General features: G+C 45.3%; 5 protein-coding genes across 8 annotated transcripts in view; 2 read left to right on the forward strand and 3 right to left on the reverse strand.

The window, feature by feature from the left end:
* Positions 1–8258: 8258 nt before the first annotated feature.
* LOC113587160 (probable cation-transporting ATPase 13A3) lies at positions 8259–34491 on the reverse strand. Of its 2 annotated transcripts, XM_035520030.1 has the most exons (33): positions 34388–34427; positions 31881–31969; positions 31287–31356; positions 30991–31164; positions 30446–30643; positions 30273–30343; positions 27938–28021; positions 27693–27762; positions 27274–27408; positions 25979–26051; positions 21002–21133; positions 20568–20735; positions 20177–20334; positions 19878–20066; positions 19586–19647; positions 19240–19390; positions 18387–18509; positions 17324–17477; positions 16807–16927; positions 16552–16676; positions 15863–16086; positions 14167–14316; positions 13726–13805; positions 13587–13629; positions 13333–13442; positions 12544–12640; positions 12344–12416; positions 11767–11944; positions 11075–11256; positions 10868–10956; positions 10657–10737; positions 10309–10401; positions 8259–9849 (listed from the first exon to the last, which is right to left on the reverse strand). In XM_035520030.1, the coding sequence occupies exons 3-33, from the start codon at positions 31335–31337 to the stop codon at positions 9598–9600; spliced, it is 3891 nt and encodes a 1296-aa protein (XP_035375923.1). In that variant the 5' UTR covers positions 31338–31356; positions 31881–31969; positions 34388–34427; the 3' UTR covers positions 8259–9597. The 2 variants fall into 2 exon arrangements, with proteins under 2 accessions (XP_035375923.1, XP_035375922.1); XM_035520029.1 differs by lacking the exon at positions 31881–31969 and having other exon boundaries at positions 34388–34491.
* A 7087-nt stretch (positions 34492–41578) lies between these two features.
* LOC113587170 (protein FAM43A-like) lies at positions 41579–43201 on the forward strand. Its single transcript, XM_027025714.2, has one exon. The coding sequence runs from the start codon at positions 41960–41962 to the stop codon at positions 42971–42973; it is 1014 nt and encodes a 337-aa protein (XP_026881515.1). The 5' UTR covers positions 41579–41959; the 3' UTR covers positions 42974–43201.
* A 13877-nt stretch (positions 43202–57078) lies between these two features.
* LOC113587168 (mitochondrial ubiquitin ligase activator of nfkb 1-A) lies at positions 57079–60983 on the forward strand. Its single transcript, XM_027025711.2, has 5 exons — positions 57079–58684; positions 58925–59044; positions 59460–59547; positions 59723–59843; positions 59981–60983. The coding sequence occupies exons 2-5, from the start codon at positions 58928–58930 to the stop codon at positions 60468–60470; spliced, it is 816 nt and encodes a 271-aa protein (XP_026881512.2). The 5' UTR covers positions 57079–58684; positions 58925–58927; the 3' UTR covers positions 60471–60983.
* Positions 60984–61257: 274 nt separating this feature from the next.
* Positions 61258–67071, reverse strand: eif2b5 (eukaryotic translation initiation factor 2B, subunit 5 epsilon). 2 transcript variants are annotated; one of them, XM_027025709.2, is made up of 16 exons: positions 66862–67071; positions 66425–66549; positions 66149–66334; positions 65849–66026; positions 65424–65504; positions 65259–65336; positions 64854–65166; positions 64615–64760; positions 64299–64443; positions 64102–64203; positions 63174–63281; positions 62900–63035; positions 62680–62803; positions 62426–62551; positions 62010–62120; positions 61258–61784 (listed from the first exon to the last, which is right to left on the reverse strand). In XM_027025709.2, the coding sequence occupies exons 1-16, from the start codon at positions 67012–67014 to the stop codon at positions 61725–61727; spliced, it is 2172 nt and encodes a 723-aa protein (XP_026881510.2). In that variant the 5' UTR covers positions 67015–67071; the 3' UTR covers positions 61258–61724. The 2 variants fall into 2 exon arrangements, with proteins under 2 accessions (XP_026881510.2, XP_026881511.2); XM_027025710.2 differs by having other exon boundaries at positions 62945–63035; positions 66862–67069.
* Positions 67072–68355: 1284 nt separating this feature from the next.
* The window catches only part of si:ch211-168b3.1 (arf-GAP with coiled-coil, ANK repeat and PH domain-containing protein 2), a 17183-nt gene continuing 13948 nt past the window's right edge, over positions 68356–71590 (reverse strand). For both annotated transcript variants that reach the window (XM_027025716.2, XM_027025715.2), the window contains one exon: positions 68356–71269. In XM_027025716.2, the coding sequence (XP_026881517.2) occupies positions 71119–71269 (151 nt within the window). In that variant the 3' untranslated portion in view covers positions 68356–71118. The remainder of the gene's footprint in view (positions 71270–71590) is intronic.

Genomic DNA, 71590 nt, shown 5'->3' on the forward strand with positions numbered 1-71590 from the left:
GAACGTGATGTTTGCTAACGTCCTCATGCTCGTGTGAATAAGAAGCACCCAGGCTTTGACTGCAAATCCCCAAAACAAATAAAAGTGACATCCACTGTCTCCGAGCAATCAGTAAACAGGAGGAACCTGCCAAAATGTTTCAAATAAGAAATCACTATCAGAAAACTCATTCTTAGAAAACTAGACTGCAAGTATGTCTACAGTTGACAATGCCTGGAAAGACACACACACACACACACACACACACACACAGAGACACGCACACAGACACGCACGCACAACACACCATGCGCACGTGCACACACACGCACGCACGCACGCGCATGTAGACACACACACACACACACACACACACACACACACACGCACACACACAACAGACCACACAACAGACCACGCACGCACACATGCATGCGCGCACACACACACACACGCATGCAGACACACACAACAGACCACGCACACACACAACAGACCACGCACGCACACGCATGCGCGCACACACACACCACACGCACACACCACACACGCGCGCACGCACACACAACACACCATGCGCACACGCACACACATGCAAGCACGCACACACATGCATGCACGCACACACAACACACCATGTGCACACATGCAAGCACGCACACACACACACACACACACACACACTTGAGGGTACTCTATCCACCAAACTAAAAGGCAGGAGAAAGGGAGAAAGGAGCAGCTCTGCATGTGAAGGGGCTGCAGTCAGTAGCCCTCCAAGCCCCTCCTCCATACCCAGATCCCCAGAAGGGGTGGTGGGTACCCAGCAGCACGGTAGAGCCTGTGGGGCTTTTGTCTCTTGAGCCCCAGCACGTGGGCCAAGAGCAGCCACAAGTGAACCCACTGAGCACGCTCAGTAGAGTCCTCCAGCTGATGCCACAGAATATATTTACCTACCTCAGAGCCATTCAGTATGGCCTTTGTTTTAGACTGGAGGGGTCCACTGTGCCAAGCTCAGCTGAAAATATGGCGGCTTTTCAAAGTGAGGTGGAGGGAAAGACTCTGGTTAAAGAGAAAGGATGCTTTGTTTTCCCCTCTCGCCATGGGAATCAGACACAGAGAAAGCTCCGACAGAGATAAGAAAGTGACACGCAAAAGATTTCCTGCTGCTCACAAGTTATTCAGTTATTATTCAGTTATTAGCCACATTCAGTATGAAAATACAGACTTTCGACTATATCATTTTCTCTTTAAATCATCATTTCAAAGTATTGCTTCATTATGTTGTAACCAGTGGTGTTGTGACTGGATTAACCTTCAATTCAGTTGGTTTTTGCAGAACTTGGAAACCCTCCAGACCACACAGGCAACATGGAGACCAGGTAAGTGTAGACAACTACATTTTATTTTATGTCAATAAATACGAGCAAAACAAGATAAAAGAAGGCCTTGACCACTTAGTTAAAGGGCTGGGCAGGCAGGGCACATACATGACAAGCTCAGCACATTCCCCAACCATCACTCAGCAGCCAATAAGAGCACACAGTGAGCCTTGGGCGCCCAGGACCCTGTTGCTGGTTCACCAGATGTAGTTTCTTGAACGACCTTTAATGGCTACAGTTCATTTTATACATGGAACAACCCATAGCACCTGCCATGACTCAGTTATTTAATCACCACAATTTGGCCCTGTGGGTACTGGTAGCTCAGTGATTAAGGTACTAGACTAAGTAGGAGGTTGCTGGTTCATGCCCCACCACTGCCAAATTGCCACTGTTGGGCCCCTGAGCAAGGCCTGAAGTTGTATTCAGTAAAAATTGTAAGTTGCTTTTGATGAAAGCATCAGCTAAATTCCATAAATGTAACTGCTTCACCATTTTTCCTACTTTCAACACATTCGTTTTAGGAAGTCAGTGTTGACTTGCTGCCCAATATATCCCAGCTCTAATATATATCAGCCCTAATATATCCCATCAAGTTCAATGAGATTCAATTCACCTGTTGTGGCAGACTGGTGTTTATATAACATCATAAAGCCACAGAAACTCCAGGGAGGTGCACAGAACACAATAAAAACATCCTGGGACCACACACAACACTACACATTAAAGAGGTCTGTTCTCCTTATTTGTTATTGGTTTACTGGTCTGTTCTCTGTATTCGCAATTGGTTTACTGGTCTGTTCTCTTTATACATTATTGGTTTACTGGTCTGTTCTTCTTATTTGTTATTGATTTACTGCTCTGTTCTCCTTATTTGTTACTGGTTTACTGGTCTGTTATCCTTATTTGTTATTGGTTTACTGGTCTGTTCTCCTTACTTGATATTGGTTGGTTGGGGGGAAAAACTGTTGAGGATCTGTGTGGTTTTGATGGAGAGGCACCATTTACCTGAGGAGTGTGTGTGAAACAGACAGTACTCCCTGGTGTGGTGGGTGGTTTTTGCAGGTTTCATCCTGGCCATGATGTCATACAGTTCGTTGCTGCTTCAGATCAGTCTTTCTGTCTGACTCATCACAGACATCCACACACATCCAGTTTCACTGACCTCATTTCAAACCCATATTCAATCTAAATGAAAAAAATGACCTCTTTCATGTAAAGCTGCAATTAATAGTTTTAATAAACACTTCACATTCTAAATCTGATTTTAAAAAGTCTTAAACTCCACGTCTTCCGTAAAGGATGAACCAGCACATTTGTGGGAGCAGCCAACCCTCCTACTCGCTGGTCCAGAACCCTCATCTGTAGTGCAGGTGCACCTTTATGCAGCAGTACAGATCATTTAAATGGTGGCACTTATAGTTCAGATTAAAAATCAGATTCAGATTAAAATTCATTTGAGATGTCTGAGGCCTGGCAGCTCTGCAGAGGGGCCTGTGGCATGGAGAAATCTGAGCTCCATGCATGGTCCGCAGCAGAGACCGAGAGGCAGAAGAGGCAGGGGGCAGCCAGGAGAGGAGAGAGGTGGGCTCTGGAACAAAGGGGCCTTGTCCTAGGACTGGAGTTAAAAACGACGGAATTAACTAATCTGGCAGACATAAAGCCGCCCAGCGGAGAGCGTGGACGTTTTGCTTTTGTCTTACAGTTCAAATGCCTTTAACAAATTCAAAAAAGCTTCGTCAAGAACCGAAACGCAGTTCACATGTAAGTCTCGCCATTCGAACATGAAAGTGGCTTCTCACAAATACAACACTGGAAAAACCTGAATGGCCTACTTAGCATGTAGATTATATGCTGTTTTCGGGCATTGATAGACTTACCATGTGTATTTAAATGATAATATGTTAGGAGAAGGCAACTGCTTGTAATGGTGAGATTCTTGTGCAGCAGTGTGTGAGGAATTTCATCTGAACCTTTTTGAAACATAGAAATTGCTAAAAGCGCAATCATGGGCTAATCCAAGAACACATTACTAACGCAGCCTGGGTAACGGGAGAAGATCGGCAGGCTTACCATGTCACGATCTATTCCACAGCTCTGTGGATTAGAATAGCCTAGTTCAGGCTAATTTGAAATTAAAAATCCATGACTAAATCTCCTCAAATAAAAGACAATATCTTCAACAGGCTTTCTTCAAAGCCACTGGTAAATAATGAATGAAAGCGAGGAACTTACTTGGATAAATCTGACACTGTGAAATGGAACGGACCTGGCGGTATCTTACCCGGCTGTGGCTTCTAACATCCACAGCGCATGTGAAAGCGGACCAGGAGAATCCGGACTGGAACCAACCATGACGGTGTTGTTTAACCCTAACCCAGACTTGCATGGAGCTTTCAAGCTGCATTATTAAATGACTCTTAAAGGTTCCCTGGCTAAACCCTGATTAGACCTGCTGAAATACAAGCCCCCACAAACCTCCCACATACCTCCACCTGCACTGTGTGAATGCTGTGTGAAATTCACACACGTTCTCTTCACAATCTGAGCCACAGTTTAAACACCGACCAACAAGGAGCGCTTCACACAAGTCACAAACACACTTTCTGTGGTTACATGTAGGCTTGTGTTAACGTGGTTTTGTCACTGTGGGTAAAGCCAGAAGAAGCAGCCATTAGTTCTTCTGGAAATGGGGAAAATAAATCCACTGATTTCTAGTATAAATATTAGTTATGTATTAAACAGTATTGTAACCCAACTCTACGTTTGTGCTCTACACAGGTTAGATTGACAAACTGTCACTTAGAGATTCAATGGCCCGTGCAAAAGGTAGACAACTGTAAAAGTCCTCCTATGGACAAATGCACTAACAAAAGGGTGTCCTTACATCAGTGGGGGATAGTGTGTCTTTAATAACAGAGATACTACTTACATGTCCATACAGCCCAAGAGGCCAGAGTTCCACTGCTCTACCACTATCAGTGGTCACCTGCTACAACACACCAACCAACTGCCAAAGAGTTCATGATTTAAACTGAACATGCTAGGCCTACTAAAACATTAACCTCCTCAGCACTAGGCTAAAATGGGGAGTTTCAAGGCTTTTGACATACATGCTGTGATGGCTAAATTAGGCTTCTAAAAACAACCGTATTAGTAGTAAACATTGTAGTAAAATATTGGTACTTAAACCAATTATTTAACACAGCCCCTTAAATCTAATTCCAGCACTGCAGTTTGTGATTTGTGCTAGTTAAAGAGATCAGTTAGTGTTACTTATTTGTTATCAGTGTCCCTAAATCCAGGGTGAAGGGAACCGTGTGGGCTGTGATCTGAACACCTGTGAGTTACAGTTATCAAAGCAATGGCCAGATTTGGATTTGAGGGCCAGAGTTAAATACCTCTGCTTTAAAGAAACAGCTCATGAAACAGAGCTGAGCCCTTAATCACAAGACCAAAGACACAACTTGCAAATGAATGTGAACAGCTAGATTTAAGTTCAGTCAGAGACAACAAGCATGTAATATATGCAAGAGTAGGTGGCTAGTTCCCTTGCATAGAGGTTTTATTGAAACATGGAAATAATAATAATAATAGTGTTATGCTTGTTGGGCAAAGCAATGTCTGACAAAACCTATTTCTAAACTCACTTATTACAAACAAGTATTTTCTCAAGTTGGAATGTCTAAAGTTTAAGAATACTGAGATCGGATTTGACATAGCTAACATCTCCAGGCACCACTGATTAGACAAGAGGCTTACATCTCATATCGAGGATTCACCTTCTCCTCTATTGTCTTGTAAATTAAGTCAGGAGCGTGGAAAAGTGTGCAGTACCTCTCCGAGTTAGCAAGACGGGAGTCACGCTATTCCCAGAACATTCCAGGACTCGGGGCCTTTTTCTCTCGTTTAGGTGCTATTTACTTACGGGATGATCTCGTGGACACATCAATTCATGACTCGTCTTCATGTGGTCATGAATATTCCGATAATCCGGTCTGTTCCCGGGGCTGTGAGGAAGCCCCCAGCTCTTTCAGCGGCTCCCCTCAATCCCGCCATTCACGTCCTCAGCCCGCGTGAATCGGCAGCGCCTCCACCGCGAGCCCCCCGTGCGCGCGAACACGCACGCGCCTAAATCCCATAATAGACGCGTAATTGAGGGCTGAGACGGCGCGAGCGCGAAGCCCGGGCCGGGATAATGGAGAGCGTACAAAGCAAAGCCAAAAGCCCGGGCGTGATCGCGCTACACGAGAGCACTGTTAACCCAATTGCCCGCACACGAAATATTCAAATTAAATAAAAATATCTCACATCGAGCGAAGTATTTAAATCTCTAATAAAAGGAAAAGATTATAGGTTTCAAATAATCGAGATGCAAAAAGGCGTGTGAATATACAGAGGTTCCTGATTTAGAAAATGGCATCCATCTGGGCTACAAACGTTTCTGGGTACTAAATCTAATAGCAATTTTTAAATATTGTTATGCGTAGTTATAAAAGATGGTAAAGGACAACGTAAAAATATGCGTTGAAAACAAATCCTTTACCTCCAAGACACGCACTGTAGTCTCGAGCTTGCCTCTCCGTCTTTAGAGGGACTCGGGCATGGGCAGAAATCTGCCCTCGTGACCTTGCCGTGGGGTTTAGTGTGCTTAACACAGAGCCGAATACTCAACAAAGTGCGTGTGTTAAATAAATAATGCAGCTAGAAAACGTACACGTAAGAGAATAAAACCATGCAGTTATCCTTGTAATAAAATACACTCGACAGTATGTTTACATTGTCAGTGTGACGACACTCTTATACAGGGCGACTTACATATTTATCAGTACGACAGCACGTGCATATCCTGGGGACTGACCCCATGACCTTGGTTTGCTGTCACCTTGCGCTACCTGGACAGGTGGCTGTGCAGTGGCATACGGTAGGTGCACATCGCAGGTGAGTAGAGGTGGAGCGCTTTCCTCCATCTTGAGCGTGTACTGAACTTCAGTCAATCTTCAAGATACATCACAGCAGCTCAGTCAGGACTCATGCACTGCAAATAACCTGCATTTATTATCAAGTTGAAATATGTGGACTGGAAATGTCCGAGAGTTTCATGGCACTGGGAATTATTCAGATAACAAAACATGTTATAGTGTTATAGTGCATCATGATTGGTGTCCAATGGTTAAAATGCTAATGTAGTAAATGGGATCAGGCCAACTGGCATCTGGTATCAGTCTTTGCACTTACTCATCAGGTGCCCTCACATGACTAACAGGAGGACACAGTGTTCTGTATCCATATCCACATACAGCAGTCAAGGTGGGAGGAAGGCACTTCAAAAGTCACATCAAAGGCCGTTTCAGTATTAAAACATGGCAACTTACATATCAGAAAAGCACAATGATGCAACAACGCTTCCCTACAGCTATAATCCTCTGTCCTGCATTCAGCTGTCCTTAAGTCTTGTATCTACATACATTTTATATTATTTTCCAGTTACTTAAAATTACACATCAAGATTAATAACTGCCTATAGATGAAAAAGTTAAAATGTTTTGGAACAAATGCCTTCCATTTCTACTGTCTGATCACAATCAGTGTGTATCCAAATGAGGAAGCCTCCTTTAACAGTTATGGTGACTATAGCACTAGCACTGATCCCTAACCCTAACTTGAGATCCAGATTTGGGGCAGATCATATGAGATGCAGACAAAAAACGCCAGGAATATCCCAGATCATGTTTGACATACAGCTCTGGAAGTACAGGTTTACATCTAGCTTCACCTTAATTTTGGCTTTAAAATTAAGGGAAGGATTGTACTAGCGTCTCACGGGACACCAGGAATTAATGCATAAAACACACAAAATCACAGTATAATAGTGCCTCATAATTACAGTATCCAGTGGGTTAAAATGCTAATGCTCATTTAAAATTAAAACCGATTATTACACACATGCACAATAACCCTGTAAACTATTTTATGCATTTGTACAGAGATTCACGGCAATTGCTTTTAATATATTTATATACTCACATTCCCAACTAGGTTGTTTTTAGTTTCCCATTTTTCCTAACATGATTTCACAGTCATAATATAGCACTCATTCTCCACATGGACGTTAGAAAGCATCGCTAGCAACAGGAATTAGCCATGTTACCTAAAATATTAGCACATATTAGCAACAAATGTGAAAAGAGTAGCCAAAAAAACTGTGATCAAATAAAAGTATTATTTTAAAATCATACTCAAGTATAAATAAAAGAGGTCATTACAATTATTACATGTGTAAAACTAAGAACATATCTCACAAAAAGACTACTTAAGTACCCAAGGTACTTCATTGGACCCCATTTAATAATCAGCAAATAGAAATCAAATCAATGTCCAAAATATCTCTTCAAATGAATTTTAACAAAACTCGTTGCCACCTTCAAATGATATACCACTTATGAATCAACGTACTTGATTAATTTAATCCAACATAACATTTGAAGGTACTGGGCGCTAATTTACTTCAACACGTCAGCCATGCTAACTACGTTTTAATTTTCGTGATACTTCCATCGCAACTGGGCGACCGATTAGCGATACCGTGTAGGTCATTAGACGTCCGTCTCTTGGTGGTTGAAAAATACATCAATATGTTTAATCAGGAACCATCTCTGCAAGTGTTTTTCTCTTGAAAGAATGCCTCATCTTAAAGCATGCGTTACTGCCTTACGTTTGTCTGTTGCTTGTATTTTATATGTAGCCGACCATCGTTTTTCGGTCACAATATCACTTCACTTTCATACACAGCCTGTATAACCAGTCCATGCTTTTCATTTTTCTCGCAGACTAGGAGAGAGCACGCAGGACCGTGAGCCTTAAAGAAAAGCTGTTTTCATATATATAGATACAAATATATGGGTGTTTTCATACATTTATTTCATCATGCACCATAGCAATACACCTCTTGTCCCACGTGGGAAACCGAGTCTGTTCTTAGTTCGTTATGTCGGTCTACTTTCTGATATCCGGTTGGCCAACTCCCAAAAGCACCAGACCATCTTGTCAAAGTCCCGCGTCCATCCGCTTCAGTACACCCCCCTCTTCAGTTGTTGAACGGAAAACAAAACGTGCGCTGAATTAAACTGTTTTAAATGGGAGGAACCTAGATGAATGTAACCAAGTAAACGTACATGTTTGACCTCACCGATGTACGCTAAGTACCCTCTTGTAAAATAACTCAAAAAGTTAATATAAAGTTAATGTAATGCAGTAAATGTAGCACATTACTACCTATATGTGGATATTAACACCAATATCTCCAACAGCAGCTAATCTCAGCACCAGCTCACAAATGATCCAACTTCACCCTTGATCTCATAATGCATAGCTAGAAAATTGCATCATTACTGAAGTTAATGCTCTCAGAATGGATTATATGACCTGCATCTTTCCTGTCTGACAGTTTTGAGTATTTCTAACAAAATTACAGTACCGTACTTAAGGAGAATTCAATCCAGCATAACCATGAAAATGGGTATATCCAACTCATTTGTATACGTGGTGTAGTCTACATTACATGTATTTTCATACATTCACCAATCCTATGATTCTACCATCTGAGCTACACCTACCTTGTTTAGCAGTACGCCCACGACCTGTTTCTAATTTTAAAAGTGGAGGAACATGAATAGGATTTAGAACAGTGCCAGGTCGGGTGTGTCTGCAGTGTAGTCTACACCTGTGGCTGCACTACAGTACATTAAACTGGCAGGGTTACATGTGACAAAGTGAAACACTGTAACCCAGGTCACAGAAGAGGAGGTTCCAGGTCTGTGTGGTCCATCAGTGTGGCACGTGAGGAGAGGTTGGGTGATGTAGGTGGGTAAAAGACCAAGGTCACCGGGTGACAAGCCTCATTATCAGATACATTCAGTCCCATCTGGAGAGGATACATCAGCCATGGCTGTGCTGCGGTGCTCTCTGCATACAGGCTGGGAGTTATGGAGTCGTAGTTTCCCTAAACCTTGGAAAAATGTGAGAGTGCTCTGATGGTCCGTTATTGGTTCAGTACAGTTTGGCATTAACGTTAGTACCGTTCTTATTCTGGGTATTCTGAGTGGGTTTTAATCATTTCTCTTGAGAGGTCAAGAGTCTGTGACATGTGAGGAGTCATGGCTGCATTATGGTCAGTGCAGCCTTTCCAGTAAATATTCAATTTTATTACAGAGATTAAGCAACACGTTGGTGATCTAAATCAGTAAAAAGTTGTGGAGGACTCTGGAATAATGGGAAAGTTCAGCCTCCTGCCCATGGTACTGTATTCTCGTGTGGGGGTTGTTCTGTGGTCAGAGTGTGTGTGAGTGGGGGTGCAGTACGTAGGCTTGGGGGGCCAGTCGGGGGCATTCTCCACCTCCCGGGACACATGAGCATAGCGGGCATGCCGGAGTTTCCCCCTCCTGCAACAGAGCCAGGTCAAGAACCTGTAGCCGTAGTGCTCGTTTCCCCACTGGTGAGAGAGACACAGACACAGACACAGACACAGACACAGACACAGACACAGACACACACAGAGATGTATAACAAAAGAGAGGCCTGAAAAACTACTGAGGGGCAGATATATAACAGACATGAGTCTCTCCATCAGTTTTATTCAGCATTTGTTGCTGGTGTCATAGGACATGTGTTACAGGCCCGAGACATATCCTGCTGTTACGCTGTTTGTGTTTCATTGTGTCCTGTTTAAGAGTCAGAGAGAAGTCTTTGGTTATCAGGCTTCGCAGCTGTAGTGTGTGCTTCACACTGTGTCAGGGGAGGGGATCTGGACCCACCGTCATGTGACATCAAGCACTTCTTAGCTAGACAAGGTTAAAATCCTGGCAGAGCAGGGCAGGCCTGATTGTACCGTGACGTGACGTGGAATCATTCAGGAAGCAGGGGAAGTGAAAGGCAGCGTGGGATTGCTAACCTGCGGCGTGCGGCTGCCGGCGGCATTCCCAAACCCACCCGGTTCATCTGCCTCCCCAGTCAGCCACAACTCGAGGAGCTGCAGGAACACGGTCTACGGAAGATTGCATCGAGAGGGCGGCCAATCACGTGATTGGAATTAAATCAGACTTAACAGGAAGCACAAAAACAAAACAAAAACACCCATTATACTTCCTGGTTGTTTTTTAATGATTCATACAGTTAAGACAAAAATGATCTATCTCAGCGTCCCGTGCGTCCAAATTTAGGTGGCAGGTAAATCACTAAGTAAGCAAAGCAGCAACGGGAAGAGGGTGAGAGTGAAGGGACGTGGCGGAGGGACGCCTACCTCCAGCAGAGCAGATGCTCCCGAGTGGACCATAATGATGACGACTAGGGTAAGGCGCCACTCCAACGGCACACACACAAACTTCATACACACAGAGACAGACACACAGCCAGGTTGAGGTGAGGGTCTGGATCAGGTGTGTGTAGAGTGTAGGGTGCGTGCGCCAAAGATCCTCAGTTTACCCACGGCCAGGCTGAACAAGGGGTCTCACCTCCAGGATGTTGTCGATGGCAGGCAGAGGGAAGAGCAGGATGAGGAACAGGAACAGATATAAACTCAGGCAGGACAAGACAAATGCCCCTGCAGAGAAACAGACATCAACCGGGACGCCACCTTCAAGCTCCACTGCTACTAATGCTACGCATTTGAAAAGATGGCTTTCGTGGTACTGGTGGCATGGCCGCCATGTTGTCCTTACAGTTGGTGTAGGCCGGCTGTCTGAAAGGTTTCCCTTTGGAGAACACGACGGCCACCACCAAGTACTGGAAGGAGGAGACGTAGAACAGGGTGGTGTTTTCGTAGCTCTTGATGTGCTTGTGGTTGGATGGAAACGTGACATTGTAATCAGGCACGGAGTTTGTTTTGTTCGTGGTACAAATGCTGGAGACAAGACAGGAAAGACAGAAATCATGGCACAGTTCAAACCATTTCAGTGTGAACTGATTCAGCTCATACTGTTTCAGTTCAAAGAAGTTCAACTCACTTCACTTTGGTTCTCCTTATACAGTACACATATACACAAGTCTACAGTATAGGGAAACCCCATCTCTCTCGGTTGTTGGTGGATAAGAATATAAACATCCAGCATTGCATTGGGCCTGATACAAACTACAGCAGACTAGCAGATGTGTGAGCAGTACATCTACCACAGCACCAGACCGACAGTATCTGTGTCTACAACATGTACCACTACACCAGACAGACAATAACAGTATCAGATACAGAAAAGATGAACAGTAGGTGTTATCTGGGTGACGAACAAGCAGTTTCTGGGTCATTACCTCCTGTGCTTCCTGTCAAGTCTAATATGCAGCAAAAGTGTAACCGCCTGAGCAAGAGTGGCTCTGTATCACCACCTGCTGGACAGAGCCATGGTGTGCGGCAACTCACTCTGCCTGAGGGCTCCAGTGCTGGTACCAGCCCTGCTGCTGCACCCAGAAGAAGGCGAAGATCTGGATGACCAGAGAGAGCACCATCTGACTGAGCACGGAGAAGAGCAGCGGCAAGGAGATGAGGCTTGAGGGAGGGCGCTCAGCAACCAGCTCCTTCCACGCTGGGTTCAGGCTCACTGACGCCACGCACGCACGCACACATGCACGCACACACATATATATTAAATGCTTGTATGTAAACACATGAAAACAAACACACAGGCATGCATACACACAAGCATGAGAATGTATGCACATATTTTTTATTTATACATATATCTTTAACACCCAGTAATCTCCACCCAACATGCAGCACCCAGTAACCTCCACCCAACACGTAACATCTACCTCCTATAACCATTTTTCTCTCCCAGAGAAGATAAGTATTTATAGAAGCATGATTTGTTTATACCTTCAATAAAATATAAACACTGTAGAGACTGAAATGATTTCCATAGGAAGTAAAGTAAACCTAACGATATCTAATAATGATACTAATATGAATCTACTCATTTCAGAGAGCAGAAGCCACTCACTTGTGAAGGCGATGATGAGAATGATGGCAATGTCAATGAAGAGGAACTGAAAGTCCCCCAGGTTGCTGACGATCTGAAGGGACATCAAACACACATGAAAAGACAGAACAGCAGCAGAGCTGACGAGACTCTCCAAGACAGCCTCGGAAAACTACACGCAGGCCTCGTACAAACACATTATGGATTTAAAAGAGTCTTACCGAGTAGAGCAGCGTGACAGTGATGTATTGAATGATGCTGTACAGAGCCATGAACTTAAACACACAGAACGAGGTGATGAGAGCAGCACGACCCTCCCTGCACACACGCACGCACACACACGCGCACACGCACACACGCACGCACACACACGCGCACGCACACGCGCACGCACACACACACGCACGCACACACGCACGCACACACGCACGCACGCACACACGCACGCACACACGCACACGCGCGCGCACACACACACGTACACGCGCACACACGCGCGCACACGCACACACGCGCACGCGCACACACACAAACACACATACAAACAAAGAAGCAAACAAGCGCACGCGCACACACACAAACACACATACAAACAAAGAAGCAAACAAACACACACACACACACACACACACACACACACACACACACACACACACACACACACACACACACACACACACACACACACACACACACACACACACACACAACTCAAGTTGTGAGCTTTTATATACCAAACTCTAACCATCATTACAACTCGGCTTAAACAAGCTATCAACATCCTGGTATTAATACACATCGTTAAGGATTTTCCGTCTTGCTGCATATTGATTCTGAAACACTGAAAACAGCCTGATGTTGGTTATCTGTAGTCATATTAATTACATTTAATAAGTAATGTGGTACCTACTTAGTGTGGTTTACATCGTCAGTGGTCTCACAGCGATACTGAATGTAAAAGGGAGGGAGAGTGTGATACGGTTCTGAGGATGAAGAGTGGACAGCCGTACCTGATGAGGTTTGGCACGCAGGAGATGTTGGGTGTGCTGGAGGTGAAGGCAGAGGCTACGGAGGCTTCCAGCTCCGACAGCGAGATCCCTGCATGAGCCCTCTTTAGAGCCTGCGCACGTGCGCACGCACACACACATACGTACACACACGCACAGTGCTCCAGCTATATTGGACATTCATGACATTCAGAAGCTGTGGTCTTGTGTTCCTCTCTGCTGGGGTTTAGCAGCAGGTCCAGGAGAGACAAACTCACCCCGCAGTCGTTGGCTCCATCCCCGCACATGCACACACAGTAGCTGGAACAATAAAGAAAGCCCGAGGTCTCCTTCAGAACTGTAATGTCCCCATAGATGTTACAGCCACTGGCAACAAGCAGTGCGTGAAGTACTCACTCCATGCTCTGGAACACTTCCACCAGCTGGGTTTTTTGGTCGGGGGCCATTCTAGCGAACACTGTGCCATTGAGGGCGATCTGTGGACAGAACGAACACAAGGTGGTGTTCTTTCAATCTGACAGCAGTGTGCCTCGCGTCAGCAGTCTGGGATGTCTCTGTGCCCACGATCTTTAAACAACTGGCCCTAGCTGAAGATACAACCTGCCAAGACTTATTGTAGCTCTTGCTTTTCTCTCTACAACTCTGCTTGTGGTAACTTCTCATAAAAAATAAAACACCACATTTAAATGAATCAATTAAGAATCTTAATCTAACAAGAAGGGAATTCAGCCCAGTTTGTGACAGAGCTGTAAACAGAGACAGAGCAGAGACTATTTCATTATTCAGCTGTTCTTTGGACTACAATCCTGGATAATGAGGTGTTGAGGTCGTGCTGACCCTGTGGAGGAGCTCGGGGAGGTGCTCCGTGATGATGCTCAGGGACCTGCCACTCAGCGCAAAGTGGAACTTCTCCTTCTGCTTGGGATGCTGCTCACAACCTGCCTCCTGGAACTCCATGTCAATCAGCTGTGTACACGACAGGGACACCTGCGTGAGAACAGGGACACCAGTATAAAAACCCCATTTTAGTGCTGGGGGAGCAGTGTCAGACAGAGAGAACATTTCCACATTTTGCTTACACAAACTGGACAGACCACAGACTCAGATCCAAATGTTGAATATATTTGATTTGAGTGGTTTACAGTTTATAGACACAACCGAACAGAACCAAACAGAACCAAACACATCCTACCAAAACTCAATGACACGGATTCAACTCACAAGACAAACTAGCCCACAGATACAAACAAACAGAATCCAACCCAACCTTAACCAGCCCATCACAACCAAGACAACCCATCACGACCTAACCCAGCCTATCATGACCTAACCCAACCTATCACGACCTAACCCAGCCTATCACGACCTAACCCAACCTATCACAACCCAAGACAACCCATCATGACCTAACCCAGCCCATCACAACCCAAGACAATCCATCACGACCTAGCCCAGCCTATCACAACCCAAGACAACCCATCACTACCTAACCCAGCCTATCACAACCCAAGACAATCCATCAGGACCTAACCCAGCCTATCACAACCCAAGACAACCCATCACGACCTAACCCAGCCTATCACGACCTAACCCAACCTATCACAACCCAAGACAACCCATCACGACCTAACCCAGCCTATCACAACCCAAGACAACCCATCACGACCTAACCCAGCCTATCACAACCCAAGACAACCCATCACGACCTAACCCAGCCTATCACAACCCAAGACAACCCATCACGACCTAACCCAGCCTATCACAACCCAAGACAACCCATCACGACCTAACCCAGCCTATCACAACCCAAGACAACCCATCACGACCTAACCCAGCCTATCATGACCTAACCCAACCTATCACAACCCAAGACAACCCATCATGACCTAACCCAGCCCATCACAACCCAAGACAATCCATCACGACCTAGCCCAGCCTATCACAACCCAAGACAACCCATCACGACCTAACCCAGCCTATCACGACCTAACATAACCTATCCCAGCCTATCACGACCTAACCCAACCTAACCCAATCTATCATGACCTAATCCAACCTATCCCAGCCCATCACGACCTATAACCCAATTATTTGACTTTTTCTCTTTTTTTTGGACAGGCTTCACTATACATCCATAATACACAGACAGTCTTTTAATGCAACATCGATCGTGTGTGTGTGACGGCAAACACGCAGACACACACAGCTTTTCCCTCCCGCACGTTTAGTTATCATCATCTCTCAATCTCATCCGTGGTAGACCAACGATAACTGATGATGATAACTTTAATTAATATCCAGTGTTTGAAATATCAGTTTAGAATGTCTCCAAGGCACTCTTCATTAAATAAAAGCCTTTATACCGACAAAGCTATAGACACAGTGTATCCATAGCCATGCTTAAATAAAGGTGCCATGGAGATTTTCTATAGAGCACCTTCTAAATCTGTACAAAAGTTTCCCTTCTAGTACCACAACTGAGACATAGAATAGCAAGTAAAGGGTGCAGGGCTGGTCATGTGATCACGCTCACCTGGAAGGCTCTGGGTGCAGGGTCAGGATAGGTTAAGGAGCTCCCGCTGGGCGCTGGCACGGGGTCTGGACGGATCTTGGGTGTGTGCTCGTGGCTGTAACGCCATCTGATGAAGGCAGGCTGGTCATCGGTGGGTCCTACCGCGTCGGCAGTGATGACCCTCTCCCCAGGCTGGATCATGCCACAGTCTCTCGCCACAGAGATGGCGGTCAGCATGTTGTCACCTGCACACCAAAAGATTCAAACGTTTTCAGATAAGTTGCTTGCATTGCTTTGCTCTTCCTTTCTGGGTGATTATATATATTGTCTTCTTTTCCCATGTCCTTCTTTCTTCATGTAATACAGTCGTAAAACTTCAGAATCTTTTATTCGCTGCTACTGGTCAGGTGCAGCGGTGCTTTGCTAGGATGGAAACAGCAGAGCAGAGCACAGTGATGACAGCACACAGGTGCACTGACATTACTGACAACTGTGGAATAAACAGAGAAGACACAAGCACACGGCGCTACCTACAGTATGTGCACAGTAACGGGTAATTATTCAAGGCCGGAAGATTAACAAGACACGTGTAGATTTCCGTGTGCAAAGTGAATTCAAAACTGCGTGATATGAAAGGGCTGTAAGCCTTGCACACCCTCAGACCCACAGCGGACTGTGCCAAGCTCCAGCGTGTGTGTGTGTGTCTGTACCTGTAACCATGACGGTGCGGATGTTGGCTGTTTGCAGCTCCTTCAGCACCGCAGAAGTCTCGGTCTTCAGCTTGTTCTGCAGTACGACCAGCCCCAGGAAGTCCATGCTCGTCTCGATCTGATCTCTGCAGCGGGCAGGGGAGTCTCGTTACCGCACCGCTGAGGCCACAGCATGATGTATGGAATGTCAGGCTACAGCGGGTCAGCGAACGAGAGCAGGAAATCGCCACCCTGCTCCCCTCACATCGTCTGTACCTGTTGAGACTCTGCACCTTGTGCCAGGTGAGTTTGGCATCTAGTCTGCGCTGGGCCAGTGCGATGACCCTGAAACCCCGGCTGGTGAAGCCCTCCAGCTCCTGAGCGAAGTTTTCTGGAACTGCACATGCCAGAGAGTCAGGAGTGAGTCTGAGATACTGGGACTGGGACACTTAGAAAAGGTTCTAAATCAAAGCCAGTAATCACTGTAAATCTACAAGTTTCATTGTGATGACTGATGTGAACTACTGGTGTAATAAAATGATTTAAAAATATTAATAATCTAGCAAAGAAAAGAGTACACTGATACAGAAGCATGCTATTAAGGTTGAAGGATTCTAGGCACCCACGTCAACCTGGAAGTGAACATTAATTTAATCTAACAGCTGAAACACCTTAAAAGTGCATCATAGTGCTAATGCTTCAGTCTGTCAGTCTGTTTGAGATTCCCAGGTCACAGAAGGTACTGAATACTGGCTATAGCCTCAAAGATGAATAAGGAGTGCATCAGACTGACCTGTGTCAGACTTGCAGAGGCTGGCGACGATCTCTGGCGCCCCCTTGAGGTAGGCCACCATGAACTTCTCTCCCAGTCGCCTAGTAACCACACTCATTCTCTGCAGATCCGACGAAAAGGGGAAGAACCTCAAGATTCCAATTTCGTACAAAGGCTGTGAAGTAAGAAGCACCATGGAGACACACGTGCGCACACACACACAAACTAAAATAAGTGAACAGCTGTGTATTTTTGTAGTGAGGCTACTTTATTTTGTAGTGACTTTAAATCAGCAGCTGATACAACCCCTGAAACAAAATCATAGAGAAGGTCAAAAGTAAATGAAGAGAAAATATACAGCACAAAACCGCTCATTCTGAAGACAGAGGACAGTCTGATGAAGACAAAGTGCAGTTTGATGGAGACATAGTTCAGTTTTATGCAATGACTGTTCTGCACGGGTCCACTAGGGGGCACTCCAGCCCTAACTGTGCTTTCTTTTTCCTTTTTTGAACTGGAAACATTTATTTGTATATCAGAATGATTCATTTATATTGAATTGAGTTCATATTTCACATTTATTCACATTCATTCATATTCCTTCATATTTCATATTTATTGAGCTTGCTTCATTCTGAGTTCACACAGCGATGTGCAGTTTTTCCTTCACAGCTACAAGCCTGCGGGCCCCATCCACCCCGTTGTGGACAAACTGCTGCTCACAGCTGGGCCTCTCTGCACAAATAACTATTACATAAATAACTAGTTAATCATTATGCACGCTTACAGCCAAAGCTAAGGAGCAGAGAACCAAGGAAAGATGATGTCAGACGAACAGGTGTCCAAACAAGTCAGACGGATGGTTCAGGCGACCTCCAAAACAAGTCAGTCTCACGACACGGTGCAGAGCAGCACTCAGTCTAATCACACACACAGCACATGGTTGGCAGGAAGTCACCCTGCTGGCAAAACCGCTAAATGCATCAACCCTGCCAGCGCTTTAGAATACCGAGCATTAATTGTGTGCAAGGAAATGCTGTGACGTGAATGGGGAATTGTGTGTGTGTGCGGGGACGGGACATACCATGCTCTGCTCTGAGGCCATGGTAGAGGTTCTATCCGCCTGGTGCTGTGCTGGGGGCCGGACTACAGTGGGCATTATGGTATTGTGGAGGGCTGTCTCCTCCTCAGTGGCCTCCTCCAGAATCTGCACTCAGCAAACACCATCACAAAAACAGCAACATCTCACCAACATCACTATAGCAAAACACCAACAGCAACACACCGACTACCACTAGAATAAAAGCAACACAAATACCATCACAGTAACAGCCACACATCACAATACACAAGACACACAACATTAACAGTTACCAGTATATTAGTAACAAAAGAAATGCTGTTCAGATTCCAAACATGCTTTCAGTTTGATCTTTGACCAATTTATGTCACTTCACATTTAAGTCCATCGGTGTCGAGATGTTCAGGTCAATCTCTTGGATCTGGTGGCTTTTGGGGTCTAAATGACACCAACCTACAGAGGGCCCTGCAGATGGAGACACCACCCTACAGAGGGCATTGTAGGTGGAGACACCACCCTACAGAGGGCATTGTAGGTGGAGACACCACCCTACAGAGGGCATTGTAGGTGGAGACACCACCCTACAGAGGGCATTGTAGGTGGAGAGGCCTGCTGTTCCTTTAAAAGGACACGAACAACCCACCCTGTGGAAAAGGCTCTCTGATTCTCTTACACTTTTCTAAACGGTGTGAGAGGACCATTTCTGTTTGCCTCTCAATATCTTCAGCATCCAAGAGGTCACAGTTGAGTTAACATAATCCAATCTCAACAAACAGCAATATAATCACAGTGTAGTGTTTGGTCCATACTGTGGCCTTCCTGAACATTAAAACTGTTGTCCAAGCTGAGGACTCACCCATCCAGTAGCGCTGAACACCTTCAGGTCCAGCGGGTCTCCAGAGAGTTCCCCCTCGATCTTTGTGAGGGAGTGACACGTTGCCATGCACGACACAAACGAGGACGGGGCCAGGAATCCTGCAGACCCCTGTTCCTCCTGGAGACAGAATCTGGACAGACCAGAGGGTCAGAGGGTCAGAGAGGGGAGAGAGAGGATCAGAGGGTCAGAGAGGGTGGATTCACAGAAACAACAAATAATTCAGTCTATTTCCACTGTCAAAATTAGGTTGGTTTTTTTTTGCTTGTTTGCGTGTGTGTGTGTGTGTGTGTGTGTGTGTGCGCGCGCGCGCGAGACACAGACCCACCTGCCCTTTTCAGCTCTCTGGATGGCCCAGAGGTCTAGGCCGTCCTCTGTAAGAGTACCTGTCTGTGTGCAGAGGAAACACTGTCAAGAACAAGTTCTAATGCACAGTGTGCAGGTGGGAAACACAAGGTTACATGAGGGCCCTGACACTAACACAATCACCAAATCCCAATCCCAAATCCCAATCCTAAATCCAGATCCCAAATCCCAAATCCCAATCCTAAATCCACATCCCAAATCCCAATCCTAAATCCAGATCCTAAATCCTAAAAGCGGGATAATCATTCAGTGACCTTGTCAAAGCAGACCAGGTTGAGCTGCCCACATATGTTGATCCTCTGGGGCCTGACACAGAAGATGCCAGCACGACGGAGACGACGCTGGGCATACACGATGCCTGCTGTCATGGCCGCTGGCAGTGCAGGTGGCACTGTGATGGTAATGATGTCAAGAGACTCTGTGATGATGGTTTTAGTGGGAACCTGCAGCGGGCAGACATGAGCTGAACACTTCCCAAACAATCTCCAGTTAGGTAGGAGAATGTACCTGGGCCATGGGTGTGTACCCAGGCTGCAGGGCCTTCTTCATGTACCTTGTTCATGATGTTGAGCACTATGGTGTAGATGAAGCCAACGGCAGCCACGCCCACCAGGCAGAGCAAGAACAGGTACGCGTCTCTGTAGAGCTTAAAGTCACTTGGTTTGGGGTAGAGGATGGAGCACACCAACTGCCCCTTCTCTGTACTGAAACCTGAGAAACACACACACACACACACACACACACACCCCTGGGTGAGTTGAGCATGACAGGTAGATAAATGCTTTTTCACTGTAAATCCACATTTACGATTCAACCCTTTTTGACTGGGAGGAAAAATGGAAAATTTTTCCTGCAAAAACATATGCACCTATTCAGAGTACTTACAGAGTACTTACAAGGTAATGGCTGTATTATACTGCATGTAGACAGTCTAACAGACTGACCAGTACGTACGACCAGTGCTTTGACCGGCTCTCCTGAGTAGAAGCGTGTCTGGATGACCTTGGTCCCACAGAACAGGGTGTGTCGCTTGTGATCTCTTGTAGTGTAGACTGACTCACCCTCCAGGCCTGCACTTGGTAGACTCGTCTTAGTCACAGGTACGCTCTCACCTGGGAAGAGAGAGAGACAGACAAACACACACATACAGGACACATTTGGGAAAACACACACTACTGTGCAGTACCAAACAATTCTTCAGTGTGTCATTTGAATTGGTAAAGGTTTTTTTTCTGGGCAAAAAAACAATCACCCAAAATTACATTTGTGCATTGGAAAATGACATGTATGCAAAAATTCCATTAGCAGCCAAAGCTCTGCTGCAGCTTTTGAAGTGTATTAGATGTTTTGAAGCGTATTAGATGTTTTCAGACAGGACCTGTGAGCATGCTCTCGTTGACGATGCAGGTCCCGTTGAGCAGGGCTGCATCACAGGGCATGACCATCCCGCCGGCAGGGATTATGATAACATCACCCGGGACCAGCTCAGTGGACAGTACCTCCATCACCTCTGCAGTCAATCAAAAGCATCTCACAATCTCACACACCTAGCCTGCACTTAAACACAACAGCCACAGCTCAATCTCGCTGTCTCTGTCTCTTCTATGCTCAGGGACTAATGCAGTGCTTAAATGTCATTGTTTTATTTTCAGCTGTTTGGTTCTCATGACAAATGATGAAGCCATTACTAAAGTTGCAAAACCTATAAAACAACCTCACTGGAATAATGGACATTACAAACAATTTTTTTTTATAGTTTTTTTTTTTTTTAATCTACCAATAACTTAACCTGCAAAAGACTGAAAAAATGTCTCGTCTTACAGATGAGTGGCTGCTAAGTAAATGAAACACATCATCAACGAACATTTCCGAAAGACTGCAGGTCTATAGGATTTATGTATACTGTGAGGTTACTGGCTAAAGAAATCATGAAAAACATTCAAGGCTAAAAGCACAGATATTACTGGGGCAGTGGAGGGCGTGGCCAGGCTCAGTGAGGGGCAGAGACAAAGCCCAGCTATACCATATCACTAAAGTGCTGAAAAACACTGGAATAGGATTACACACAGAGCCTGGCATTAAAGTGCTGAAACACAGCGTGAGATCAGACACAGAGCCTGGCATTAAAGTGCTGAAACACAGCGTGAGATCAGACACAGAGCCTGGCATTAAAGTGCTGAAACACAGCGTGAGATCAGACACAGAGCCTGGCATTAAAGTGCTGAAACACAGCGTGAGATCAGACACAGAGCCTGGCATTAAAGTGCTGAAACACAGCGTGAGATCAGACACAGAGCCTGGCATTAAAGTGCTGAATCACAGGAATGTTGGAGTAGGATCTTGGCGGGATATACACACATGCAAACAATCTCTAGGTTAGGAGAGCACGACCCGAAAAAGAGAAACTATCCAGTGGTGAGCAGTCCAGCACTCTGGGCGAAAATGCCTTGATGATGCCAGAGGTTAGAGGAGACCAGACTGGTTCCAGCTGATATATTTGATTTTCCATTTCTAATTTAAATTGTTCCCCATGTTTTAATTAAGTTTCTGCATTCCAGTCAGCACCTAAGGAGGCACTGAGCTCTGCTGAAACAAGGACGAGAAGAAATCTCATCTGTGATGCCACTTGGAAAACGGTGGCGAGGTGTCGACTTCCATATGCGTAGTCCTTAGTTAATTTATCAATACTTGTCCTAGGAGTTTTGTGATTCCAAATAAATGTTTAGGAGGACTTTTAGTTGCTGGAGTGACCGAGCTGGGTGCAATAAAAATAAGTTTGCACCATCTGTAAATGAAGTTCTTGTGAATTGTCTAAGGGTTCTACTGCCAGTAAGAAAAGTCCTGGGGAGAGTAAACATCCTGGCCTACCGCCTCTAGGCACAGTTATATAATGTTATATGATTAGTGGATGTTATACCATTAGTAGTGATCTCTACCTGAGGGTTATGATGCATCATCTTCACCCAGCCTATAAAGGCCAGGCCAAACCCGGATTTAACCCAGATAAAACAGACATGATAAATAGACATGGTAATTCAAGCCTACCGGAGGCTTTTTCTGCATCCAGTGTTACCGTCATTGTGTTTAATCCGTTATTGTGATTGGTGGCGTATAAAAACCGATTTATTAATTTGGGTAGAAACTGGCTCAGTATATTTGTTTTGTAATCTGCATTGGGTAGACTTTACAAATCAGTCAGAAGAACATTTGTTGGAGTTTTTGTCTTGTTTATAAATAACTGTTATTAAAGTCATGGAAAAGGCACCAGGTTGTTCCTGGGTCTTGGTGTCAGGGTCTTGGCCATCGCCGGGTGATCTTCTAGGCTGCAGGGAGCAGCCTTTTCAGTTTCGGTTATCCTGAAGGGTGATTAAAATCCTACCACTCCACTGGTGATAAAGTTGGTAACTGAACGTGTCAGTCAAAGCAGGGTTGTCTGTGGTTTCTGATGTATAAAGCCTGGAAGAGCACTGGCTAAAGGTGTCATTAATTTCTTTTGGATTATGTGTTAATGCGTCATGTTTCTGCAGGAAGACGATGTTTGATTTCTCCTCTGCCTTTAACCAGGCTAGGCCATTACCCGCCTTATTTCTCCCAGCTTGGTAGATTTCTGCTCCGTAAGAATGCTTTTTTCTATGATGTAGGTGTTTGCTGTATTATATCCAAGTTGTTTATTCAGTAAAGAGAAGATTCTTTGGAGCCTCAGTTCTGGTGTTCTTTCTCCAACTAAAATTTCTTTTTAGAATTCATTCAGAAGCATACCTTCTTTTCAGACTTTTGTATATGAAATAACTGTGTCTCATAAAAAAAAAAGCTAACTGGGGCAGAAATCTTGAGGTGTTCCCTTATATAGACAGAGTTCAGGTTCTTTGAGAAGGGTTGGATAAGGCTGGATAAGGTGTGTGTGTTTTGTAAGCCATGTTACATGTGCAGTGTCAGGGTCAGTAGAGAGTGATCTGATATGCTATAGACAAAGATTCAGTTTCCACTGTTGTTTTGTTGTCAAAACACTCCGTGTGATGAGTGTTTTGACAACACAAAAATACTGGATTCGGGAGTGGGAATTTCGAGGGCACGGGCAGAAGGGGTAATCCCTGGTTGGAGGGGTATCTCCATAAAAGCCGAGGTGTTTTTGCCTCTAGCCAGCGCGGCGGTAGAGGACCTGTCAACTACTGAGGCTCTGTTCAAAACAGCCTACTATATACAACCAATACTCAGTATTCATTATATACTGAGTCCAGTATGCAGTGTGCAGTATTTCAAACAGAGTAGACAAAGACTGAAATCCCCTCCTGTCAGTACATCTCATGGCATTCAAATAATTTAAGAAAGAAATCTTTGAGGGGGGGAAAAAAAAAAAAAAAAAAAAAAAAAAGTCATCATAGTTTGGAGCGGAAACACTGGAAGTTCAGAGATTCTTAGTACGTGTTGCCTGCATCATACACCTTCCGCCCGGATTGTGTTTTTCCATAGGAAAGGGCGGGTTGGTATTCAGAGGGATTTCTGCTCCTGTGGCTTTGAGTGAAATGACGAAGCTGCCAGCCCCATTCACTCCCAACTCTCCGTCTCATGCTCAGTCTTTGTGAGGTGACCTTGCTGTACAGACGCAATGTGTCTTCAGTTTCTTCAAATAGCCACACACACATGGACACTTAACTGGTGCATTGACATTATATGATAGAGTTTATGTATTTTGAAATGTGTACTTCCAGGCATCAGCAGTGATCCCTGTACTCTACAGTGTTCTAGTTCACTGGTATATTGGACCTACGGTACTGTACTAGGACGTATTCTGTAAGGAATTGACAAAGCACTTTGTGAGTCGCTCTGGATAAGAGCGTCTGCTAAAAGCTGTAAATGTAAACATAAAATATGATGCAAACTTAAGAGTTTCAGATTTTGTTACTTTTCATACTAATGTCATGTACATCAATTCTGAATGACTTATTTGGAATTAAATTCAAAGTGCTGTCTAGAGTCTAATTTCATGAGAATGCTTTTCAACTGCAGGCCAGTTAGTGAGCAAATCAGCACTAGCGCTCTTAACTTTCATAACTAATGGTTTTCTCTTACCTTTGCCTTTAATATACTAGATTTTCTCTTTATACAAACATAGGTGTATAACATGGGCTATAGTGAAGCCCTGATTAATCTGGGCGTGTAAGGACTGAACGACTGAAAAGGTCATCCAGGGACCCAGCCTGTCAAAGTGAAATAAAGACACAGTCCACAGAGTTCTAGGGAAGACCGGCGTCTGTTCACATTTGTATAGAAACAGTCATAGAGAGGGAATCCTTGTTAGCTGGGAAACACGGTGTGAAAGCAGTGTGTGATCTGACAAATGCTCAGGTGTGATGGCATCTTGGTAGAGCAGTGTGCTCCACTCCAGACTGGCCTGTCTGACAACTGCGCTTTCCCGTCAGACCTGAGTTTCTCCTACCACTGCATTCATCTGACAAGGTTTCAGGCATTGAACCATTATTACTACACATGGTAACCTAACACCAATGTTAGCGATTAGTGCGTTATTATTGGAGTTAACTGACATGTATTGCTTATTACAATATATGTGAACTGCGAAGAATATATTCCCAAAATAACTACATATCTTTATGCAATAATTCATTCTCAAACAGCCAGCCCAAAAGACTACAACCTCCAGCTTTATCAGTGCAATGCTGTGAAAATTTAAACAATCAAATTTCTAACCCTAAAGTCCATATTTAATGTTTGGTAATTAACATGGTTGTAACTTGCAGATTTTAGCCAGATCCAGTCGCGGAAGGCATCCCACCCTCACCTCCACGTCACCTATCCGCGCTTTCTATGTGAGGCATGCGCGCCAAAAATATCTGACAGTCCTGGAGGAATGCTGCCTCATGGAGTAATCTCCTAACTGGTTAGGACAGCCAGACCGTGTTGAAACGTTTCATTTTCATTACAACTTCAACATAGCAGGCTCAAAAAAAACAAAACAAAAAAACCCCCACACAAGCCGGTCTTCAGAAGAAACCACTTTACAAGGCTTCCCAGTAAAAGGTTAAATGGCGGCAAATGTAGGAATATAATGTGCATGTAAATGGATATTTTTCTGACAGCTGTCAGGATGTAAAAAGCAGATCATGTGTCATTAAAATAAATCTATAATAAATGTATTAAGTAAATACTGCATCTTTCATCTTAAGCTGCATTCCTCAGTAGCTACAGTGAAACTATTATGAAAGGTACGTACTTACAACGGCGAGGGGTGTGGACCCGTGAATGGGTTGTGGGTGTGTTCTGGGTGTGTACTTCCACGCAGTCACCTACGTATTCTATAGAATAACTGCTATTCCTTAAATAACTATGTATGTATCACCTTGGTCTCCCCTGCAGACAGAGACGCGCGCGACGCTGTAGGCTGATGCCATGTCATGGAGCATGATGTATTGCTACGACAAGTGAGAGAAGGAGAGAGAGAGAGAGAGAGAGAGAGAGAGAGAGAGAGAGAGAGAGAGAGAGAGAGAGAGATTGTGTAGGGTCAGACTACCACATATTAAAAACTATTAACTTTTTAAATCCAAAATATGTCTCATATCAAAACAAACCAGCCATTTGAATGCCATAAAGTGAATATGTTAATTAATTAACATCTCATGTAGAACTGCTTCTCCAATCAGGACTCCATAACTCGAGATGGTACTCCAGCATGGCTATGTCTGGCCAAATCGGTCAGAACCTTCTGTATGTAACTTTAAAACTGCTGCACAAACATATCACAGGCAGATCTGCCCAGAGAGCAGGTGTGAAATGTGCGCCATAACGTGGGAGGCGGGGCAGGATGCAGAGGTGAGCTATGACGAACACAAACGTTTATTTAACACAAACAAAATTAAACTAAAATACAACGAATGACATGGCACGTTAACAATACAAAACGACAAGCAATAAACCGTTTTGCACAACGGCACAGCACAGCAGGGCGGCTGAAACATAGCCTACACCAGGTCAAACAGGACAAAAGACAAACATAAAACAGGACCTTACACACACACACACACACACACACACACACACACACACACACACACACACACACTAACAAGGACAATAATGAAAGACAGGTACGACACGTAATGGGTTGACACGGGAGGGGTGTGGTTCTAAAGACACCCACCCACACATATCCACCCACACACACCCACCCCCACACACGGACCTGAGGAGGAGTCGTGTGAGAGGGTGGCTGTGCTCTGACGCATGCCAAAGTGAAAGCAGGCGTAAAGGTTGTTTCTTTGCCATTTATATGTTTAGATGTCCATGTGGCTTTATGTAAATTATACAATTCAATTCATTTTTGTACTTCACAAATTCTTTCCTATTTCAGGGAAATAGCAGATTAGCTTGTTGACAGTATGTCTGAGTAGCGATTTTGATTTGTAGCAGTCATCATTACACACATTTCACATGGGCACGCACCGCTACAACTGGTCTTAAGCACAACTTTAATTAATGTAACAGGCATAAAGTCTGATAAATGGCCTTGGGTATGAGCAGTTTAGCAGTTAGGACTCTTCGTTAATCCCTATTGATATGACCAGCGCTGAGACTCCAGGACTCTCAGACTCCTTTACTGTGCAGAGCCATGTCAGTACGGCGCCTGCACGCACTCACCTTTTTGAGGGTGTAGAGGGACATGGTGATAGAGATGGCTGACATGAGAACGATAGCAGCAGCGTAGTAAAGGTAAAACTCCACAATCCACAGAATCACACTGAACAACTGGAACACGTAGAAGGGGTTCAGCACCTACACACACACACACACACACACACAATCAGACCTATCCCCCCAAAACTACACATACATACCACGTAACATCAGTCACACTCACCGTCTAGTCATAATCACACACCACATTTACTGACGCTATAATCCAAAGCGATTTACAATTATGACTGAACACAATTGGAGTAAATGAGGGTTAAGGGTGTTGCTCAACAGCGACAACCTGGCAGTGGTGGGACTTGAACCGGAAACCTTCTGATTACTAGTCAAGTTCCTAACCACTACACCAGGGACACTCTGCCTACCTCGTTGACAAGAAGCACGAAGAGTGAGGGTACTTCTACAGCGATCTCGTTCACTCCAAAGAACAACCGTCTGACACAGGAGGGGTGGGGGCAACAGGTTAGAGCCCCTGAAACAACTCAAACACTAATAAACACGTATTAAAGTACACTGAGAAGATGCATGTTTCTTGGGGGTAGTGTGCCTGTAATTGTGTCTGTGCAGGGAGACACCAACATGTGTAGTGTGTGTGTGCGCGTGTGTTTACCTGTACTCCTGCACTGCTTTGCATAGCCCCAAGTTGTGTGTAGAGAGGAGAGTGGTACAGGTCTCATTCAGGTCCTCTACCCCCCTAAATCACACACACACACACACACACACACACACACACACACACACACACATATATATATATTCATTTATTTATTTATTTGCACGTGCATGCTGCTAATTTCTGGACACAGTGGGCAAAATTTATAAAACATGCCAACAGATTTAATGTGCCATTATGCAAATATGCAAATATGACAGAATGTCCTCATTCGTAGCTGTACTGTTGGCATAATATTTGCCGTTCCCACTGCAATTTGTTCTCATTCCCGTACAAGATCGGTGATTTATACTAAACACAGCTCTGCAAGAAATACCATCCAAACCTGTCCAACGGTAAATGTCCCAGCAAGGAGCCAACATGGATTGGATGATGAATTTCTAAGAATGCTTGTTCACACATGCAAGTCATTGACAAAATTCTGCATACACACCCGTTTAGCTAACTGGTGATTTTATTTCAATGGCCCATGTCTGGTCTGTCTGGAGTGAGCATGATGGGAAACTTTACAATTACAGTAGGAGGACGACATGCAGTAGGATGTCAGAATACCATGAACTGTTGCCACTGGTCTCATGACTGGGGTTAGTCGGTCAGCTGTCTCCTGTCATGGGTGTCACTGGTCTCATGACTGGGGTTAGTCGGTCAGCTGTCTCCTGTCATAGGGGTCACTGGTCTCATGACTGGGGTTAGTCGGTCAGCTGTCTCCTGTCATAGGGGTCACTGGTCTCATGACTGGGGTTAGTCGGTCAGCTGTCTCCTGTCATGGGTGTCACTGGTCTCATGACTGGGGTTAGTCGGTCAGCTGTCTCCTGTCATAGGGGTCACTGGTCTCATGACTGGGGTTAGTCGGTCAGCTGTCTCCTGTCATAGGTGTCACTGGTCTCATGACTGGGGTTAGTCGGTCAGCTGTCTCCTGTCATGGGTGTCACTGGTCTCATGACTGGGGTTAGTCGGTCAGCTGTCTCCTGTCATAGGGGTCACTGGTCTCATGACTGGGGTTAGTCGGTCAGCTGTCTCCTGTCATAGGGGTCACTGGTCTCATGACTGGGGTTAGTCGGTCAGCTGTCTCCTGTCATGGGTGTCACTGGTCTCATGACTGGGGTTAGTCGGTCAGCTGTCTCCTGTCATAGGGGTCACTGGTCTCATGACTGGGGTTAGTCGGTCAGCTGTCTCCTGTCATAGGGGTCACTGGTCTCATGACTGGGGTTAGTCGGTCAGCTGTCTCCTGTCATGGGTGTCACTGGTCTCATGACTGGGGTTAGTCGGTCAGCTGTCTCCTGTCATGGGTGTCACTGGTCTGATGACTGGGGTTAGTCGGTCAGCTGTCTCCTGTCATGGGTGTCACTGGTCTCATGACTGGGGTTAGTCGGTCAGCTGTCTCCTGTCATGGGTGTCACTGGTCTCATGACTGGGGTTAGTCGGTCAGCTGTCTCCTGTCATAGGGGTCACTGGTCTCATGACTGGGGTTAGTCTGTCAGCTGTCTCCTGTTACAGGTCTTTCATATGTATGGCCATGTTTGCATGTCAATCCATGGCTTTTCTCCTTTGTCACAGGTGAATTTACCACAGTGGTAAGTTGACACCGTTACACTAATCATCACCACAGCAACGTTATGATTAGGAATTAAATACCACATGACACATTTTGCATGGCAAAGTGTGTTTACCAACAGATTTGATGAATCTGGCCCATAGTCTAAAAATATGTTGGAAAAAAGAGGTAAACATACAGGGAAATTAACTAGAAACAAGATACGGCTGGAACTAAACTGAAACATTAGCACACATGATGAGAGATGAGGGTGGAGATGGAGACCGAAACAAAACCAAACCACATGGCATCGCTAGCCTCCAACCACACCAGGGTCTCTGGGAGAATGCAATTAACATTGTACGGGTTTTTACTAATACTCGTTAAATATTGCTCCGCCCGAATATGGGGCTGGAAGGTGGCATCAAAACCCGTAAGGAAAAGCAAGGACTAGAGCCAAGCCTCCCCTGGCTATCGCCATTATTCGGGCAACGTTGACATGGATACATTTCAGCGAAGAAGAAAACAATGACTCATCACCTGACTCACTCACATCTGACAGACATATAACCAACTAATATGCCTTATTTGGGCTCTTTATAACTGTGAGCTACTGACGGACATGTTTCAGCACTTGGTGCAGTAGCCATCAATGTCAGAGCTGGATGCCGGTTTTCTCCACGCCGCCTGCTGTTCTCAACCTCTCTCTGATGCTGTACATCCCAGCAGGTCTCTTACCTGAGCACTTCGAAGTTCTGAAGAGTGTTGCTCCAGAAGTACTTCATGCTGTGGTGGGTGAAGTATCGAACCTGAAGCACACATCCCAAAACACAGATAAATGAGTTACACACCCATTCAAGCACTGGAGGGCTGGAAAATGTGTCAGGTCCGTGCTGAGAGCAGCTCAGTACCTGCACAGGCAGGGTCTGCAGGCCAGGCACATCCATGGTGGTGGAAACTGCCGGTGCACTGGGGGTGTGGGTGGGTGTGTCGCTGGAGTTTGTGTGTATGAGGTGAGTGTCAGTGCGGAGCTGAAAAGGGTCAAAGGGGCCGTGGCTTTTTGAGAGCATCACCTTCACCTGCACTCGAAACCACCTGTGAAACTCATCCTGCAAATACACACACACACAGACAGATTACAGAGTCTCATTCATGTAAGTTATATATATATATATATATATATCAGGATGTATGTGTGTGTGTGGCTTTGGAGTGAAGCCGCAGTGTGTGCGCGCTCATTATGTAAGGGGCAGGGTGTGTGTGTGTGTGTGTGTGTGTGTGTGTGTGTGTGTGTGTGCGCCATGGTGCGCAGCAGGAGTCTGTGTGCATCGTGTAAGGGGCAGGGTGTGTGTGTGTGTGTGTGTATGTGTGTGTGTGTGTGTGTACCGTGGTGCGCAGCAGCAGTGTGTGTGCGCTGTGTAAGGGGCAGGGTGTATGTGTGTGTGTGGGTGTGTACCGTGGTGCGCAGCAGCAGTGTGTGTGCGCTGTGTAAGGGGCAGGGTGTGTGTGTGGCTTTGACTCTCCACTGTGGGATCCAGTAGAGCAGTAGCAGCAGCAGTCCCCCCGAGCAAAAAACGCCCACACACAGCAGGAGTGTACGCCAGCGACATGGCACGTAGCCCCACACCTCCTACAGCAGAACACACACATGCAAACAAATGTAGGACCAAGGTAAAATGTGAACTACTGAACTTCTGCAAAACTGCGTACGTTTGACATTTAAAGAGGCAAAGGGTGTGTCAGAGTTCTCACCATCTCATCCTCCAGGCCTCTGTTGAGGAGTTTGGTCCCCTCCTTCTCCATGATTTAGGATCTGAGCTCCCTGAGAAAAAAACCAAAAAAACCCACAACACACCCATTTACTAACGCGCCACTGAAACGCCAGCCACACAACTACAGTGCCTAGTGAATGGCAACAGGTGACAATGAACACTTCTTACACTGACTTAATAAATATGGTATGAACTAATGAACACTTCTTGAGTGGTGATGAGTGGTGTATTGGTGTGAGGGTACTGTAGTGGGGTGAGTGGTGTATTGGTATGAGTTACTATTGGTATAGTAATGTGGGGGTGGTCTAATGGGGTGTTGGTGTTGTTCAGTGAGGGTGGAAATGTGAGAGTGTTGTAGTGGGGTGAGGATGGTGTAATGTAAGCACGGTTTAATGAGGTGAGGGTGGTGGAGTTTGGTGAGGATGGTGTAATCTGTTGATGGTGGTGTAATGGAGTAGGAGTGGTGTGGTTAGGTAAGGGTGGTATAATGAATAGAATGACAGCTGTGTCATTTGTTGATGGTGGTGTAATGAGGTGGGGGGGTGTAGTTCATCAATGGTGGTGTCATTTTTACTTGGAAGATGACATTGAAGACAATGTTCCTGCAGGAGCGCTTTGGAACATAGACAGAGACAGTCCCACAGAGGAAACGCTCAGATAGATCTGTGCACATGAGAATATTTTCTGTCAGACTGTACTGGAATCATGTCACTGTAGATTTGCCAGAACACATTTCATCCCACACACACTGTGGAAAATGGAAATAGAACTTGCTAGCCATCATATCTGCCCTGTGTGTTACTGTCCTCCTTTAAGGTTTGGTGTAAGACTACAGCTTTGCCTTCTGATGCCTCGGGCTCAAAGAGGCCTGTAGGTAAATCAGGACCAACACAAAGGAAACACAAAACAAACAAACAAGCTACAGCATATTTGACTGATTGGGTCCACCCGAAAACACAGAACATACCGATAAATGATCTACAGAAGTCTGTACTAACTGTATGCAGATCTGATTTAGACTGTGGTGGTCAACTGGGATCTAGCTGTGTGCATAACTGAAAGAATGAAGTGATTTGATTCCATAGCATATTCGATAGATAGTAGCCAATACACTATTTTGGTCCACGGGATGGAGTATAATCCAACTACTCAGTGGCAGCGCATCATCCTGTGTGCAGTGGACAAACAGACCAATGGATAGCTGTCCCAGATTAACCATTTCAGAATCCCAGCTGCCAGGAAGCTGTAGATGTCTACTGTGAGATTAAAGATGACAAATTAGCACTGGGTTAATGTAAGGAGTCTGTGCTTATATCTAACAAATGTTCACTGCACAGTAACAACCATCACCATAACTGAAGCTAGAGCTGGCAGGCCACCAACAGTTAACTTGTTCTCTACAAGTAGTTAAGAGACAGTGTGAAGCCAATCTGCTGACCAAATGTACAACTTGGACAAGAATGGAAATTAACAGAGTAATGGTGCTAAAGTAGAACTACAAATCTGGATTACAGCATACAATATACAGCAAGGCAAAAATACAGCACGCCTATGAAGAGTGTAACATGCAGTCTGCATGATGGTGTAGGATGGATCAAACACTCCACCCAGATTGCATGTCTTTGTTTAAAACACAACAGGAAAGCCAACGTAGGATCAAATGAGCTGGATTTAGGGCTGACCACCATGCAAAAACAGTAGGCTAATAATGTTTTTAAAAAAGCAAGAATATGATCAGATACATCATTCCCACAATCAAAGCCCTCTGCAGAAATGTGCTGTAAAACCACGTGTGTCCAACTGACTGTGCCAGGTGGTACAGGTTGAGTTTAGGAATGCTCTCAGCTGGGTGTGACTAGGGACTCCCACAAGCCCCTGAGGACGAAGGAACAGCCAACAGGAGTTCAGGAAGGAGCATGTTTGCCAGACTGACAAACAGGAGCTGTGCCCCCTTTGGGGCTGCCAAACAAGTTCAACTGTTCTGTTGAAAGTTCATCCCAAACCACCCCCCCACTCGCGCACGCACACACACTCATGCACACACTCTCACACCTCTCCACTGCCCCCACAACCCCTCCCCAAACATGCATGCACACGCATGCACAAATGCACACACACATACATGCATGCATGCATACAACTGTTAAGAAACAACTGCCTTAACTGAGTTATAGCCAGCTTCATTTACTTGAATAACTTTTAGAAGCAAGTATTAATAATTATACATAGTTTAATACAAACAACTGTTTGAAATGACGTTGCTTAAAGCATTTTAACAAAATGATCTCAGTTTCAGACACAAGTGCACAACATATTTCACTTTTATCACAGTGACAGCACAATACGAACGGCATATTTTTTACTCTGCGATCAAAGATCTTTATCTAAACGGAATTAAAAGTTCTTATCTGCTGATATCCGGGGGGGGGGGGGGGGGGACACAACGCTTACAGAAAACACTTCTAGTTACTATATGTGAAAGGGAGGTTTATTCCGCGTGCTACAGGACAACACCAAGCACCTCCACCCGTCATTGATCTGGTGCGACTTTGCCTCATCAAAACTTCCTCCGCGTAGCGCCTGCCAACTTATTCATTTTGCGTGCCAAATATTTAAAGTGCATAAAATATTAAACATACCGCAGTATGAAATATAATTATTAATAAAGAGAAACCTTTGTACTATGACAAACATATCTTATATGATTAGACACAAAGTAATTCTATTATTGAAGTGGAGTGTATCATGTAAAAGTAGTATTTCATCATTAAACCGGTCCTCTGAGTGAATACGCATATGTATTTTTAAAGTGTCTCTGTTAGTATACTCGCTGCACACATTTAAACATGTATTTACATTTAAAATGTAAATAAACTATTACATTATTATAAGTTACCAGACCTCGCTTTGCTGATTTATTTGCTGCCAGACAGGTATGACGCGCGCGCGCGCATCCTGACATGCCTGAACGCGTCAAGGATCCCAAAAAGGGAGTTAAAGAGCTTCCCGATGACTTTACGACGGACTTACCGAAGCTTGGCGGACGCGCTAATAATCCGCTCGCATTGCGAGAGTACCAACCTGAGCGTGCTGCTAGAGTGCGGGGAGAGCCGCGAGCCAGTGCGCCCGAGCTCGCCTGCTAACGTGCACGAGGCTGTCTGCAAGCTCGCGCGCCGCACACCGCGCTCAGGCGCTCGAGGCGAGTTGCTCCATCTCTACCGAGGAGGAAGTTTGGGACAGGATGTGAGGTCACGAGAGACCCGATTGTAAGATGCCTCACCCAAAAGACCAAAGCGGGCCTCGCGCCCCCAGGGTAAAAACGCGTGATCGGGCGCCTCCGTGACGTCACTGTCGGACTAAGTTGACTTTTTACAGGTTTATTTAGATTAGTTTTAAGTGGATTTGTCTTAATGGCTGCTGATAGCGACCAAGTTCATGTTAACTCAGGTGTGTTTTTAGGAGTTATACCCGTGTTGCTGCACACGCAGGTGTGACAGTTATAACAGGAATTTATCTCGCGCGATACCACACGTGGGGACTGATGGAATGGGCATTCAAAATAAAAAGTTCGGATAGAGTACGCCGAAAGAAACGGATAAATGTCGCATACAGAGGCAAGAAAAAGTGAACCCTTTGGAATGAGCCTACCCCGATTTCTGTAGGAACTGCGTCTATACTGCGACCAGATCTGCTACCTCACAATAAACAAATGAAGGAAGCCTTATCTAGCAACACACTCAGTTAAGGGCTGGGTCTGACACGACTTGCACTCCCTTATAAAAACACAATCTTACAGTTTTATATAGTAGCATAGTTGGTAAAAACCTACCTGCCAATAACAAATTTAATGTTAGCAGGATTGTCTATTAGACATTTTGGATGTGCTGTCTTCCAGTTGAGAAATCTGACCATGAGAGATTTCAGCTTCTTAGTGTCTGAGGTCCTGGATGAGGTTCAAGACTCAGTGACTGATCGCCAACGATTGTTGTCACGTAAGAAATCTGGCACTTTTTGTTGAAAATGAAAAATGTAAAAAGTACTCCGTCTTAGGCATTATTTGTGCTCATGTATTTAGATTTTTATTCATTCTGAATCTGATTTGTATGAGCTCTGAGACTAAAAAGATTATTGACTGGCTGAAGAAAAACAAGCACCGAGTCATTGAAGTCAGAGATTATATAACGAGATTATAAGGAGCTGCAATCTACAAAGCACTGTGGATCTCAGAGGATCACAGAACCACAGAGAATCTGAGGATCACAGCTCAGTGGATCACAGAATCAGAGGAACATAGAGGATCAGAGGATCACAGAGCTCAGAGGATCACGGAGTTCAGTGGATCACAGAATCGGAGGATCATAGAGAATCACAGAGATCAGTGGATCACAGAGAATCTGAGGATCACAGCTCAGTGGATCACAGAGAATCAGGATCACAGCTCAGTGGATCACAGAATCAGAGGAACATAGAGGATCAGAAGATCACAGAGAATCAGGATCACAGAGCTCAGTGGATCACAGAGTTTTCCACATTTGTAGATGCAACTGCAATAGTAAGCAAGAGTTATATCAGTCTTAAATGAAAATCTAATGAGTTGTTCACTCACAGCAATTGTTTCTCTCTCTTTATCTATCTGTGTGTGTGTGTGTGTGTGTGTGTGTGTGTGTGTGTGTGTGTTTTCTTAGGTTGCTCAGGAATTTGTAGCCAAAGTCTATATCTGTTTCTGTATCCAATTCTGATTCTGTTTCCAAATGGCCAAACATACAAACAGGAGGAAGAGGAGTCAGTTCTCTCACGTTTTACAGGAGGAAGAAGAGTCAGTTCTCTCACGTTCTACAGGAGGAAGATAGGCTGTTCTCTCACGTTCTACAGGAGGAGGAAGAGAGGCTGTTCTCTCACGTTCTACAGGAGGAGGAAGAGAGGCTGTTCTCTCATGTTCTACAGGAGGAGGAAGAGAGGCTGTTCTCTCACGTTCTACAGGAGGAGGAAGAGAGGCTGTTCTCTCACGTTCTACAGGAGGAGGAAGAGAGGCTGTTCTCTCACGTTCTACAGGAGGAGGAAGAGAGGCTGTTCTCTCACGTTCTACAGGAGGAGGAAGAGAGGCTGTTCTCTCACGTTCTACAGGAGGAGGAAGAGAGGCTGTTCTCTCACGTTCTACAGGAGGAGGAAGAGAGGCTGTTCTCTCACGTTCTACAGGAGGAGGAAGAGAGGCTGTTCTCTCACGTTCTACAGGAGGAGGAAGAGAGGCTGTTCTCTCACGTTCTACAGGAGGAAGAAGAGAGGCTGTTCTCTCACGTTCTACAGGAGGAGGAAGAGAGGCTGTTCTCTCACGTTCTACAGGAGGAGGAAGAGAGGCTGTTCTCTCACGTTCTACAGGAGGAGGAAGAGAGGCTGTTCTCTCACGTTTTACAGTTGGAAGAAGAGAGGCTGTTCTCTCACGTTCTACAGGAGGAGGAAGAGAGGCTGTTCTCTCACGTTCTACAGGAGGAGGAAGAGAGGCTGTTCTCTCACGTTCTACAGGAGGAAGAAGAGAGGCTGTTCTCTCACGTTCTACAGGAGGAGGAAGAGAGGCTGTTCTCTCACGTTCTACAGGAGGAAGAAGAGAGGCTGTTCTCTCACGTTCTACAGGAGGAGGAAGAGAGGCTGTTCTCTCACGTTCTACAGGAGGAAGAAGAGAGGCTGTTCTCTCACGTTTTACAGTTGGAAGAAGAGAGGCTGTTCTCTCACGTTCTACAGGAGGAGGAAGAGAGGCTGTTCTCTCACGTTCTACAGGAGGAGGAAGAGAGGCTGTTCTCTCACGTTCTACAGGAGGAAGAAGAGAGGCAGTTCTCTCACGTTTTACAGGAGGAAGAAGAGAGGCAGTTCTCTCATGTTTTACAACTTGGCAATGAGGCATCCTGCTCCTAAGCCTTCCAAGAGAAACACTTTGTTACAAGCTTTGTTACAATGCTTGTTTCTACCGGTTTTTGTGTCTTGGACATTGAACACCCAAACCTGCTGCTTCTGGGCATCAGGAGGTGAACCTTAAATCAACTGTTATATGCTCAGACACTTTATTCTTGCTTAAGCTTAGATTCTGTTTCGTTATTTAAGTATTAATTTATTTTTCTTGAATTAATTTATTTTACTTGAGTGAAGTCTTTTTGTAGTCTAATTAAATTTACTAGATATTTAAAATGTGTTGCATAATGTAATTGATGCAATGGAAATGACAAAGACAACAATATTATTAGCATTGTAATTGGGGTGAGTGATGCAACCTTTTAAAAAAATTTTAATTGATGAGTTACTGTACAACTCAATTAGTTGAGTTAAACAAGCTATCCAATAATTTGGGTTACAACATGAATGTATTGCTACTTCAGCCCATCACTGGAATTCTTGTTGAGTTATTTTTAATGTTTTTAGTAGAAGTGGGTATGTTTCAGATGGAAGTAGTTTGTCTGTGGTTTCAGATGGCAGTAGTTTGAGGCTTCAGATGGTAGTAGTTTGACTGAGGTTTCAGATGGCAGTAGTTTGACTGAGGTTTCAGAGGGCAGTAGTTTGTGGCTTCAGATGGTAGTAGTTTATTTGAGGTTTCAGTGGCAGTACTTTGAGGTGTCATGTGGTGCTGTGGTCCTTAGACATTTTCCACACCTCATTGTGTTGCTGGCGCTGAATCAACCAGGTGGACTTAGGCTGGCTCCATCTGTAAGTGCTAGAACACCATTCCATGCTTTTCCTCTGTTCTAGCTCCAACTGTTCCTGATCTGGATAATTTGGGATTGCAAAATGCTGTTTGGAGCTGGAACAGAGTAAAGATATAAACTGGATTTTCCAGGGGAATGGATTGTACATGCACATATTGTAATGATGCAAGGAAGGGCAAACTCTACACCAATGTATGGAGCATTTACCCATGTCAGTTAACACATGTATGGAGCATTTACCCATGTCAGTTAACACATGTATGGAGCATTTACCCATGTCAGTTAACACATGTATGGAGCATTTACCCATGTCAGTTAACACATGTATGGAGCATTTACCCATGTCAGTTAACACATGTATGGAGCATTTACCCATGTCAGTTAACACATGTATGGAGCATTTACCCATGTCAGTTAACACATGTATGGAGCATTTACCCATGTCAGTTAACACATGTATGGAGCATTTACCCATGTCAGTTAACACATGTATGGAGCATTTACCCATGTCAGTTAACACATGTATGGAGCATTTACCCATGTCAGTTAACACATGTATGGAGCATTTACCCATGTCAGTTAACACATGTATGGAGCATTTACCCATGTCAGTTAACACATGTATGGAGCATTTACCCATGTCAGTTAACACATGTATGGAGCATTTACCCATGTCAGTTAACACATGTATGGAGCATTTACCCATGTCAGTTAACACATGTATGGAGCATTTACCCATGTCAGTTAACACATGTATGGAGCATTTACCCATGTCAGTTAACACATGTATGGAGCATTTACCCATGTCAGTTAACACATGTATGGAGCATTTACCCATGTCAGTTAACACATGTATGGAGCATTTACCCATGTCAGTTAACACATGTATGGAGCATTTACCCATGTCAGTTAACACATGTATGGAGCATTTACCCATGTCAGTTAACACATGTATGGAGCATTTACCCATGTCAGTTAACACATGTATGGAGCATTTACCCATGTCAGTTAACACATGTATGGAGCATTTACCCATGTCAGTTAACACATGTATGGAGCATTTACCCATGTCAGTTAACACATGTATGGAGCATTTACCCATGTCAGTTAACACATGTATGGAGCATTTACCCATGTCAGTTAACACATGTATGGAGCATTTACCCATGTCAGTTAACACATGTATGGAGCATTTACCCATGTCAGTTAACACATGTATGGAGCATTTACCCATGTCGGTCATTAATCCTCATTTAGTAATTAGTAGACAATTTCCTTGTGGTCCCCACTATAGACCACGACTAAAATATTGTGGTAACATCTTTAAGCTCTGAGCAATGGTATGAATTTGGCAGAAAGTCTATAGTGTTATGCAGAAGGTGGACTAAGGACACCGTGAGCAGTGAGACTACACCATCTAGTGGCTATCTTAAGACCCAGAGAACTGAATCACACCAACCACTTAATTTGAAACACCGGCAATGGCCACTTTTAGGCTCACCTATCTCATAGTTATATTTTATAGATCTACAATTACAGGTTTGAGTGATGCACACTTTGATTATTCAAACACACCTGTATCTTGATATTCAGGTGCTACTGCAAGGCAGTAGATCTCTTAAGACCCCGGCTAGTCACCGATCATCTTCCCCGTTCATGGCGGTGCAGTGCAGGCTTGGGGGCTTTTTACACTCTGTTGAGCAGAGGGCATGGCCACATGGGGGCACGAGGTGGCACCTGCCACGTCACCTGCCACTCTGATTCAAGTGCAACATTAATGACTAAATTATTAAAGAGGTGTATTAGTCGTAATTCTGTGGTTGTTTTAGATTAGAGGTTTTAAATTTGTTTTTAATTAGCGTGCATTCAGACTGGATTTCTGTTCATTGCTCCAACTGACTTAGCAACAATTATAAGACAATTAGTTCTGAATCTGATAGCAAAGGTCACTAGAAATCAGAAGAGAGCCGCTGCTTCCAAATATGTCTTGAGCGTAGAAAGGAGGAAGCTAGCGCGAGTCTCCAACTGAAGAGTTGAATGAACAAAAATGAAAACACCATAAATGGGCACGAACGGGGATAAAATAAATCCATCGTGACGGCAATGACCGACAACCGCCATATAAATAAAAACAGCTTCTGAAAGGATAAACACAATAACAACCCCAAAGTGATGTGGCGAATGACAACCAACACACACCACCGGAGGCAACAAAACTAAGCAAGCATGTGGAACAAAGGACAAACCGTGACCACAAATCCACGTGCTAACGGAGGCAACAGGCTGGGGTCACTGACACAAGGAGATGGGCTTTCAACTCAGTCGCTACAACGTGGATGTTTCTGAAGTGGTTCCTGAGAGTGGAATGTAATGTGGATACAGTTTAATTGGACAGAACCTGCTGCTAAGAGACCTTACCTATCATTGACAACATTTGGGTGTGTGTTTTACCTGTCAGTAGCTGGCCTGTTAAAGAACCATTGTCCCCATAATATGATATGGCTAACACACATACACTCTGCACTAATGTGTGTGAGAGCACACACACACAGTCACTAGCCTGTTCTAACCAAGCAGGGAACGTACAGGCTGGTGACTTCTGATTTTTGAAATCTTTGTGTTTAAAACAATTATAGCTTTTGTCGCATATCAGTGTGACTAGATTTTCAATAGGACACGTTATACATGCTTTAACATTTACCTGAAGCTTTTACTCAAATCAACTTACAATTATGACTGCGTACAACTTGAGGGTTAAGGGTCTTGCTCAGGGCCCCAATAGTGGCAACATGGCAGTGGTTGGACTTGAACCAGCAACCTTCAGATTACAAGTCAAGTATCTTAACTACTGACCTACCACTGCCCTATTAGTACGACGTTGTGAAACTGCGTGGAGATGTACATACCTATGAACCTTCTAACTTAGATTTTATGCAATAAGAGCAAAAGATACACCGTGTGAATAGTTTTTACGTGTTAAAAGCTCCTTCCTGCAGTAAAGAAACGAGAACTTGCTCAAAAACCCTGTTAAAACCACCGCGCGACAAAAAACAGACACGTGCACTTTGAACCGGTACATCATATCTGATTCTTGGTAACGAACGCGGAATGCGATAAAAATGTTCCGTGTAAAACAATTTAATCTGTTATACATTAACTTTTCTTCACAGTTGATGCATATTATGGATCTTTAATGAGATTATCATATGGTACACGAGCCAGTGTAGTTTATTTTCTACAGTATGATCCACGCACATGTCCACGCGTCTTTAAGTAAAAATATTTGAGGCTCAAATACAGATGACAGCCAAATGATGACATTACTAAATCACTAAAACGATAGAAACACACTTTTAAGGTCGGCTACAGGCCATTTTACTATTCATATGACAACGCTCTTATCAGTGAATCAATACGATATTATTTTACAAGTCTCACCATAGCAAGAATTGTTTTCTTTGGATTTTTTTTCATTTTGGATTTCTGCAAAAGTTGTATATTGCGTTGTTTGTGTGTGGGTGTGTGGGTGTGGGGGGGGGGGGGGGGCATTTACGCTTAAATCTAGTTTACATGAGAACGTAATGTTTTTCTTCAGAACTCTGGTTGTCACTGGGAAAAACTACTTTCATGCCCAGCCTAACGCGCTCCTTTATTCTGACTGCATTCCAGTCCCGAGGGTTTCGCTTTAGGCTATTTAAGAGCCCCGGAGAACACTGTTCCCAGGTCAGCGCTAAATAACTGGCTTCCACCCTGCTTCTCCCCCTCGCGCGCGCCTGCTCGTGTCGCCTCCCTCCTTCGCTCCTGTGGGCTGGATCAGTCCTCCGCGAGCTTATCAGCAGCTGCACTTTCACAGGAGCTTCGTATTTACAGGTTGTACAAGGTGTGTAAGGCGCAGTTGACCCGAATAGCCACAGCAGCTGCTGACCAGTTGGATGAGAGGCTGACGGACCAGGCTGCATCAGAAATGCCCCACGCGATGGCAATCAAAGGCGAGCACGCTGAAGGCAAGTGTCCGAAACCTTGGACTGGACTGGCGCTGACCTCCTTCGCCAAGTCGCACCCGGAGAACGCGCTGAACCGTCTCGGAGGAATGTTCCGGTGGAAAAAGAAGACGTTAAACATCTCCAGTGATGACCCTACGTATAGCGTTATTTACCTGGGCAATTCCACAACCATCCAAGCGAAAGGAGAAGGCTGCACCGATGTCGCCATCCGCAAAATATGGAACAAAAGCGAGATGGGGAGAAACGGTACGAAAATGCGCCTCACCATCAGCTCGCACGGGATACGGATGGTGCACGTGAATGAAAAGGCGAAGAAGCCGGGACATCTGTACTTGCTGCATCGAGTTACATACTGCGTCGCAGACCCGAGACTTCCCAAGATATTTGCGTGGATCTACAGACATGAGATCAAGCACAAAGCAGTACTGCTGAGGTGTCACGCCGTGTTGGTCTCCAAACCCGAAAAGGCGAAAGCGATGGCGCTGCTCTTGTACCAAACCTCAAAGACCTCGCTGGCCGAATTCCAGAGACTAAAACGCCGGGAAGACGCAAGGCACCAGCAGCAGTTTCTCACCGGGGAGAGGACCGTTCCGCTCCTCCCCATGAGGAAACTCATGAACGGACAGTGCCTGTACAAACCTTCCGTGGAGCGCAGCCGCAGCGCTCCAAAACTCTGCTCCATCACCGAAGACTCGGTCGGCGAAGAGGAGGAAGAACGGACCATGTTGTTCGACGAATACCTGGACAGGGAGTGTTTCGACGAGAGTAAAGACGAACTGAGTCTAATCATCAGTGATCTCGGGGAGCTCTGCATCGGTAACGACGTAAAGTCACTGAAGGCCGACATGCAGGTGACGCGGCTGCTTTCTGGCGAGAGCACGGGCAGCGAGTCGTCCATCGACAGCAGCGGAGAGTTTAGTTCTGGCACCGATTCTGACGAAGGAGCAGAAGACAAACCCGCGGAAACAAGATGACGGAGAACTGAATTGAATTTCATTTTTCAGCAATTGTATCGTTTATTCTTTCTTATTTTATTTGCTGTGGCGCGTAGATGTATTGTTGTTTTTTTAAATATATTTTCTAGGGGTTTTTCCACATTATCCATATTACTGTAGTTGAACTGGTAGGCTATACACCTGGTATACAACTGGTAGTCGCATTAGTAGCATTAATACATATATTTGCTATGCAAAAATTACAAAAATGACTAATGTACTATATATATATATATATATATATATATATATATATATATATATATATATATATATATATATATACACACACACACACACACACACACACACACACACACACACACACACACACACACACAGCTGCGTGCTGTATTAAATACAGTAGCTGTCTGTATAAGGCTGATATGGCTACCGTTGGGTATGTTGTGAATAAACACTGAAGAACAAACCACGTTTGTGCTATTGTGTTAACTGTTATTTCGAAGTCATGACATGTTTTGGAATATCAGTTGCAGTGTTGAACTTAACCGAATAAAATAAAAGATATACAAGTCTGTCCGTGGTTTTGAGTCTGCTGTACTTGTGCAGGAATAACGGTACATGCCATGCCTTCCTAAATCCGCGTGTGTTTTCCATGATCAGGAATGGGATTATAGTTCAGGAGACGGAAATTCCGTTGCCAGCTAAGAGTTTAAACAAAGCAACGGCCTGGCATCGAATTCCAGCGCCGGAGAGAAACGTTATTAAAACGTTACTGACGACCTTCACTCCTTTCGGTCAGTTATTTTGAGGAGACTGAAGCCTCTTCTGAGCGACAGGCATCATTATCTATGCCAGTAAGCTTGTTAAAGTCCTTTATAACAGAAAGATAGCTCAACTTTCTCACTTCTGACAAAGAGATCGATAAGGAAAACCTTATATGTTCCTACCTACAGTTCAGGCAGCGAGCTGAAGAATACAAGAATGCAAAGTATGTTGGCTATTTGGGCTGGAATTCAGCTGTAAACAGGACGGCAGGAGCAGGACAGTGTGTTTACTGGTGAGGAAACAGAGAGAAGTCCATATCCTGACCCGCACGACCCCAGAGAGGTGAGTTAACAGCCGCGTTCCGTTCCACAATACCGTGAAGCTGTGCCGTTTCCTGTCTGAGCGAGACTCAGCTAGAGACAGACATGCACACGCACACGATGTAAGTGAAAAGGAATTAACGACAATTGATGCTTGAACTGAGAGGCAAACGCGACGATAGCGTGTAAAGTAGGATTTACTGAACCAGCACTCCTTAGCTTCAGGTCACGTACAACATTTAGCTGACGCATTTATGCAGAGCAAGTTTATAGTTATGACTGAAGGCAGTTTAAAGAACTGAGGGTTAAACATCTTGCCCAGGGGTCTAATAGTGACAACTTGAACCGCCAACCTCCTGAACAGTAGTCAAGGACCTTAATCACTGAACTACCACTGCACACTAAGGACCTTAACCACTGAACTACCACTGCACACTAAGGACCTTAACCACTGAACTACCACTGCACACTCAGGACCTTAACCACTGAACTACCACTGCACACTCAGGACCTTAACCACTGAACTACCACTGCACACTAAGGACCTTAACCACTGAACTACCACTGCACACTAAGGACCTTAACCACTGAACTACCACTGCGCACTAAGGACAATAACCACTGAACTACCACTGCACACTAAGGACTTTAACCACTGAACTACCACTGCACACTAAGGACCTTAACCACTGAACTACCACTGCACACTAAGGACCTTAACCACTGAACTACCACTGCATATTTGCTGCCATTAAGCAGGCTGCTGATTGATTGTGCATCTACAGCCAATAGAAAGAACGCATTCACCTAAATACCCAATACAACACGTTTGCAGTGTGTGTGTGTGTGTGCGTGTGTGTGTGTGAGAGAGAGAGCAGGGAGACACTAACGTGTGCAGCGTGACACTAATGTGTAGTGTGTGTGTGTGTGTGTGTGTGTGAGTGAGAGAGAGAGCAGGGACACACTAATGTGTGCAGTGTGTGTGTGTGTGTGTGTGTGTGTGTGTGTGTGCAGGCAGTCACTGACGTGTGTTTGTGTGTGCGTGTGTGCAGGGAGACAGTGACATGTGCAGTGTGTATGTATGTGTGTGTGTGCAGGGAGACAGTAACGTGTGCCGTGTGTGTGTCTGTGTGTCTGTGTACGTGTACAGGGAGACAGTAACATGTGCTCATGTACCTTGAGGTCTGGGCTAGAGAGATGCAGCAGTAATGACCCCACACACAAACCACATTACCCAGACAGGAAGAGGAAGTGAGTGGTGTGTCTCCACTTCTCTGGCCTCAGCCCTCCTCTACAACCACTCGCAGGCAGCAATGTGGAGGAAGGGCTCCGAGAATGTCCACACACACACACACACACACACACACACACACACACACACACACACACACACACACACACACACACACACACAGTCTTTATTACAGAAGAACACAGGCAAAATGCAGAACGCACACACAAACAAACAGCAGAACGTGTGTGTGTGCGTGTGCGCGCGCGCGTGCATGTTAGAGGGAGACAGAGTCTTTTCCTTGTTAGAGAATTTCCACTATGGGTAATATTCAATCTACTTAATGACATTCACAAGTGCCTGTGTGTTTGTCTTTCCTCATTGCGGTGCATTAAAGTGGTAAAGAGCACACAGGGTCAATGCAGTGCAGTCCATCTCACAGGAATACAGTCCAAATGACTGAGCTGCTAAGCCAGTTTTAGGTGCAGTCTCCAGTCTGCGTGTGAATGGGCTGAGGTCTGACCCTGTGGGCATCAGCTCTGCGTGAGTTCTGCGGCTGGCGAATAGAGGAGGACAACTCCATTAGTGCGGACATGATGGGATTTGAGGCCATCAGGGAGCCAAACATGCACTGCCACATAAAACCAGCGGCAGAACTCCATCACCAGGGCCCTGCGGGGAGGAATCAGTGTGGAGGAGGGAGAGGATGCAGAAAGATGGGAGGAGGTGGGGGGTGGGAGGTGGGGGGTGAGGAGGTGGCCTCCCAGACGGCTGATGATGAAGTGGGAATGTTGTTTTTCAGAGCAAAGGACATCACTTCCTGTCTGCATGGAGGTTTTGTTTCAACTTCCTTAGGACTAGTGCCACTGGCCTATTCTGATAACATATGTGCACACAGCAATGCTTATTAATACACACACACACACACACACACACTCACACACACTCACATCGTCTTGTTTACTATCCTTGTAGGGAACATCCATTGACATTTTCATTACTGTGGCTAATTAATGCCACACCATACCCTAAAGTACTGAATTGGTCCACAAAATGTCCAAAATGTTCATATCATTCGTAGCATTATCATATCGACCCACATCAGATGTTCCTCTCCTTGTTATTGGTCCCCATAGAGATATATAAACATGTACTAACACACAGACACTTCAGTCTTTGTTATTGTAATTAACATACTAATTACTACAGTATTAGTGGGAGAATGGAGAGACCACCTCACCAACCCTGGAGGTTAGATCAGGAGGGGGTGAGGGGGGGCTTTGCCTCACACACTGTACACGTGTGCAGTAGGCGTGAGGTTTCCGATCGCTCCACTCACTGTGAGAGTCGTGTGGAGCACGCGACAGCCTGGCGCTGTCCAGGGCACAAGGCAAAGACTGTCCCTCAGGACGTCAAGAGCTAGCAGACAACCCAGCAAAGCACAGAGCAGTAACAATAGGATGGTGTGTAAAAATAACACGTAGGCACACACAGACAGTCACACACACAGAGCTGTGCGATCACAGATCATCAAAAACATTGTTCCTGCTTTTCTTTCTATCTATAGGGAGAACAAAGGACAGCTGAATCCAGATGCCAAGCTGAATTCTGATGGCTGAATAAAACCCTGTCCTGTGTAATTTAGACACCACAATCCCTCCATCCGTGGAAATGTCTGCAGTGCTCCGCCAGAGCTATACAGGCCTCAGAGGTGCATGCTCTTCACGTTAGGAGCTTTGCATGCGCCGACACTGGCCAAGCTCAACCACGCTGTACTCTCACCTTCTTTTCTTTACAGAACCAGTGCAGGCTGGTTCAGGGAAACACGTTGAGAATCCAGAGAATTCTCTTTAGCAATTAAACAATGGCACATTCTCATTCACTGATTAACCAGATGGAGTGAGCCAATTCCAGCCAGAGCATGTCAAATAAAAACATTTGCTGATTCACAGTAGATGGGAGTGACATTTAAGTCACCTGACCCAGGAACAGGTAAAGGCTTTCTAGGGGAACCTCCCTAGGGAGGAAGGAGAGAAGAAGAGGACGAGAGAGAGAGAGAGAGAGAGACCATCTAGACCTGCTGATATCATTCTCCACATTAGGCTGAAACAGGCTGATCTCCACAAACGTTAAAACCTGTGTACGAGCACACAGATTAATGAAAGAAATTAACAAATAACAAAGCAATAAAAATGTTAGAAAGAATTTCTGAAATGAGGGCTAGTCAGGTGATGAGTCATGACCTTGGTCTCCGTGGAATTTCTTCTGTCTTTCCAGCCTGAATGGTAACTGCGCTCAGGAGGAGGTTGGGGCGTTTTCCAGCCAATTAGAAATCGGATCCCCAATTTGTGAAAGACACAGAGACAGTGAGAAAGTGACAGAAAGACAGGCAGGGAGATGTGTTCTGCTGTCTCTAATGTCTCAGGTGATCCAGTATGTGTCTCAGCCAGTGTGTCATATAAAACATTCATTGATTCTTAATGGACAGGAGAGACACTAACGTCACCTGACCCAGGAGCAGCAAAGCCTTTCTAAGGGAACAGACACCTCGCCACTAAATATCTTAGTCTCAGATATGTGTGACATGATCTTTTGCTTAGGAAATGTAGTCGTAATTACCATGTATCACTTCCAGCCAATCAGGATTAAAGGTGTAGGATTTTCATTCTCCTCCCCAGGGGAAGTGGGTAAGTCCTGTCAGCTCTGCTGACCAGGGGAACACTGGGGAACACTGGGGAACACTGAGGAACACTGAGGAACACTGAGGAACACAGGGGAGCACTAGGAAACACTGAGGAACACAGGGGAGCACTAGGAAACACTGAGGAACACTGGGGAACACTGAGGAACACAGGGGAACACTGGGGAACACTGGCCACTCCTACCCATGCCTGAACACATACAGCCACTCCTACCAAGGCTTGAACACAAACAGTCATAGTTACCCTCTCCCTGAACACATAGAGCCACTCCTACCCACTCCCTAAACATATACAGTCATACCTACCCATGCCTGAACACATACAGCCATGCCTGCCCATGCCAGAACTCATATTATAATAGTGTACCATGTCTAATCACGTTTGATCAAACGTTATTTGTCTTTCTCCACATTATTTACACAGTGGAAGCACTGATATGCTAATGTTCAGATGAGTGTTCAGACAAGTCTAAATACCACTGCTCTTTCATCAACACATGCTGAAAAGCTGAAAAGCAGAGCGCACCTGTGTGTGTGTGTATGTGTGTGTGTGTGTGTGTGTGTGTGTGTGTGTGTGTGTGTGTGTGTGTGTGTAATGATGCAGCACACTGTCTAGGTCACAGTGTACTTGAACCACAGCCTGAGGTAATCTGCTCATTCCACCCTGTTCTGGGCATGCTCAGTACAGTGTTCCATCCACCCTGCTCTGGGCATGCTCAGTACAGTGTTCCATCCACCCTACTCTGGGCATGCTCAGCGCAGTGTTCCATCCACCCGCTCTGGGCATGCTCAGTATAGTGTTCCATCCACCCTGCTCTGGGCATGCTCAGTACAGTGCTCCATCAGTGTGGGTCTGTCATGTTTGAACCTATGTGAGGTTCAACAAAGGAAGACATTGTTCCACACAGATCAGTCCCTCAAATCCAGGACTCAACACGCATTGACTGAGGGCCTCAGTCATCAAAGCCTGTATGAAACACAGTTCAAACAGTTCAAAACCCAAAACAAAGCAGACCTCAGTCACAGTATTGCTAATGATACAGTACCATCATCATCCAATCAGGAGAGGTGTGAGAGTCACGAATGTTTAGGACAGAGGTAGAACACCATCACTCTGACCTGTGTGGTGGTTAAACACATCAACAATATTACTACATCAAGAAAAGGAGATACCCAGAGAAATGAATCTTGGGGAAATCTTTAGAGCTCTCTCTCTCTCTCTCTCTCTCTCTCTCTCTCTCTCTCTCTCTCTCTCTCTCTCTCCATATTTCCATATTTTGAATTTCAGAAAGCATTAATCTGCTGGCAGGAACAGTAAATCGCAAACACACACAGCAACCATTGTGTGGGAAACATATACACTATATTGCCAAAAGTATTCGCTTGTCTGCCTTCGCACGCATATGAACTTTAGTGATATCCCATTCTTAATTTATAGGGTTTAATATGATGTCGGCCCATCCTTTGCAGCTATAATAGCTTCAACTCTTCTGGGAAGGCTTTCCACAAGGTTTAGGAGTGTGTTTATGAGAAGTTTTGACCATTCTTCCAGAAGCACATTTGTGAGGTTATACCAGAAGATCTGGCTTGCAGTCTCCGCTCTAATTCATCCCAAAGGTGTTCTGTCAGGTTCAGGTCAGGACTGTGCAGGCCAGTCAAGTTCTTCCACACCAAACTCACTCATCCATGTCTTTATGGACCTTGCTTTGTGCACTGGTGTACAGTCATGTTAGAACAGGAAGGGGTCATCCCCAAACTGCTCCCACAAAGTTGGGAGAATGAAATTGCCCAAAATCTCTTGGTATGATGAAGCATTAACAGTTCCTTTCACTGGAACTAAGGGGCTGAGCCCAACTCCTGATGTAAGGCTCGGATGCAGCTGCGTGGCAATGGAAACCCATTCCATGAAGCTCTCTGTGCACTGTCCTTGAGCTAATCTGAAAGCCACATGAATTTTGGAGGTCTATAGCAATTGACTCTGCAGAAAGTTGACGACCTCTGTGTACTATGCGCCTCAGCAACCGCTGACCCCACTCTGTCGTTTTACGTGTCCTACCACTACGGGGCTGAGTTGCTGCTGTTCCCAATCGCTTCCACTTTGTTATAATACCACTGACAGTTGACTGTGCAATATGTAGTAGCAAGGAAATTTCACAACTGGACTTATTGCACCCGTGGCATCCTATCACGGTACAACGCTGGAATTCACTGAGCTCCTGAGTGCGACCCATTCTTTCACAAAAGTTTGTAGAAGCAGTCTGCATGCCTAGGTGCTTGCGTTTATACACCTGTGGCCATGGAAGTTATTAGAACAACTGAATTCAATTATTTGGATTGGTGAGCGAATAATTTTGGCAATATACTCTACCTTGTACCTACACTAACTGGCCACATTTGTTACGCACAGGGACGTGGGCTGCCCGAGAGTCTGACAGCGGCATGTCTCTGTAGGTTTACTGTGTCCTCCATCAGGTGTTGATGTGAATCCTAACTGGGAATTCATCTCCTCCCTGTGGCTGGCAGCCCAGATGCTTGGAAGAGATCAGGAGAGGATGCAGGAGGCAGTGCAACAGGCATTAGCACAAACAATGTTAGCAATACTGCTGTCTCCAGAATACACAGGCCTCTCCGAGCCAAAGCTTAGGCTAATTCACTTTTCACTTGAAATATACTCTGCATGCCACAGAATTACATTACTATCCTGATAACATTGATCTCTGTGTGTGTGTGTGTGTGTGTGTGTGTGTGTGTGTGTGTGTGTGTGTGTGTGTGTGTGTGTTTGTTTATGTGTGGCTTAATGAGTGAGAAGCTCCACATGCCCCTGGGCTTTCTGCATCATCCTTATGTCTTTTACACACACACACACACACACACACACACACACACAGACACACACACACACACACACACACACACACACACACACACACACACACACACACACACACACACAGCACACTTACATACACGGTGCCAGTATAGCACTTTTAAAATGATTTTATACTAGAAATCAGATGCTCTCAGGGTTTCGAAGAGCAAGGCACATGCTGCCAACAGCAACAAAGTAAACAGAAGGATTTGAACTTGTGTAGAAGATTCCAAACTGTGCAAAATCCACCTGTGTAGTTTAACAGAGCACAACACCCACTTACCACACACCTTACCGAACCACTGGTATATTATTAACGCCTTGGAGAGATTGCACATCCAGTGCCAGGAACTGTCTGTGCTAGTCACCCCTCAGCTTGGTGTCGGCAGTCAGCCACCGGACCACCAAATCACCGGACCACCGGCAGTGGTGGGCTTCAGGGTGTTAGAAGAATTCCTACACAGCAGTGACATGAACACTTTTGCACTTTAAAACTTCCCAAAACTACAGTGGGCTCCCAATGGTCTGCGATCAAAATAATATAACATTCATAATATAATAATACAACAGAAATCTACTACTAAAACAGGAAAAATTTGCATAAATTCTCCTAAAAGGTATGTGTACTGAACACAGCCTCTGGTGAGTGCTGGTGTTCTCTAATAAAGAGGGTGGTAATTGTGTTACGGTGTAATTGAATAGTGAAGCCATGGCATTAGTCAGGAGTGAGTGCAGCAGCAGCGGTGGAACTGCTGCTCCATCACGTCTCTCGTTTCAGGCCCCCACACGACGCCCCAGGTCATGGGTATCTGTGAGAAGGGCCCCTGGGGGTGCACAGCATCGCGAGCAATATCTCTCCAAATGACCTCAATGTGAGAGAGTAGGCAGCATGGATGTTGCAGGTGTGTGGCACATAAACCCCCATCAGTCTCCTGCCTGCTACTGCAGAGCACACAGGCACACGGGGTTGGCACTTATGATGCTGCTGGACTGGAACGAACCAGTAGACGGAACAAACCCTCTGCTGTGGGGGCCACTTTTTGAATGTTACAGCTAAACTGTGCTGCCATGTCAGCTTGCAGGCTGGCGTGAACAGCTCCTTGTGGCGTTCTTACTACAGACTCGATACGAGAAAAAAAGTTGCTGGGGCGACGGCTTGGCGGGTTTAAGTCCTTACTGGCCATACAAAAGTTATACATATATGACTGTTAAAATAAAACAAACTGCAAATTCAAATCTAATGACCAATTTATTAACTGTCAGTTAAGTAGAAGTGACTGTCCCTCACACATTAACAAGGCACATGGTGTACCAGGCTGGTCATCTTTAGGCGTGGCTAAAACAAGTGGAAAGTCCGTTCGCAGAATCCGCTGGCGCTGGACTTGTTAAGTGCTTCTAGGAAACGTTCTTCAGCTTCCGTTTATTGGATGATCTGGGCAAACAGCTCAGGTGCCTGACGGCAGATCAGTGGCCCTGTTCTGTTCATTTCAAGAATTAAACTGAAGCTCGGTAAGAAATCAAATATTTACTGTCTGATAACATAACATACAAGCATTGTTCATGAAGATCTGCAGCCAGCAAAACCCAGGAAAGAGTGCACACAGACACAGAGACACACACACACAAAAGCACAAACGCACAAGTCCACAAACACAGGCCTACACACACACAAATGCGTGCACGCGCACACACATTTTTTTCATCTGTATTAATGGGGGTGGGGGTGGTGCGTGGGGGTGGGGGTGGTGGGGAAGAGTTGCAGATATTTGTGGCCATGGGTACATCTCCAAGGCAACACTGAATTAATGGAGAGTGTTAAAGACTGTTAAAACCAAGGCGAGTTTGAATCCAATCACGCTTTCACACCATTTCCTGCACCAAAGCCTACTGCGGAGGACGCGTCTGCCGGTCATTTATTTAATTTACACCTGAATCTAAGAAAAGGAGAACGTGCTCGCTCTCAGAAGGATACTTGGATCTTCCAGTCATAATCCTGTCAATTATTTTTTCAATGAATTTTAAAACTTAGAGAGAATATTTAGTCTCATCATTAGCACATCATCATTAAATAAATCATGCCTTTGGGCTGATAAAAAAAAAAGAAGATCAAAAACAAAACATTTTCATACAGTAATATGCTGTGGGGAAAAAAAAGTACATTTTAAGAGGTTATATGATGAATTATACATTTCTCAAATGCTACTTTAGTTTTTTCTGGGATTTTCTGGACAGAAGACCGCTGTTCACACATAAGTGGTAACACAGAGGAACTGTGCAGACCTAAAGGGTTACATCCTGATCCCAGTGTCTGTGTGGTGGTCTGTGCTCTGGCCAGTCTCATTACGAGATCTTCTCATCATTTGTTGCCATGTGCGTCAAAGACTCTGACTGGTTCCAGTGTGACTGAAATGCAGGCAGTCGCAGGGTGGGAGTAGAAACATGGAGCTGACCATCACACAGCACAGGGGAACAATGAGGGACTGAGCTGCAGCTGCACTAATGCTAGCACTACCGCTAACTAACACTAACACTAACACTAGCACTAATGCTAGCACTACCGCTAACTAACACTAACACTAACACTAGCACTAATGCTAGCACTACCGCTAACTAACACTAACACTAGCACTAATGCTAGCACTACCGCTAACTAACACTAGCACTAATGCTAGCACTACCGCTAACTAACACTAATGCTAGCACTACCGCTAACTAACACTAGCACTAATGCTAGCACTACCGCTAACTAACACTAGCACTAATGCTAGCACTACCGCTAACTAACACTAACACTAGCACTAACGCTAGCACTAATGCTAGCACTACCGCTAACTAACACTAACACTAGCACTAATGCTAGCACTACCGCTAACTAACACTAACACTAGCACTAATGCTAGCACTACCGCTAACTAACACTAGCACTAATGCTAGCACTACCGCTAACTAACACTAACACTAGCACTAATGCTAGCACTAGCACTAATGCTAGCATTAACACACGGTGACCATATGTCCTCTTTTTGAGACCTAAAAACGTGCACGGGTCCGGGATTTAGCGTTTGCTTTCTTTTCATGTCGACATGTCATCAACACCTTAATTCTCCAGCGCTAAAAACCAAAAACCAAGTCCGAAATCTTCCAATAGACTCACATCTCAGTTTCACTATCATATCAAAGCCATCACCAAAACAGCCTTCTGTCGTCTCAAAAATATAGCCAGAATGAAGTGTCTGGTGTGTCAACAGGATCTAGAGACGCTCATCCAAGCGTTTATCTCCAGCAGAGTGGACTGTTGTAATGATGTAGAGGCCTTTTAACTGGACTGCCCCAAAACACCATTCAACATCCATAGCCATGAGCTTACGGTTAGTTACAGAACAGAGATTAAAGTACCGTTACTAGATTAGAAATCACTGAATGGTTTTGGCCCAGAATACATCTCGGATATGTTTAAAGAATATAAACTGAGTAGATATCTCCGATCCATGGACTCAGGTCAGACTGATGTGCCCAGAGTCCAAGCTAAACAGGGTGAGGCAACATTTAGGTCTTCTGCTGCATATATCTGGAACAAACTGCCAAAAGATCTTAGATGTGCCCCAAATGTAGAAAAATATAAATCCGGGTTAAAAACTTTTCTCTTTTCATGTACTGATGATTGAGCTCTAAAACGTGCACTCTATTTTCAATGCACTTTACAGTTCATAAAATGTAATTATATTAATTATATTATTCTTATTGTAACATACTTTTAGGTCATATGATTTATAAGTGAATTTTAAGATTTTGACTTTAAATCTACTTTCTTTTTATTATGCTAATAATTGGTTTGATATCCTCCTCAGGGACTGAGAAGACTGTGTTATCTTATCATGGTTTGAGAGAAGACTGTGTTACCCTATCATGGTTTGAGAGAAGACCGTGTTACCCTATCATGGTTTGAGAGAAGACCGTGTTACCCTGTCATGGTTTGAGAGAAGACCGTGTTACCCTGTCATGGTTTGAGAGAAGACCGTGTTACCCTGTCATGGTTTGAGAGAAGACCGTGTTGATAGGACTGTTTCAGGCACTGAATAAAGTCTGACATCCTTTTAAGGATTACAGATTGCTTTAGCAGAAAACAATCATTTCTCATAGCCTGTATGTGACAAAATAATTTAAGATAAATCCTTACGCCCACACACTACCATATAAACTCTGATTAAATGGTCTAATAAACAGAAATTAAAACAAATATGACATAATTATAGATGTGAAGTGTCCGGTTTGTGTGTAAATCTATTAGACTAGAGTCAGGACTGAACACTTGCCTTGGTGGAATGGCATTTTCATAGGTAAAACAGACTGATTTTCAGTATGTACACCTAGGTACATCACAAAGGCTCTAGTAAAGCAGTGGATGTTTACAGCAACCAGTTTTCATCTATTCTATAACCATGAAAATTATATCTTTTTTACTTTTTGTATTTTTTAAATGTATTTTACTTGGAAGGAACAGTTTAATGGTTTAATGGTTAATGGAGAAGATAATCTGCCCATACAGACACTCACTCTCCCTCTCTCTCTCTCTCTCTCTCTCTCTCTCACACACACACACACACACACACACACACACAGACACACACACACTCTCCACTGGAAAAATTCCACTAGTTGTCTGCACTGAGCATCCTGTTTATTAGAGATGTGAGCAGAGCAGGGATGTGTTCCAGACCACCTGGCTGCAGGAGCTGTTTGAAATAAACAAGCTTTATTTCCTGAGTGCAGCCACAGCGCTCGATAGTGGTGCCCAGAGGACCGCAGGACTGTCTCACACCCTCTCACACAGCTGCGGGAATCACGCGCTCACGTAGCAGAGTAAAGACCAGTGGCGACCCAGTCCTGCTCTGAGGAACACTGGGCATGGCTCCAGACACGCCGTCACCTAGAGCTCACAATGTACGATGCCAACACGCCCTGAATGCAAACAGCCCACTTGTAGCAGGCAGGTCCTACAGCAAACGCTGTGGAAGGCCTGACTGGAATCAGGTGCTTTCTAAAAAGCTATAGTAAATTACAGAGTGAGGGTTTTGCTTGCACGTATCTGCTAACACTGGATGGCTTCTTGTGAAAGAACCGATGACAAGAATTTTCCATTAAGTGAGGGGTTGTAAACCCCAGTGCGAGGGCTTCACACTCCTGCTTCACGGTTTCAGGTTTTCCCTGGTCTAGCACACCTGATCCAGCTCAGGAAGGGATTTAGAATTAGCTGATGTACTGGATCAGGTGTGTCCGAGCCGGAAGAACCTGAAACTTTGCAGGGCAGCGGGCCCCAAGCCCTGGGGTTAGGAAGTCCAAACATAGTAACAACAATAAAGAAAGAAAACCTGCATGCATCAAGATAACAAAGTGTGAGTTTGACATTCATTCACACAAGTAAAGCCCCATTTGGAGAAACTACACACTTATTTCCTTCCTAGCAACTATTGTGCAGTTCACTCATAAACAACAATTACTTGTTCTAAAGTGTTTTTTTATTATTATTAGCAACATATAGCATGAAAGCATTTTGATTTAATTTGTCACATAATTTGTCTACATGAATTTGAAAATCCTGCTGTAGTCAGTTCTGTGCTTTCTGACTTGTAAGCATCTTGTCTGTCACGGATAGCCGAGAGTAAAGGCTCATTGTCTGTTATTTTCTTACATTTTTTTCTATTTAATGTGTGTACATGTTTTTTTTTCCCACTGAGCAGCAACGTAAATGATTCCTCAGCAACATTCAGATTCTGCTGTAATTACATCCATGCAGAAAGGCCATGTTTGTCTTATTTTTGGTCTCTTTCGTCATGTGTGGACTTCCTCAACAGCCCCTTACACCGACTGATCTCAGAGTAGCGCTGATCATGTAAACAAAAAAAACAAAAGGATGGATTTCTTACATGATTTACAGTCAGTCAAGTTTAGTACTGGAAGCATAAATACCCAGAGGACAGCAGATGACAGGTTCAGCACACAGGTTCAGGGCCATCAGGGGTTAACACCCTTACTCACACTCGGAAAAAAGATGCACAATAACAAACGTTTTGTTTATTGTATATTTCACTAAGGTTTAAGCTCTGTATGTATGTATGTGTGTGTGTGTGTGTGTGTGTGTGTGTGTGTGTGTGTGTGTGTGTGTGTGTGTGTGTGTGCGCGTGTTGCATTGTTTATCAGGGACTCGGACAGCGCTCAGTCAGGGTCAGAAGTATCCTGTTATGGACGAGTGAAGCTGAGGCCACAGGATGTGAAATCACTCAGTGGAGTTTCCTGTGTTCCTCTCAGTAAAGGAACCTGCATGCTTGTGTGTATGGAGAAGGAGACAGAGTGGGCAGAAAGAGAGAGACAGACAGACAGAAACACAGCCATGGCACTGCTGGTCTAGTTCTACTGCCATAGCAGAATCCATCATCACTTCCTGCATCTCTGTCAGCTTCAGCTCTGCATCTCCAGACATCACTGTAGTGAGTTGTGTGATGTTCAGAGAAAAGACCTCACCCCACTCCAGGACCTTCACTCATCCAGGATGAGGAAGATGGCAGGGGGAATCGTAGCTGACCCCATATACCTCGATCCTTCTCTCTTTCCACACCTCCCATCTCAGCAGGGCCCTAAAGACTCAACTACCACCTCCACTGGTTCTCTCCCCAGGTGGGAGCCCTCCTAAACAGCGACAACTCCCACATCCCTCTGCTTTGACTAGGAGCACATGGATTGTATATTCATTTATATATGGTGCCTGTTTCCTATATTCTCTTACTCTGATTTTATTTTATATTTGACACCTGCAGAGAAATTCCACGTCTATCTGGTACTTGGTACATTATTCTCATTAAAAAGTGTCTAGAAACATTTGCAGTTAGTAAAATGAGTGGATTGGAAGAATAATGTGTCCTGGGGCATTACTGCCCAATGCTGTGTTTGTCGAATATTGATAAGATGTTAATACACAGTGCAGGATTGTGATAACGACCCAGTTTGGATCAGTTTCAACTCAATATTTTTAGAGTGCATCTAGTGGAAGTGGCTTTGTCAGAAATGCTAAACCAGTCACTAAGCCCCCTGGGTTTGATGGGTGAAGTGCACGTTTTAAAAATCATCTTATATGTAGTAGCACTGTAATGAAACACTTGAGAAAAAATATATACATTTTGTGCCACATTTATCTATAGTCACATCTCATTTAATGGGAAGATTGCACTATTATCGATTAATTGAACATTTCTAGCACTTATTGTCATTTCATATCAGTGGTGTACATTTCATTTCAACTTTGGGGTCCACCACTCAATCGAACAAATTATATGAGTAGTGTCAGCAGGAATTATTGGGGCGGCCATGCCTATGTTAGATATTGTATTTGGGCTCAGTTTGCATTTGTTTCTAGGTATCAACATTACTGGTATCACTTTCTAGGTATGACCATTCTAATGGCATCTTGTATCTAGCAGAATCCTAAGTCAATGGCTCACTTTGACTCTAACCTGTTGTACCGGATAGTATTCATTCTATGAGAAGATGACAAAGCACTTTTGTTAGTCACTCTGCATAAGAACGTCTTCTAAACGCCGAAAATGTACATTTAATTATACATTTACGTTTACATATTATTTACATTTATTATTTTCCATTTATATACTATTTTTATGTATTTATGTTTGCATGTCCAAATAACGTTTCCTCACGCCAACAGCGCCATCTCCTGGGCTAACCGCCAAATCACACGCTCCCACAAGGAACTAAAAACCCGTGAGAAACATGATTTTGCTTTCGCTGTGGTGTGAGTGACGAGGGCAACCCAATTCAGCGACATTATTTGGTAAGTATTTAAAATCTATACGCAAATCGTCGAGTACAGGAACGGGTTATTTAACTTCAGCGTAATGCTGAGATTGTTGGCAAATCAATTCACCTGCCTGTACTAAGACGTGTAACTTAGCTAGGTTAGCTAAAGGGACTGGCTCACTGCACAGCCAGACAGTAACTCCAGCAGTTCCGTGACAAGCTGCAAAACCCGGTATATGAACAGAGAAGTGACGCTGTCCTTGTACCTCTATAGAAAATGAGTGACCATTTCCTCGGTCCGTGGACTTTAATCAGCGTGGGTGCCAGCTTCGCCTTCTCCTCGGTGTTTTATTACTTACACAAGGAGAAGAAAACAGAACTACAGAAATTAAAGGTGAGCTCACAAACTGCACATCAACTTCACAAGAAAAACAGTGTGTTGAACATAAAGTCTGTTTTTAAAAAACACGCAACAAGAAGCCCTGACGGAAACCCAAACCACAACTAATAGGACTGAAGACTCTCTAAGGTCAGACGGCAGCCTTGTGCAGCAGCTGATAAAATAACCGGGGGTTGGGCATCATTGCACAGAGGCAGGCAATCTTTAAAACGAGTTAAAGCAAAGACTGGACTTATTTATGCACAGGTCACGTCACTCAGCACCTTTTTCTCTCTCGGTCAGGCATATTTCTTTTAACCAGCCAGAGAGATTTCTCTTTTTGTCGGTGAACCCCTTGATTCCTGTGCCCGAGTCGCTGCACACTGTACTGTAGACCGCAAGGTGATTTGAGGTCGTCTTTCTCCTTCAGGAAATCCCAAATTTTCAGGCAGACCAGCATCTTTCAAAAGTACTGAACGCCTCTCTGGACAAGAGACTTCACTATGTAGCTGTGGAGGGTAACTATCAACTCCCCCCTCACCCATCCATCGCGGTGTACATTTACCGCATTTATCAGACGCTCTTATCCAGAGCGACCTACAAAAGTGCTTTGTCATTTCCTCATAGAATATCCTAGTAGGGTGTAGGGTGGCGTCCGTGGCATTAAGGCCAGTGAATCTGTCCCGCGTACAGGTGTGGTCCAGGCGGTTGGAGAACCGTTGGCGAGTCAGAGCACGCCCCGGTGTTATGGAGTCGTGCAGAAGGTCACCACAGTGGAGCGCTGGAAAACGTGGAACGACGCCTTAAAATTATGGTTTGTGCTTTGACTCGGTGACATGATGCACAGTAATTGTTTGTAAAATATGTAATATGTTACCTCATATCACGTGGGATCCCTGGAAGAAACAAACGGGACTAAGATAACCCGCTCTGACCCGTTTCCCCGTGCAGGGTCTCACGGACACGGAATGCCAACGCAGACACGAGCAGCGTGCCCTTCCGCCTGGTCCAGCCCGGCACCTACCTGAATGGGGTGCGCGTGTGGGTGGAGTCCCCTCTGGAGGCGCGCGGGGATTACCTGGAGGAGGTGCACGGGAGCGTGCAGCAGGCTGACGACGGCCTGCTGGGCGCGTTCGTGCAGGGCCTGAGCGGCGAGAGGCTCGCGGCGCTGGAGCGGCGAGAGGAGATGCTTCGCGTCGGGTCGAACCTCACGTGCTTCGGCGAGGTGATCCTGGAGCACGGAGACGCAATACGGCTCCGCCCGCCACGAGACGGCCGCGCCTACCTCTTCGTGCCCGGGGATTACCGGAGCCTGATCCGGAGACACGAGAACTCGGCCAGCATGTGGAAGGGGCTGACGGTACTGTTCGGCGTTACAGGGAGCGCGCTGCTGGCCACGTTTATCTACAGCGCGCTTAACAAGGACAGTAAGCGCAGCTAGCTGGCCGTGGGCAACCGGCTTGGTATCTCAGGGCAAATATACGCATTCCGATTGATTCAAGCAGAGCCATCTTAACCGTCTCCCTCCCGTAATCACGTTTTTTTTGGTTTGTTTTTTTAAGCACAGGTACTCCGGGTACAGGGGGGTCTGTTGACAGGCCCAATTATGTTCAGCTTCCCCTTTGCAGGTCTACACTTCTGCATTTCCCAGGTTCCGCAGCGTTCGGCTGTCAAACTATACACGTAAGTTTATGTGAGATGACTTGAGTTGTGATCTTAATTTAGGTAAGTAGGTGGGTCGTGATGGCAATGCTGCTTATGGCTACAACTGTTAGTCCAAAAATGAGATTACGTTGAAACTAATCCTTTTAGAAATAATCTCATACGAGAGGAAGAGGTTAAATTTAATTATGTGTTACCTGGAAAGCAATACTGAGTTTCCCACATCCATCTTAATGTGATTGTTCTCTAAAGATTAAAAGCCTGATGAGATTCTGTCTTCCCTTTTAAAATCCTCCATGTTACTCTTTACACAAATGAATTTGGATTGTAATTAAAGTTCTCAAAGAACATTTCAGTTAATCAATTAAATTGATCTCAGAAATTAGTTTCAAAACCCCTCTTACACGAGCATGGCCCAGCACTCAGACAGGAGAGGGTCTGGGGAAATTTTAGGAATGTTTTTTTTTATGGCCCAAAACTTTTCTCCTCTTTCCTAAACACTTGAGCACAGCAAATAGTGACCTATAGGTACATTTGGCTTGTTTGATGAAAGGAACGTCAAGAAATTAAAAACCAATGTCATTATGTTTTTAATTTCAGTCTTTAAATATGTTTTACAGCCATCAAAAATAACCACTGGTGTACAGGCTAACATCATATTCCAAACCTGTCAAAAAACAAAGCCAAATCCTACCCTGTCACACGCCCAAGCCTGCCCATTCTCAAGAGCTGAGTTTTCTAAACAGTAAGAGGTCTAAGCAGGTCCATTGGTGCAGGCACGTTCTCCCTGTGGGAGCCCGGGCTGGGAGCAGAGGGCCCTGGGGACACAGGCGAGGACGTGTTTCCCCATGGGAATGCGGTAGCGGCGATTATGGAGGCGGTATTTTTGGACACTCTGTGTGGCTCCTCATTGTTAGGGAGATGTCAAGGTGTGTGCTGCAGGGGGTGTAGCGTGTGGAGCAGAGATATCTGAGCCCAGGTGACACCCCCTCACCCCTCTCCTCCTGCACACCCTCTCACTCTTCAACATTCCTCACTCCTCTCCCTCGGATGATTCCTCAGCCTCCTCCAGCCACTGGATGAACTTTAGCAGCTGCACAGACAAAACAAATAAAAAATTTATTCTACATTAATACAAAAGTTCCACCTATAAAAGGTTCAACATCACTCACTGATAATGGCATTACTCTGACTGCGTTAGAGTTGCACACTCACCCTGTCAGCACCTGCTAAGTACAGTGCGACCCCATGACTACGTTTACCACCTATCCCCAGAAAACAACTACAGTGCGACCCCATGACTACGTTTCCCACCTACCCCCTGGTTTTTGCGCAGCTGCCGGCTCTTGTCTGCCATGGTAATCTGGGAGAACCAGCGCATGATGGCGTCCTCCTCCAGGATATCCAACTGATACATACACATCAGCACCTGCATGCACAAAACACACACACACACCTATGAGAGTACAAACATCTTCAGAGCTATTACATGCACACTGTAAACTGCAAAGAGAGGCACTGGTACACTACAGCAGAACCCAGTGATGTATGACAACAGCAGAGAAAACTCTGGTTTGAGGCGGATTATGGGACAGGCCTTAGGGGCAGAATGATGGGCGGGGCTTCAGGCTAGCACAATTAGTCCAATAAGGGCAGAGAAATGAGAGGAGCAGTGGGTAAAAGCATGAACTCTGAGGGGGAGGCGGGCAGAGCTTTGAGTAGTGTGACGCTCACCTTGACCAGCGCAGGCCAGTGGGACTCATGCTCCAGGAACACCTCCTCCAGGGAGGCCAGGCAGTCGGCGTGGTCCTGCACTCGCTTCACATAGTTCTTAAAGACAGGAGCCCATGTCTTCAGGAGCTACAGGAAGGACACACCCACAGTCAAATCCCACACCGTATAGAGGGACGTGTCTTTCAGATGAGAGGACAGATGGACTAGCAGAAGGATGGATGGATGGATGGATGGATGGATGGATGTCCACTCACAGGGAGAAGAAGGGTGGAGTACTGGGCAGTGCTGATGTGAGCTCCTTGCTGCTGGAAGGGGAACTCGAGCACCACTCTGGTAAGGACCTGCGTCACCTCCTTCAGGGTGATGTTGTAGGCGTACCTACCAACGAGCACAGACAACATTAATATGCCCCCACCCACGCGCCCACCCAAGCCACCGCGTCGAGGTCATGGTAAAGGTGGACGGGAGGCTTACAGTTTAAAACAGATTTCAGGGACACGACACGTGAGATTGACATACTTCAGTGAGTTGATTTCAAGAACCAGATTATCAAAGCCGATGTTCTCATCCAAGCCTCTCTGGAGGGTGCCGTGCACCTCGTTCTGAAACACTGAGATTAGATCAGACTAAATTAGATTAGATCAGATCAGACCCCCAGGCTATCAGAGCTAAATGTGCACAAGCCCTGTGCATTTTGAAACTTCAAGCATCTGCAGCCTCTCTTTTAAACAGGAATGAATGTCTGTACCTCGGACATCATCCAGCTCAGGTGACTCTGTGCGACTCCCAGGGTCATGTGACCCTTGGCTGTCCTCGCTCTCGCTCTCACTATCGGGGTCGGGCTTCAGCACAAGCCCTGCACACGGAGCAGCACAGCCATCAAAACAACAAACAGCAAATACCACCCTGTAGACAGAGCAACACAGCCATCAAAACAACAAACAGCAAATACCACCCTGCACACGGAGCAGCACAGCCATCAAAACAACAAACAGCAAATACCACCCTGTAGACAGAGCAACACAGCCATCAAAACAACAAACAGCAAATACCACCCTGTAGACAGAGCAACACAGCCATCAAAACAACAAACAGCAAATACCACCCTGCACACGGAGCAGCACAGCCATCAAAACAACAAACGGCAAATACCACCCTGTAGACAGAGCAACACAGCCATCAAAACAACAAACGGCAAATACCACCCTGCACACGGAGCAGCACAGCCATCAAAACAACAAACGGCAAATACCACCCTGTAGACAGAGCAGCACAGCCATCAAAACAACAAACGGCAAATACCACCCTGTAGACAGAGCAGCACAGCCATCAAAACAACAAACGGCAAATACCACCCTGTAGACAGAGCAGCACAGCCATCAAAACAACAAACGGCAAATACTACCCTGTAGACAGAGCAGCACAGCCATCAAAACAACAAACGGCAAATACTACCCTGTAGACAGAGCAGCACAGCCATCAAAACAAACAGCAACTACCAGCACCACCACGAGGACATCAAAGAACTTCAGTATTTTCCCTGGTCTATGAGATGCATGCCGTACGGTGTGTGCCTCACAATATCCTGTATGCATATGTTCTCACATGCACTGTGGTTTGTTACCCCAGATGCACTGCAGGGTGTAGGTGCATGTATGTGCATGTGCATTCATTACCCCAAATGCACTGCACTAGCTCCTCCTCCTCGGTGTCGTCGAGGCTGCTGGTCTTCCACAGGTAACCTCGCCCCTCCAAGCCCACCTCAGCAGGGCTGAATGCTAAAAGAAAAGCAAATCAAACTACAGTCCACCGTTCAGACAGACCAGCACATCCCGCGCACTGGGAGCTGCAGGACTCGTCCCGGTTTTTCTACCTTTCTGCTTGGTCTTGTCTTTAATAAGCGCGACGTCATTGTCGTCGCTCAAGAACTCGTCTTCGTCATCTTCATCTTCCTCGTCTGGGTGGTGCATGGACACAACGGTGCCCTCTGGCAGAGATATGTTGGGCCCCACTACAACCTGCGTACACGTCACAGTCAAGGTCAGGGGTCAAAGGTCCAGAACAGCATCAAGATTAGACCTTACCCAAGCATTCGGTTAAATGCTACGTTTCACATACCTGAAGTAAAATGGCAACCAAACAAAACTAGTCACTCAAAGATTTATCATTATCTTGTTGTGGACTCTTACATTGTAAGCGAGCACGCACTGTTCATTCAGCGTAACACCCTGCTTCACCCTCACACCATCGCAAATGAGCGACTGACGAATGGTCACGTCGTTGGCGATGTGGACGTTGTTCCATATGTATGCTCGGTCCAACACCACCCCGTCACCTAGGAAACAGAGAACAGCCAATGAGAGCAAGTGTTGTGCAGCAGTTTGCCATACAGCACAGTACTACAGACTAGCTCTGTTGGAGACTGTACCGATGACGCAGTTGGCCCCAATGACGGTGTTGGATATACTGCAGTTGGCACCAATCAGTGTAAACTGGCCAATCAGCACATTCTCCTCCATCAGGCTGCCGTGCCCGAGGCCGACGCCCAGCTCGCGGTACACGTTGTGACGGGAGTGGGTACAGCTCCGCCCTTCCTCATCAGCAAAGTTGGCCTCGGGGGTGATGGGATACACCCAGCGGCGAATCAGGTCCGAAGACACAGCGTCATACATGAGCAGGTTGGAGATGCGGGCCCCGTAGCCGTCCTGGCTCACGTACATGTGAATCTGGTTCCCTAGAATCTGGCGGGAAACAGCGGAAACCACCGTGGCATTATTAAAAGAGCAGCAGGGGACGTGGACAAGCATGACGCGAGACAGACCACCACCCTCACCTCCTCGTTGACCAAGATCCCACGAACAAAGTCATTCCTGGTCTGGTAGTCAAAATTGTCCGTGAACAGTTCAGCTACCTGTCAAAACAATCACAAGCATTGAAACTCAGGTACGCAAGTTCACTACAAACACACACAAATGTGAAGTGAAGACACAACAGTCACCTGTGGGGAACAGATGCTGACATGACAGTCCAGCAGATCGTGACGGATTTCAAACTCGTTGCTGCCACTGTGGAAAATATTCTGGAAGAAGGTTAAAAGGTTAAATGCTGCAGCCTACGTAGCGGGTATGAGTTACATGAGCCAGATTATATTTTAAATCTTAAAAAAAGACAAGTTAACCCTGCAGATTACACAAATACACCATGCTGGCAGCACTTTCAGCTAAGGACCTCTATTGAAACCCGATAGACCTGACACCAGCACTGTGGCTGTGTAGTCTGGTATGGAGAGGGTGTGTATCTATAAGGAAGTTAGCAGTTCAGTAGGGAGTTAAAGTGGAGTTGGTAGAAGCAGGCTTTGTAGTTTCTTATAGAATTAAATTGATGCAGAGCACTGTTCAGTAGAGGGTAAACGCTATGTAGTACCATTGGGAACTGAAGTTTCTTCAGACCCTGCGTCCTCTCGTAGTGAAGCACACGTTTGCTCTTGCTGTCCACGGCAACGATGACATCATCCTCGTCACAGCGTGTCCTGTGGCCTGGAGAGGACTCTGTGAAGATCATTGTCATCACCGAGACGTTCTTCTCCAGCTTGCGGCGGAGCCTGAACGAGGACAGAGGTTGGGTCAAAAGCAGATAAACAGTTAAAGACAAAACATTAACCCTTTATTCCAAAAATGCTGTAAATGTAAACAAAGATATGCCAAGCTCTAGAGGTTCACTCACTTGTGCTCCTGTAGTGGCTGAGAAAGGTCGATGTTAGACACCACATCCCCATACACCAGGACGAAATCAGAACGAACCAAAGACTTGGCATCCACGTCCCTCAGGACATCTCCGAGGGAACGGTAGAGGTCAGAGGTGATAATGTGGACCGTGTTGGGAGACGTGGGGCGGCACCATTTGGACTTTCTGCGAAATATGAGGCCATAGCAGCACTGAATGCGTGTACACAAACTATAGCGATTAAAACAATGCTTTCTAATAAACTCGAGGCCTCACAACAAGTGATCTTTTATCTTGTGGGACATCCAGCAGCAGAAGACAAACGTCTCTTGCACTCCAGTGGATGTCAGGAACTCTAAAGTGTAGTCGATCATGGAGACGTTGGCCAGGGGTAGAAGAGCCTGGCAGGGACAGCGTTAGTTCACCTCGCTATACCGAACGTTAGCTAGCTAGCTTGTTCAGCTAGCTTACCTACAATTCTAAACCGTACAATTATAACACGCACTTCTTCCGCTGCAACCCTCGCTGACGAAGATTAAATGTGCCTAGTCAGCCTTCTGTACGGCGGTATAACCGAACCCGTTTAGCTTTAGACGGCTAACTGTGTTAAACCTTTGAGACTGGTTGGTAGCCAGTTAGCTGGCGTTAGCTAACTGGCTATCTTAGCTAGCATAACCTTAGCCGGGTTATGCGCGGCCTCCGTGTTCGCTTACCCTCGGCTGGTCCTTCGAGATGGGGAAGAACCGCCTGTTGAAGCTGTCCGCGATGAGGACAGCTTGGAGCGGCTGCTCCTCTTCGTCCTGCTCTGCGCCGCCTCTTCTGTTCCCGCCGCCAGACCGACCCTGCTTGCCCGCTCTGCCTGCCATGGTGTCGGCGTCGCCAGGCCTCTACTGCGCGCCGCTCAGGTCAAACACTGCGGCCATTTTCACTGCGACTAAAACCTGCAGCGACACCTGCTGCTTCCCCGTGGCACTTAACACGTTACAGGTTTTTTGCGGAAAATTGGAAAAATTCCCAATTTTTTAATAGTGAGCACAGTGATAAGTTTTATAATGAAAGCATGCTAAAGCCAAACACTCATTTGTTAAATTATTTAATAATTTAAAAATAGACTGTGCAGTGTTGTGTGTCTGTGTATATATACTGTTATGGGCATGTCCCACTGTGTGAGTGTGCTACAAGCCAAATGAATAACTCAGCTTTAATTACTCAAATTACAATTAATTACTCAGCTTTAAATGTACAACTGTCAGTTTCAACCCTGAAGCCCTTGGGCTGTGTGAAATTCATAAGCATCGCAGCACACCACACAAAATGCACACAGACACAGATCCCACAAATAACCTCAGTGTGTGGCACATGTGGGAGGTGTAGGAGTGAGGAGACGGCACTGTACAGAGGGACCAGAACTCAGAGCAGGAAGAGCCGGTCGCCAAGGAAACAAAGCAACAGCAGAAGACCAAGTAACTCCTAGGTCTACCTTACAGTCCAATCAAACTCCTCAGTATCCTCTGGATTACTGTGGGTGGTTATTCATTAGTGGCAATCATTAAGCCAATTTAACAAGGGAATGACCCCTTTAATACTCAGACATATTTTGACACAGTGAGGGTTCGTTCCATGTGAACTCTGAAATAACTGATGATAAAGTTACTTGTGAGTCTTTAGTCGCGATGGCTTTGTGCTGGATGGGTGAGGTGGACTCTATGTCCACATAACCTGCCATATCTACTCCAGCGCAGGATCTGGCTGAAGAGAACACGTCTCTAACGGGGGTTTTCAATTGGCTGAGAATTCCCAGTCTAGTGCAGGTCTGCGGTAGGTAGGATCATATGCACTGACTTAATAAACCAACCAGTGCTAAGTCTTTGGATAATGACCAGGTTTTCACATCTACAGATCAATGAGATAAACAATGACCACCTTTATGTTGAGCACTGGAATCAGAGACAGGACACAGAGCAGGACTCCTCAGGACAGTAGTCATGCACTTATTATTCATAAGGGTTGAGGACAGGATACTGTGATACATGTAAATAGTAAAACTAATAATCTAAGAATTTAAGATTTCTGTAATATGTAATAAAAATTGCATGTGGGTGAGAGTTGGCTCACGGCCATCCCTGAGTAGTGCATGAGAGCTGGACCCTCAGAATCAGAACTGCACCAGAAAGCAGGAAAAGCAAAAGAAGACAGGACCCAATCAGTTCGCCAACAACCAAAGATGTATTTTAAAGTGCAGACTGACAGAAACCAAGAGGAACGGAAAAAGGCACAGGCTGTGGAGTTTCAGGTGGACGTAGTGTGTTCAGACACTAGGAAGAGGAAACCCGCACACACGCATGCCCACTTTCCATCCAAACGCTTAGCAGCACCATGATGAGTGTTAAGTGGTAGTTTCTTCAGTGTTTCTCTAGCTGGGTACCGTTCCAATAACTCATTCCACTGCAAGTTTTATTTGCGCTATTCAGTTTGTGAAATGTAATGCTCCAGATTACACTCCTCATTCCCCTCCCCAGCCTTAGTGTGAGAAGTGCACCAAAAACCCAGCGCAGGAGGTTACTGGAACGGGACGGCAGCCTTTCTCTTCGTGGTCCACTGCTTAACTCCAGACTTTAACAGGCTATCATTTCTATCTCTATAGGACAGGCAAAAGAATGCTTACATATGAATAAAAACATGTCTCGTAAATCAAACAATGTACGTCCAACCACTCCATCCAGAACTCCTGCAGCTGTGCTCAGCCCAGCAGTGGATCATACAAAACCAACCCATGGCACACACCTAAAAAGGTGCCAGTATGTAGAGTACACCAGTACAATGCTTTATAGGACCTGGCAGACAGACGGACATGGGCTTACAGATAGAACAGGAGCCCTTTCTTCACATCCACTTATCAACAGGTAAATACAGGAAGACAAACCGGGCTTAAATAACTTGAGAGCTTTCCACGTGTCTCATGTGCTCCTGTGAAATGGCTCAGAGAGGCTTAGAGGGTAGAACACTGCCCCAAAGGCAGTCCAGTCAGGACAACACAGTGTGAAAGTTCTCCTAACCATCAGGATATTCAGCAGAACCATGACCAACTTATCATGAGATGGTAGCAAAAGGGGGAGGGGTATGTGAATAAGGGGGCGGGGCTGGGTGTTGGGGGTGGTGTCAGAACAGCATCTCACGCAGAGGGTGTGATTCAGGATCATGCTACACTGTCAGACTGATACCTGACCATGAATACAATGTCAAATACAGAATGCTGGTACGGAGTCCAACTGTCTGACTAAAGGTGCACTGTGAGACCCTGCCACTGGGAAAACACGCAGGGAGTGGCTGACATCTGGGTCATTTGAACCTGGGGATTAGTAATCTGAACTGTAAATTCATCAATGCAAGCATAAACAGGCAGTAATCCCAACCTCGGCTTCCTTCACTGCAGAACGTCTTGTAAGACATGAAATATATGCCCATTATATGCATATTAAAAAAGAGTCACTTACTATGCTGCCCAGGTATAAAAACAACAGTCTTCAAGAACAAATAATAAAGTACATGATTGAAATGGCTATAAGGCTCAGAAAGTTCGCTCTGAATTCAACTGCATGGAACAGGATTGGTTTGCTTAGTTATGAAGGTATGTAGCATTAAACATATACAGCAAAATTCCAGCTACCAATATTATAATACATAGAGTGCATCACCATTTCATTCCACTTTTCTATTGGTAGATCCTTAACTGTGATCAGAACTTCCAGGTGAATACAGAAACGTCCCACGCACTCATCAGCACATGCTCGGAGCTGAGGTTTGGCTGACCATGGAAGTAACGTACGACTCTGGACAGCATCTCTGTATGTGCACAAGTGCTGTGGCACACATGCGCCGGGCCCTTACACGTGCCGGACGGTTCTGAAGAAACTACTTTAAAAAAAAAGAAAATAAAAGAACTGTATAATGTCATCTCCTCCCAACTTGAAAACTATGATGAACGAATATTGTCAGCTTGAACTTGCTAGCTTTTTAATACTTAGACCTCAATTTTGGAGATTTTATTCATGTTTGATGTCAAACTATTAATTTAAAAAACACATTTTCCTAAAACTGAGTAGATCACGTGTATTTTTGTGTGCAAAGGCCAAATCCCAGGAGATTCCCTAATTTTATTCCTTAATCCCAGGAGATTCCAAAATTCTGCACACATGATGATTAGGGGTTGGGGGTAAATCCAGCCCAGCACAGACACAGCACACTAAAACGAGCTCAGGTGTGCGAGCTTCACCCCAGATATAGCACAGTGTTCAGGCAAAGTGTGAAGGACATCAGTGGTGTATCTACGACTGCAGCACAAGACGAACGCAAGAACGAATCAGGAAGACTAGAGAGGGCCTAATTAACATCTGACTGGACGCGGCCTTAGAAAGCACCAAAGTCTTGCCCACATCACCACCAGGCTTTGCTCTAAAGCCTCGGGGACTCCAGAGTACATTTGGATTTTATAAACATCACATACCTACAAAGACTAGACAGAAACCAAACAAAAGCATGTAAACGATTCAAAGATAACTGCCACAACCCCACAGCTTTCACACTCTACCACAGTTCACAGTAGTCTAGAATAAGTCATCGCTCTCCTTTCCTGTTAATTAATGGTACCCCCCCAATAAATACAGTAAGTGTGTGTGTGTTTATCTGAAACAAGCACCTTCAAGATAAAGAATTTTAACAAAATTCACTTTTAAGGAAATAAATAACCCTTAAGTGTATGCATATTCACAAGAGTACAAAAAAAATCCATCAGCCTTGGAAGTGCTGCTGGCAATCAAGCCCACACAATCATGGTAAGAAAACCTCCAGCTCCCGTCAAACTCAGGTCCACAGAGTTTAGATGACCAAGCGGCTTTGCTGAGGTATCAGGTGTTAAGGCGTGGGTGTGGTGAGTGGTCTGTGCTCCACTGGGCTGGAGGCTTGGCAGCTCGCTAGGCCTCGTCCAGCTCCTGAGAGATGAAGTCCTGCATGCACTTCCTGTACTGCTGCTCTGTGTGACTCTGAGAGTGGGAGTATTGACCTGGCTGACCCAAAGGCCCCTCCGACTCCCTCATCTCCTCAGACATCTTAGCCAGGCGCAACCTGAGAGAGAGAGGGTTTGGGAGATAACAGAAGAAATAAAACAAGGATTAAGCAAAGACAAAACAAAACGTAAGCGGTTTGAAGATAACTGCCAAAGCCCCACAGCTTTTACACTGTACCACAGTTCACAGCTGTGGGTAGCAATGTCAGCATTGGGAGGGGGTGTGTGTGTGTGAGAGAGAGAGACATACAGGGTAACAATGTCAGCATTGGGAGGGTGTGTGTGTGTGTGAGAGAGAGAGACATACAGGGTAACAATGTCAGCATTGGGAGGGGGTGTGTGTGTGAGAGAGAGAGAGAGACATACAGGGTAACAATGTC

This window comes from Electrophorus electricus, chromosome 19 (genome assembly GCF_013358815.1).
Source record: "Electrophorus electricus isolate fEleEle1 chromosome 19, fEleEle1.pri, whole genome shotgun sequence".
Lineage (NCBI taxonomy): Eukaryota > Metazoa > Chordata > Actinopteri > Gymnotiformes > Gymnotidae > Electrophorus > Electrophorus electricus.

Coding starts and splice junctions, on each gene's coding strand:
- LOC113587168 (XM_027025711.2), top strand. CDS start 58,928: ATGAGTGACCATTTCCTCGGTCCGTGGACTTTAATCAGCGTGGGTGCC. Junction 59,045..59,459: donor CAGAACTACAGAAATTAAAG/GTGAGCTCACAA, acceptor TTTCTCCTTCAG/GAAATCCCAAATTTTCAGGC. Junction 59,844..59,980: donor AACGACGCCTTAAAATTATG/GTTTGTGCTTTG, acceptor TTCCCCGTGCAG/GGTCTCACGGACACGGAATG.
- LOC113587160 (XM_035520029.1), bottom strand. CDS start 31,337: ATGGAGAAGGAGGGGACCAAACTCCTCAACAGAGGCCTGGAGGATGAG. Junction 31,165..31,286: donor GAGGCCTGGAGGATGAGATG/GTGAGAACTCTG, acceptor GTTCTGCTGTAG/GAGGTGTGGGGCTACGTGCC. Junction 19,391..19,585: donor CAGAGAGCTGAAAAGGGCAG/GTGGGTCTGTGT, acceptor TGGTCTGTCCAG/ATTCTGTCTCCAGGAGGAAC.
- LOC113587170 (XM_027025714.2), top strand. CDS start 41,960: ATGCCCCACGCGATGGCAATCAAAGGCGAGCACGCTGAAGGCAAGTGT.
- eif2b5 (XM_027025709.2), bottom strand. CDS start 67,014: ATGGCAGGCAGAGCGGGCAAGCAGGGTCGGTCTGGCGGCGGGAACAGA. Junction 63,036..63,173: donor TGAGCTGGATGATGTCCGAG/GTACAGACATTC, acceptor ATCTAATCTCAG/TGTTTCAGAACGAGGTGCAC. Junction 62,552..62,679: donor ACTCCACCCTTCTTCTCCCT/GTGAGTGGACAT, acceptor TCCTTCCTGTAG/CTCCTGAAGACATGGGCTCC.